Source organism: Cygnus atratus, chromosome 4, assembly GCF_013377495.2.
Source record: "Cygnus atratus isolate AKBS03 ecotype Queensland, Australia chromosome 4, CAtr_DNAZoo_HiC_assembly, whole genome shotgun sequence".
Lineage (NCBI taxonomy): Eukaryota > Metazoa > Chordata > Aves > Anseriformes > Anatidae > Cygnus > Cygnus atratus.
In genome coordinates this window covers 50,991,554-51,063,642 of record NC_066365.1, presented here as the reverse complement: position 1 = coordinate 51,063,642, position 72,089 = coordinate 50,991,554, and the positions used below count along the sequence as shown (strand labels likewise).

The following is a 72,089-nucleotide window of genomic DNA, read 5'->3' as shown; positions in this document are numbered from 1 at the left end:
CTTTGTGGCACTATTAGGAAGGCATTTCCCTGGGAGAGGGCAGATTTGAAACTCTTCACACTGCAGAAAATGTCCCTCATCCTCATGACATTACTGAACTTTTACATGTAAAGCACATCTTTTCCCAGAAACAAGATTGTATCATTACATCCTATCCATTAGGTGCAACCTATAAATCTCCACATTTTGGTTTCTGTACATAAACTTATGTCCACATGGCACTTTGGAAAATGGTGTAAGGGAAATTGCCCTTCAAATGAATTGGAAGCTGTTCTGCCAAGATTAAGCAGTTATAAGCCATGAGGAGCCCCAGGTGTGATAATCCAGATTCAGCATCTCACAGATCTGTGCAACCTGGAGTCAGTTCACAGTGCAGGCTCTTACTGACTTGTTTACTTTAGATATCACTTCTGTCCACTGTTTGCTGTTATGTGCTTTCCTACCAGCCATCCTCTGGGGTACAGATCAGCTCTTGACTTGACTATATTCCTTTCTGATGTCAGATGAAGCAAGAGCTTAAATAAATAGAATAAATGAGACCTTTCCTGCCCGTTGCTGAGTGGGTCTCTGTTGAGTGTCTGCTTTGCTGACATTCCCATAGTGCCTCCTGGCTTCTGTGAGCATCGCGACCTGGAACTGCAGCATCCCATGCCACCTAGGGGTCTCTGCAGAGCATTCAGTTCCCTGAGGCAGAGATTGATCACAGCTGGGATTGTTTTAGAAGCCTTGGCAGGTTTTAAATTTACATCCACACTACATTTCACCAAGTATAACACTATGTATTTTTCTCCTCTCTTCCCACTATATTAATGCTGCTTTTTCTGGGATGGTGAATTCCATTGCCAATTTCCCATCATAGGACAGCTTTACATAGGAAAATATTGAAAGTAGAGCATGTGGAGTCTCCAAATTTAGCTTTTTTAATTAAGCCAATAGGCCATGACAAGCAGTGAATTTCTTGAATGGTCATTGCACACTGTAGGGGGCGTTAAAAGGTACAAGACAGAAAACCAAATGGCTTTTTAAGCACTCAAGCAGAGTGAAGCTCAACTGGAAATGAATTACCTGGAGTGCACTGTTGCTACTGTAACACGCAATTCAAGCATCTAAATAAAGCAGGACAAACTATGTTTTAAATAACAAATAATCTGAAAGAAACACAAACTAGGAGGAGCTCATAAAGGCAGGCATTCTGCTGAAGGCTTATATATAATTTCAGACAGTTCATCTATAATTTTCAGGCTCCTGAACCCTGAAATAGAAAACTTGCTAAATAGACTGTTCAAAGCTATACTACAAAGTTATACCACTAGTCACGGTTTCACTGTGTACTGAGGAATGAAAGAAGTTTCTAAATAAAGTAAAACTATACAAGGGCATACAATTCTGGAGATATATATCTATTTAGTTGGTATTCCACTCAGGACTGTATTTTGAAAATTCATAGAGGTATTGCTAGCTACATTCAAATTTTGTTCAAAAATTTGCAATTTAATCCATTTAAGTTTGGCTATCATTTAAATATGACGGGCAAAAGCAAGACCATGAAATTTCTAAAGTCTGCTGCTATACCCAGATTATTCTTTATCCAAGAGCATGGTTTTCTTTAAAAGGTCTTATTGGTCTCTGTGATCAAGCTGGGTGCTGCAAAACCTAATTTTAGGTGGTTAAGTCCCCATTGTATTTAGATTCAAACCAGTACTGGTGTCCCTTTTGTGAATTTACCTAGCCTTTACAGTGACATGCTTGCTCCCAAAGTGTTTTAGTTTAGCTTAAGAACCTAAGCAAGAAATATCTAAAGCTACTACCATATGAGTGTTTCAAATTGAACATTCAAGCTGGAATTGGCCCAACCACCTCTGTGGCACTGACAAAAAAGAGCTCCCATCTTCTGGCTGCTTGAGACAACTTCCCTTGGAAGAGGGCAACTGATTTCAAGGAGAAATACTGCATGCACCAACAGCAGCCTCCTGCCTGGTTTTCAGTTGAGTATTTCATTTGAAGAGCACCTGACTTAGCTATGCAAATTTGCAGGTAAGCTTGAAATAGACTCAGCAACTGCACAGCATGCTGAGCCACTGGCTATCCCCAAGAGGGGAAGTGGAATGGAAACAATGTGGGGTATCTTACGGTTTCACTGAAGTACCAGACTCTTCCACAGATGCTGTGGATATGAAAACCTTGCAAAAACTCAGAAGTCTCTATGAAATATATTTTTTTAATTTTTCAGTGAAAAGTAGGAGAGGAATATTTTTTTTCTTTCAGCAGCAGAAAGATGTATTAAGGGCAACAGGATTATCAAGGCTGGCATAAAAGAAGCCTGCATATACTACATCGTTTTTTTGTTTTCCTTTTATTCTCCATTCCCACTTTTCTGCAACTCCTTCCATAAGAAAAATGATCCACATCATTTTCAAGCACGGATTGTGATGCCCACAAAAGCTATCCTTATGGTAACAGTTTTCGATGTCTCTTTCACTAGCTCAATTCTGCATCCGCCTTGAAAAATCTCACCCTTTGCTGTTTTGATGTTTCACGGATGACCCATTGCCATGATGACAAGGTTACACTCATCTGGAATTGCAGAAACACGAACATATCCATTGCTTAACAAGATGTTTGGGGGGGGGGGGGGAGGGGTGGAGATAATATTCAGCTTAAAAATTTAATGTTGACACAGGTTTAGATGAAGTATTTTTTCAGTGCATACACTGCGTGAGCTTGACTGTAGTCCTCCCTTGCATAAACATTAGAGGTTGAAAGCAGATGGCTGTCGTTTGGAAGTGTGGTTATCTTTCTGGGCCCTGTGGCAGAACAAAATCTCAGGTCTAGCAGCCTCATGCTTATTGCACCTGATAAGCAACTGCCTTCATAGAGCAGAGAGATGAGCTGCAACGTGGTGAATATCATGGTATTCTAGCAGTAGTTATACATCACAGAACAACATCCTACTATTCCAGCCTCACGATGTTTCCAGTCCTCCTAATTTACAGTGGACAGAAGAAAGCCCAAGCCTTCAAAAGTTAGAAAGTGCATTCACACTGGCAGAGGACCAGCACATGGTGTGTTAATTAATGATGTTCCTCCCTGTGCACACATTCACATTCAGAAAAGTACAGATAAATTTTCTCTCAGTTCCCTTCAACTTCTTTTTAGCTGGGGATCACATCAGGGATTTTAGTGAGCAGCAGCTATCATGGTATATTTTAATATCGTTTCATAACTCGGTAATTGCATTGATTCTGCCCTCACCACAAAATCTAGGATTCATTTTGCTCCTTTTGTTGAAAACGAATACAAAAAGTTGTGAAAAATAAAATACCATTTTAAATTTACTTCGGATGATATAATGTTCAAGATACAAAGAAACCAAGGCTGGTATCTGGATTGTACAGTTTAAGCAAATAGACCTGAATAAATCCTGAAATACCTGTGAAGTACTGTTCACACGTGCAAGAAAACAAAAAAAAAAAGGGGGGGGGGGATCAGCAAGGTTTAGAAATCCTAGCATAGCTGAACACGTGTAATTTCATTTTTCTCTAATTTGTATATTTTATCAAATTCTAATCTATGCTATCTCCAGGCTAAGAGAATGAAAAATCACAAATTTATATTCTTAGTTTCTCAGATGGGCATTGAGATTTCTAGGTAATCATTACATTAACCCCTCCACACACACAGGATCAGATGAGAACAAAAGAAATGAAACATACTTTTTTTCTCTGTAAGCTTTCTAGAAAGTCTTTTAGTAAGGCTCTGAGATTAAATGGTTGAAAAACAAGTCTTGATTTAACAATCTAAAGGTTCTTGGAAAAGTGTGTGGATAGAAAAATATGTTTTAGTCTTCAAGTAATGTTAATGTTGAGTGGTAACAGCTCAAAATAGAATTGTTCACTGTATGAAGGATTTTTAATTGCCAAGGGATTCATTCAGACTTTTAGTGTTCCTTATTACCTCAATGTTTTATGCCTGTGAAGGGAATTACCCCCACCCCCACCACCCCATAGACTCCCCACCTCAGTTTTTTTTCCTGGTTATTTCTCCATAAGTCTTTTAGGGTTCTCTTAAATAATTGGATTGTCACACATATCATCATTTTCCTTAGAAACACTGCCTGAAAAGCCTTTCTTCCCTGCATGTGAAAAAAAACAATAAACATACTTGGAAGACAGGTGCAGTGGCCAACAGCAAGAAAAGCAAAGGCTCCAGCATGGACCTTAGTAACAACTACTGCATGTGCAAAGGTTGCATGTGGCCCATATTTTGCTGACCTGCCATTGAATTCTGGGATTGCCAAGTGAAGGAGCTAAGTGTTTCAGCAAAGGTTTTAGAGATCTGGGAGATTTAAATATGCTATTGAGAGGAAAGTAAGAATAATTAAAAAAAAAAGTTTGGAGAAAAATCAGAATTTAAATGGGAAATCCTAGCTTGGAAAAAGAAGAGTACTGTTGACTGACCACATGCTCCAAAAGAAGTACTAAGAAATACTTTGGCTTTTCAGTTGACTGTGGTATGCAGTCACTGTTTGTAAGTACCAATAATACGTTGGCTAAATAGACATCAGCACCAAATTGACACTGAATCCCAGGCACAGTTCTTTTTCCTCTCCAGACAGTTTCTCTTTGCAGTAATTAATGTCTTATTACAGCATATCCCTTTGGAATAAAAATGTGTATCATTAAAATCATTTAAAAAGCCCAAACTTTGGATTCTGAAAAACTTGGCTCCTTGGTGCTCAAGGTTTCATTTTTCCCTCTTATTACTTCTGCTTTGGAACGGAGAAGGTCTTAGTATAGGTATGAGAAATGTGAGATTTAGTTTGTGGGAACTGAAATTCAACAAAATCATGTTCTGAGGAGAGTTCAACAAGTTCGTTACCTGCAGTCACAATTTATTTGGGCATTAGTCATGATTTTGATGACTGCAAACTGTTGACTGTAAGTATTCCCTGAACAGTTCAGGCATGTCCTCTTTGTCACACAGGTTAATAGTAAGTGAGGCACTGACTGTTTCAGTAATCCTCATTCACATTGTGCAGAATTTCCACAACTGGGGAAAGGAAGACCTTTAGCACAAGGAAAAGAGAAGACAAGTAAACTTAGGTGAAAATGAGAAATATTTTTCATAAGGACATTTTTTCCTACCTTTTGGCAGTGTTTGCAACAATCACCTGCAATTGAGCTATTTGAAAAATGGCAAATTAAAGATAACACATTATAGTTATAGTGGGCTACTGCTTCAGTAAATGTGAATGACCACTGGGAACCATTCCTGTGCGTAAAGTCACCTTATTCCTGGTGCTCTTTGTAGCAATAATCTAGATGGACTGTTGATTCACAAACACCTTAATGAATATGCAACATTTCTACAGAGGGACCCATTAATCTAGATGCATTGTCGTTACTGGCAAATAATTTGGTAGGTATGGGCTAGAGCTACAGAGAGACTTATGCACTAATTGTCCTTATCACTTTATTCTAGAGCATTTGCTTAGGCTGTGGGTGAAAAGGGGTTCCCTGTGCCCCAAACTAGACTTGGACCTAACACATTTTGCCTCCTAAGAGGCTGCTCTGAGGTGGGGATATCGGTCCCTCTACCTGACACACTGGTATCACCCTGCCCACCTTTACCCACCAGACTCAATGAAGCGATTCTCATTTGGTCCCCCTCAGAAAGCAAAGGAATTCAAAATCACCCCACCCCAAAATACCCCAGAGCAACATCTCCCCACACACAACAAATTACTGGATCCAGGCAGCAGTGATTAGACATTTCTTTTATAGCTTCACAATATGGTTACGAATGAAAAGAAAATGGCAAACACCTTTGAAGTCTTTTCCTGTCTTTTCTCTTAGCACTTGCAGTATTTCACGGCTCAGCAACTAATTAGCATCATGCTGACAAACAGTGCTGTGAGTCACTGCTAAGAGACAGGAATGGGGAGAGGGCTTCACCCTGGTCGAGACACACACACACACCCCTTCCTCTGCAGCCTGACCACTGGCCAGGGAAAGGGAGGAATCTAACTCTGAAAAAGCATCGTAGTTTCTGATTCATTGGCAGGCCACTGTCATGATCACAGCTCTCGCACTGTTTCTCTCCTGTCTTTTGCAATACTTTGCAAGCATGAATTTGGAACTGAAATGATTAAAGAACGTAATTAGACATTTATTTTAACTCTGTGGGCCAACGTGTTGGCTGAGGCTTTGCAAATGACGAAAACCACAGCTGCCATGTTCAGCTTTGGGAGCAGCTCAGCTGCACTGTGTGTCATCACTTCCCATCCTGCTCTCTTGTTTTAATTAGACTCTCTCGCAGGCAACAAATCAGACTGATATTCTTCCTAAGCACTGCAAGTACCCAGAGCAAACTGTGAATACTAAGGGAAAAACAAAGAGACAAACTAGATGTTTGCGCTCTTCAAGATACCAGAGCTTTGCAAACACAGCCAAAGCCATCAAAATAGCCACATTCAGAGGGAGATGGCATACTACTGTCACTGCAGTGTTACTCCAGAGTTATTAGGGATAGATACTGCTGGGCTCTCTGTGAGTACAGGCATGGGTTATCTGAGGCTCCTGGCCCAGGTTCTACTTCCACCTTCCTTCCCCCACATTTCTTCCCACTGGCAGGATAACACCAGTGCATGGGCTATGGTATCTGCCAGGAAAGAAGGGGATAGCAGTAGGGTTGTCTTATCCATGCCTTCTTCCATTCAGACTCACAGAATCATCTAGGTTGGAAGAGACCTCCAAGATCGCCTAGTCCAACCTCTGACCTAACACTAACAAGTCCTCCACTAAACCGTATCACTAAGCTCTACATCTAAACGTCTCTTAAAGACCTCCAGGGATGGTGACTGAGCCACTTCCCTGGGCAGCCCATTCCAATGCCTAACAACCCTTTCAGTAAAGAAGTTCTTCCTAATATCCAACCTAAACCTCCCTTGACACAACTTCAGCCCATTCCCGCTCGTCCTGTCACCGGGCACGTGGGAGAATAGACCAACCCCCACCTCACTACAGCCTCCTTTAAGGTACCTGTATAGTGCGATAAGGTTGCCCCTGAGCCTCCTCTTTTCCAGACTGAACAATCCCAGCTCCCTCAGCCGCTCCTCATAAGACTTGTTCTCCAGACCCCTCACCAGCTTCGTTGCCCTTCTCTGGACTCACTCGAGCACCTCAATGTCCTTCTTGTAGCGAGGGGCCCAAGACTGAACACAGTACTCGAGGTGCAGCCTAGTTCAGCTCAGTAATATCACAGCTACTTGACTTGAAAATCCCAAAACGTCTCACTTTTCACCAAAAGCAAGGACTATATCAATTCCCCTTAATGTCAACACAAGAAAACCATTTGACCCTCTTTAGGTGGGAGTACAGGGCCTCTAGACCCTTCAAAATAAACAGTCTCATTTGCTTTTATTCACCCCCCTTCCACCTGTTAAAATTTCCCCGTAAAATCAAACCCCTAAACATCTCTTTCTGCTGCAAGCTCCTCCTCTTCTTAAATAGGAAGCCTTTTAAACTCTGAGATCTTCCCCACCACCTGTGCTTCTTAATATTGTCTGGCAGAATGATCTGAGTAATACATAAAAGGCATATTATAGAGTGCCCTTCCCACATTTTCTGCTCTCATAATCTGTACCTTCTCCTATTTCCCAGCAACATGCAAAACGCAACAGAGCGTTCTGTGCATGGCTGAACCCCAGAGGGGACTGGGTGGAAGAAACAGCTGTTGTAAGTAAGAAAAAATAAATATAACTCAGTGCAGAGGGAAAGGCTCAAGCATGCCAGGGCCTTGCATGGCATCTTGGGGTGAAGTCTTGACCACCAGCAATTTCTGATCAGCTGCAGATGTGACCTCAGTGTAGTAGGGAGGGAGGGGCGACACACAGACTCAAAAAAACAAACAAAACAAAACAAACAAACAAAAAAAAGGTACATGAGTATCACAGTACTTAGTTAAACTGCAATATTTGTTTTAATACCAATATATCAATACTGCCAAAGATTCAAGTCACAGACCCCATCACTAATATATATCTGAATGGAACAAATCCAGATATCAAATACATAATCATTCCATGCCAGACTGTAGCACTTATTTATAGCCATATTATCTAATTATTTAAAGTACTCTAACAGCTACTTTGTTTCAGAAAAACACTTCCAGACGTGATATGAAAAGATCCATTGTAGCATTCATTCTTTGAAAGAGGTAGAGAAAGGTCTCCTTTATCTGTTATCTTCTCGTGTTTATAACTCGGCTAAGACAAGAAAGGCACCTTTTCACAAATCAGACTGTTTTGCATGAAGAACTGAACCATTCATAGCCTGTATGAGCCATATAGTTACAAGTTAATTACAGAGTAAAGTGCAGTTTTGAAGGATGATTACAGATGAGACCCTGGGTGTTCATATAGCAAGAGGGTTTAATTTGAAATGATCTTGGTTGGGGAAAACAGCAGAGCAGTAGCTTTTCTCCTGAGGATATGGAGACAAGCTGTTGTACTGAGGTAGGAATGCACTGTGGCAGGGGAATAGGAAATAAGAGCTAATGAAGATTAGCAAAATACTGTCTGCCGGATGTCAGCACCTGGTTTTACTGAGTATGGGATTGCTCATGGGAGTAATATCAATTGCATGATCCTGGCCCTGAAATTGTTAATATTCTAATATAATCTTAATAGAGCATAAGAGGTTGAATTACTATAAATCATTTGACCTGGGGCTGCATGGATCCACAGCTGAATTTGCCGTTCTGGATATCCATACAACCTCCTTAGGTGAAGGCAAACAAAAGAATTATTCAAGCATTGGGCCAGACTAATACAAACTGAGGTAACATACACTGCTTGAACAACTGGCTGTTGACACGCTGAAAAACATATGCATGTTTGCCAGGGCAGGCAGCTCCTAGGGATTATGCTTTTCCCTGAATAGCTATCAGCTTGCAGCATGTATCTGCTTTACAAAAAGAGGTTTAATAAAATGGATTGAACTGCAAACAAAAATAGTACCAAGAGCAGGCAGAGCTCAAACAGCTGCATTGCAGTAGAAGTTTGCTTTGAACATTGTGACAGAAAAAGCTATCCAGCGCGTGCTTTCAACAAGAATGCCAGGATGTTACTAGTTCTTGTACTCCCACTGACTGGGATGACAGAGCAATGAACATAATTGTCAGGCAGAAAGAAAAAAGCGGATAACACTGCTGAGGTGCTTCAAACAAAGGAACATAAAGATTTCTATGATCAGCTTGCATCTGACTAGATGAGGGGTGGTACACGGCATGGAGAAGGGGAAGAAAGATCACAGAGTTACAGGAGCACTAGAGACATACACAGAGCACTGACAGACACACGGGACAAGAGAGATGAAGGCTGGCGTGACACTGCAGAACCGAACAGTACTGCACAGTAGTGAACATTAAGAGTGAGGAATATCTTACAGAAGAAAAGACAAACAACATAATAACACAAAAGTAGTGAACAACCTGTACGGTCTTCGGGTGGAAGTCTATGGTTCCATGTGTACCTTTCCAAGCACGACTGAGAATGGGGACCTGGGGTTACAGCTAGATGGAAGGAGTCAGTGTTAAGGTGATACTTCTGCCCCCAAGGTCTATCAGATCTCTCAGCAGACATACCCCACTAATGAAATCAAGCCTGCTGAAAGAGCTTGCAATTTGTTTGTTGTCTTTTTTTTAAGTGAAGGCTGCAAAGACAACTCTTGATGTGTTGGAAACTACTGATCTGAGCTAAAGGTTAGATATACTGAAGAAGAGGTAGGCAGGCCCCACAACAGGGCTTATCCAACCTAATTTTTCCCAGCATAATGGCACTCAGCAACCCTCAAAACCTGGAGATGCCCAAATCCCTTTGACAGCCCCCCAAAATCCACATTGGTACCCTCCTGCTCTCCTGCGTGTTTGCTTCAACCTGCGTAATTCAACAACTAGCTCCCACCCAAGTCTCAAGGAGTCAGCCATTCCTTCACCAACATCTTGAAAGGAGTCTGTTTCAAACAGGTTTCATAATTTGCATAATTCACTCTGGATCAGATACATTTCAAAGAAGGTAACGTTCACAGGATAAGTGCCAGAGGGAACCCTTCCAGTAAGAGACCGCCATTTCAGCAGGCAGATCATGTCCCAGAAGAGCTTTTAGCTCAGGTACAACATGCTCCTAGCACAATTATGTAGTTTCTCAATTGGAGGTGGAGTACATACAAGCAATGATCTCTTCCTGTTCAAATCTAAATAGGTATATCTGTATAATTTTATTACTTACAGCCTCTAAGATATTTTGAATTTGTAAAGTATCATGTTCTTATTTGTTTTTTTAAATCTTCATTTGATTTTTCTGTTGGAAACATAGAAATGAGAAAAGCTAATTTTAAACAAGCTGTTCTTATGGAGCTCAACATCCTTTTTTATTATTGTTTCTTATTAGAGAACCTGAATTTTCAGCTATTTTTCTGACCCATTAGCTTTCTAAAAATTAATGGACCTGCTTTACTCATTTCCTTTCGTTCTTACTCTTGTCCAGTTAGTAAATCCTTTTAACAACTGATTAGATTTAGCCAATGAAATCCATTATTATTCTTATCTTTTCTATGCTGGTTTTAATAGTGCCTTAATTCTTGCAAATGTCATCTTTATTTTCTGCCTGTGGCTGAAGGTAACCTCCCCTCCAACTCTGTGTAGTACTTTAAGAAGCCACACTACTTCTTTCTTGTTTCACAAAGATGTCACAGCACCCTTAATGATGCTTTCTCCGTTATCCTTACGTACAATTTTTAACTCTCAAAAATTATACATGAAGTACTTCTAATCCACAAACTGATATTTCAGTCCTTGCTGATGGATACTTTGTTCTCATGACTTTACTCACGTATATTATTTCAATACGACTCTCCATTTCTATTGTTCTTTTTTTTTATTATTATTTCTCCATCTGCATACTGTTTTAATACAATATGTAAAGTATCATTATCTTGTCATTATTTACTTAACTCAAACACTTATTTGTTTTAATTCCCTTTCAACAACTATTTCAGGTTGACTGCTTGTAGTTCTCTTTTCCCACTCATTTTCTGACCTCCAAGGTATTTTGCTTAAATCCTCAGGCCTTCTTTGACCATATGAGTGCCTACTCTACATACTTCCCCAAATCCTTTCTGACAATTTTTTTCACTTAAAAATATCTGGAGACCTTTTCCATGGTATTTTGGATCCCAAATCCCTGATCTTTCTTTCTTTCCTCAGGCATCATCTTCACATCATTTTCTGAGCTTAGTTCAATTTTGTCTTCAGCTCAGTTTTCTCCACTCATTGTTTCTCATAGTTTAGTCTGCAAATTGAACATCTTAATTATAGGCCTACTTTTGTTCTCACAAAATCTAAAGAGAACTGACATATGTTTAATTCAATCCAAGGATGTTTTCTATCACCAGATCTTCTACTGTGTTTTCAGTGCTTACCACACTACCTCTCTATACAAAGGTATGCCCAATGACAGCAGCAATGAAATACTGTTAGGAAATAGGAAGAGGGAAGACCAAAGAACAGACAATTATATGCAAACATCTATCTAATAAAACCAACTTTCGGTATCTATTAAGAAGATTTGGCACCTAACCCTAAATAAAGACAACACAGACACAACCCTAAATAATACATCTTATAATAATAAACACAACACTGACTAAAAACAAACTGCTGTTTGTATAGCAGTTAAACATGTTTCCAAGAAAATATGATGCAAATGCACCTCACCTCTTCTTGTCCTTTACCCCAGTATGTAGTTATGTCAGTAGGCAATTAACAGCCATCACTTAAGTACACCATAGCTGTCTTTTCTGAGCCGACAGTGTCCAGGCTTATTCCACGCCCCCAAATATTCATACTATTCATATTCATTTTTGACTGTAACACACTGCTTCACAGTTAATGCAAGTTCTGCTTCTTTGACATCACATCTGCCTTACATCACAGACCTCTCTGTCACCCTTCTGCTGACAATCATTTAGAAAGATGTTCATATGGACGGCTGGCAAAATGAGAAGAGCAGGAACTTTTTCAGCTACCTCTTTAGAAGACAATGGAGAACATCATTTGAATTGCCTCTATGTGATGATGTTTCAGTCACACCTCTCTCCACTATGTCACACATACTTCTTCAATGATGTAAAGCTAAGCCGTAGCACCATTATAAACTAAAGGCAATGCTTAGAGTATCATCAACTAAGAAAAGCTTTTTTCAAAAAATAACTTTTTGATACTAAAAAAAAAATAAATACTATTTTGGTCTCTTTGTGTACAAATCATATTAGTTTTCTATTTTTAGCTAAGAAAACTGAATTGACCATCACAGAGTCTGAACACGATTAGATAACGACTAGACATATAACCCACCAGTCACCAAGTCACACTGTGTAACAAAGACATTGTAGCAGCAGTTCTTGTAACAAAGATGTAAACAGTAAAGAAAGATAAGGAGCTATATTAAAAAATAATAATAATAAATAAATAAAATATACTTTTTTGTTGTTGTTGTTCTTGTTTTCTAAAATAAAGGAAATATGTCTGATTTTTCCTTAAGAATGGACTTAAAAAGATCACCTAATCCAGGCTTAGATCTTAGGCAGGATCAAGAATACTAGAACATTTCTGATACAGGTTATTTAAGAAGAAAATCTGATGCCATAAACTGCCCAAAGTCCACAGAGGTTCCCATGCTGGAACACAATACCAGCTAGCAGGTTTTTCCCAAGTCGAAGGTCTCCCTCACTGTATGAATGTCAACTCGTGAGTTTGAGTCACTGCCAAAAAGTAGAAGACCAAAAGCTAATATGCATACAGAAGATCAAGGGAGAGTATAAAGTCACGATGACATAAACACATGCTTAAAATCACTCAAGTGCACAATGGGGTAGATCAGTGCACACACCACATTCCTGAAGTGGGGCACAGTATTGTCATCACCTGAACATTCATTTTTTCCCCAACGATAAAGACACTGACCATCTTCTCAGTTTTAAGGCCTGACACAGATAAATTTTGAGGGAAAAACATGTACTTGCAGCTCGCTCAGGCCCAGGCTGCTTCCAAGTTGGAGGGGTTTCTATCTTGCCTCTGGATGTAAAGCATCATGAGAACTGGATATCTTGGAAAACTGGGGTGCTTCTTGAAAATGAGAGGTTTTTGCCTGCAGTACACTTCCAACTATCTTCCAAGCTTTTCTACTTGGAGATAACAGACCCTGGGACAAGTCACAGTTTTATCTAACAGTCAGAGAGGTTTCCTCAAGGAAGAAATCAGGAAGGTCCCATGAAATTCCAGCCTTCATCAACACCGGCAGCCACACAAGGCCCTAATGGGGTCATAGCTACTCCACACAGTCTTTCCAATGCCAGAAGGACTTCCATTGTTCAGCAGGAACCTCACCAACAGGCATACGATCAGCAAGCACTGGGCTCTTTGACACTATTAGCGAAGGGCTGTGAATCCTTTAGAAGATGATAAATGTCAAAAAGTAATTTAAATCAGGGTAAGAGTCTGCTTTCAGTTCTGTCCTTGAAGTAACTCGTTTGCAACAGCTACACCTTTTCAATAGAAGTATCTTCACTTTTTAAGTTATCAGTAGGAGTATAACTTCATTTATTTGTTCTCAGCTTTTAAAAGGCCTCACATCAGGGTTGTTATACAACGACTGTCTTTATTGGCGACTGCTGAACCAGGAAGTCCCAAAATGAAGAAAGGTATCAAGCTTTTTTTTCCTATAATAACTTGAAGTCAACAGCATTTAGGATTAGCTTTTTTTATCCCTTAACATTTCCTGTTCAAGAATTGGGAAAGCTGTTCTCTTTATGTAATTGTTTCCTTAAATTGCTGTTTTCAATTTGCATAATGTATCATTTAAGTAAAGGTAAAGAAGCATTTCATCTTGATAATTTCTGCCAGAGCTGAGATTGCAAAATTGCTTCTTGTTAGAAGGAAATTTTTAAAAAGTGCAATCACTGCAACTTTCCAGATGGGAGCTAACATATTTTCAGTGCACTGCAATAGTGTGTTATAGCTATTCAGTTCTGACTATGAAATGTTAGCTGCAGCTGAGGTAACTTTTATAGTCCCACTTCTTCACATTTTATCACACTTTTTGCCATTTCATGGTGGCTGTTGGTTGGTTTGGGTTTTTTTTGGTTTTTCTTTTTTCTTTTTAATTTCCTTGGCTCTAAATTTTGTCTTGAATATAGAAATGCTCTAAAAATTTGACTTTCCAAGATATGCTATTTCTCCATTGTTAATTTGCCATTAAAGCTGATTAATTCTTTTTCTCCAGCTTCACCTAAGAATGCAATTCTTTAGCCAGAACATCATTCAACATTTATAGTCCTTACCTCTTCCAAAGTTAAATTATTGTCTACTACTAATAACAGATATAGACACCTGCAGTACCAAGCATACTGGGTATGTTAGATCTACCCAGAAAAAAAAAAAAAAAAAAAAGATGTTCATGCCTGATACTTCTGTAGAATCAGTCTTTCGTTGCCAGAAATATCACTTTCATTATATTGAATAGTATCAGGGAGTTCAAAAATCAGCCAATTGATCTATATATATTATATATAATTATATTATTTATTATATATAATATATAATTATATATTATTTCTGTGGGTTTATTTCCAAATTTATCTTAGGTTCTGACTCAGCCAAGAATATAAGATACTTTCTTCTGTTTAAAGTCAGTGCTTGCATGCCTAAATTTTGGTTCAGTGCTGCTCAATACCAGCCATAGCCATCCAACTATTAAAAAATAAATAAAAATTAAAAAAAAATCAGCACATTACAGGCAACAACAAATATACAGAAGATACTGGCTTATACAATCCCATTCCTTGACTTTAAACAAAGGTGACTGCAACTCTAGTCCATGGCTATCTACCAGAAAGGAAGAAAACACTGTTACGCAAGCTGAAGCTCTTCACCTGGGTATGACGATATCAGGAACCATTCTTGTTTACCTGAACTCTCCTTGTGCTCTCTTCACACCTCAAGACAGGCAGGATACAGAGCCGTATTGTCTCTGTAGTGCAGTCCAAAGACTTGTGTAAATGGTCAGCGGAGTAGAACAATTGTGCTTAATTCAGGCACCTTCCTTTTACTACATTTGGAATGCTATCTCCACCAGTTTCTCTATTGCCAGTACTAAAAATGTGAGTCTGCAAGGTGATGCAACCCTTCACTTGAAATTCTTTCGTTAGAACAACTAATTAGAGTTAATTAAAACATGGCGTGCACTTCCCCTAAATTGGCTATTTTACTAATTTTTTCTATCAGAACTGGACAAAACTGCCAAATTTTATTCACAGAAAATTTAAAAACCTTGGTTTTGTTGATACGTAAACCTAATTATTTTAGATTTATTTTTCAGTGTCTTTGTGTTTCACGGTAAACTTCTTTAATGCAGTAGAAATGTAACCATTACAATGGAAAATAAAAATCTGTAATATTTTCATTTTTGATGACATCTTTCTTTGTCAAAGCAAGCTCTATGAAACATTCCTTGTCCAAACAACTCCAGTGGTTCCCTTACATTTAATGACAATTACATGGACTCAAGCAACCTGCAAGATCTGCAAGAAGACAGTGATATCAGCCACCAGCACACAGGGGCCAGAAGGATTGCCTGTTTGCTGTCAGACCTGAAAGACTCTGAGTGCATAGTATATCCAGAATACATATGCTTCAGCCATGTGGCTGATGATTCATGAGATTCATGGAGATAAAGTGATAACTTTATCTCAGTCCCGGTGGAATAATTTGAGCTATGTCTGAGGTGATTTATTTGTATGCTACCACTTGGATGTGATCACAGGCTGTGAAGATCACATGTGATGGCACCAGCAAGTGCTGTGATGCTTGAGATGCTAAATGGCTTTACTGAGGAATGCCTTACGGTTATTTCCTAGACAAAAAAATACATTTGCAGAAGACCAAATTGCAGTAATACACATCATTTCATATTGAAATACAGTTATTAAAGTCATCCTATGTCATTAATAGTAGTTAAGTTTGACCTTCAACTAGAACTATTATAACCCTGTGGGATAGTCCTATATAACTGCTTTTTAAAAAGTCTCCTTTCAACAAACACAGTTTGCATAATCCTTCCATACATTCACAATTCAATTCAAAGAAGCTCCTTTGCTGATTTTACCCCCTAAATGACTAGGTAAAATTACTGTCCTTTAATTAAGGAACATGAGGAGTCTTCTGTGCCCTGCTGTCACCTGGTGCACCTATGCTACTGGGCTAAACCTGTCCAGGACTTTTGCCTGTTGCTGAGATCAGCTGCCATGAGACTGAGTAACACCATTAACTTCTCTTGCCTTCCAGTGAAGGAAGGCACTGTATTGAGAAAGCTCCCATCAATAACTCCTTAACTGTGTCCTAGAACCACCTGGAAAACTGGGATGAGCCAAAACCACTCCAGAAACTAAGTTAGATGTTAAATTTTTAGTACAGATATAATCAGAAAGAAACAAAATCAAGAAAGAAACAAAACTATGCCTTTGTTTTGCTGTCCAAACACTGTGCTGCAAAGTGTAACTACTGTACTGGAGGATGCCAACAAAAGCTCCCAAGTGAATATGTAAGTTGGGTTTTTCTCTTGCACACCAGGTATCTGAGAGAGGTTTACCTAGCTGCCTGAACAATTTATGAATAAAGTCATTTGTGACAAAATAAACATGAAAAAATTGTTCTTGAATTTATTCATAACTCTGAAAACTCTTCATAAATGTTATTTACTTCACAGACAATTTCAGTCCTGATTAACTAGAGCATCTTTCTTCAGGAGAGCACTTGAACACACCCTCAAGTCCCATTGAAGTCAATTATTAGGTGTGTTGAGGGAATCAATTATGAAGAGGGATCTGGGAGGAACACTGGACAAAAGAAAGAGGGAATTGAAAAGCAGAGAAGGAAAGAAACAGAAAGAGTACATGGAACAAAGGCTAACAACAAAAAAAAGTTGGTAGGGGGATCTTTGAGATTAAACCTCTTGGCCTTGTACTACTGTACTTTTTGTACTTTGCCCATTGTGGGAATCTGTACCTCACTTTTCAGTAGCTCCAGCACAAATATCGTATTTACTTTTCTCATTTCTTCATGACTCCCATAAAGTGTTTTATTCTATACAAGTTTCCCTAGAAAATCTTTAAACAAACATGTTAATAACACAATACAAATCTGTTTGTAGCCTGAATTAACTCCTTGTGAATGCACCTAATTTAAAGACATTAATGTAATATGTATTAACTGAATATTGAGAAAAGGAAATATCTACTAGGGAAATACAGCAGCAATGCATTTGCAAGGACATAACAAATACTCTTGGGGAAGATCCATGACACCAAATTAAGCACATGATTAAGTAATGATTTGGTTGATTTGCTCAATTTAACACACCCTGATCTTATGATAATGGAAGTAAGATATGCTCACATTATATAACATAATTTACTCAATAAATTTGACTTTCATGTGAACGAAGTAACAATAAATGACGCTGCATGAAACAAGGCCATTTCACCCAAGGGAGCACTCAGACTCATTCCCACAGCTCTTGCTTTGAGCACCTGCAACCTATCACTGCCACAGGACATTTCTGCCCATCTGATCAAACAACCAGACCACAGCATAGGCTGGGACAGAGGCTAGATACCTAACCAAGGATCTTGTTTGGAGTTCAGTGCAAGTCTTCACATACACAATTTAAACATTTTAGCAAGACCTATATTCCACAACATACTTGTAAGAAAAAAGACATAAAATTGGTGACACGGAAACCAATGTTGCCAAGTGCATTTGTTCAGAGAATTGTGTTGGTTTCATATTTCCAGCACAGCTCCTGCAGTTTTGTTTCTGACAAAAGCAGATCTCTTCTCTTCCTGAGAGCATTTATATAAGTCCATTGTTTTTCCATTCCCACCAAGCACTTCAGTAACTACAGCAAGTACTTGCTGGCTAAGTATTTAAGATGTAGATACAGAATGTCAACAGAAATTTTCACGTCTAAGTTTTGATGGACCTAAAAATTAGGTTTTGCTCACAGATGACCTGGAGAGAAATTTGGACAATACATTAAGACTGGCTGTTTCCAAGCCTTTCTCAGCAGATAGACATGTATTTCACCCAGATTTCACAATCTAACCAATTTCTCTCCCCATCACCTCCTGCAATAGCAAGTTGGTCATTTATGCTCATGTGATTTTTATTCGTCAGTGACAAAAAGAAGCCTAATAACTCATATTTTAGAGTGCACCTCATTGACAACAACCTATAAAAATAAGGGCAAGATAAAGCACATGTTAAAAAAAATATAGCAGATACAGTGATCTGCAAGTGGTCACAAGTTTTGTATCACTGAAAGCAAACAATAGGTAAACATTCAGAAGCATCAATACTGACAACTTAGCTAATCTAGTTAAGTGGATATTATTATGCAGCTGCTTGTTCCAATGATATTAAATCCCTTATAATAGGCTGAGTAAAAGGACAACATTTACTGAACTTTTAGTAGATAATAAAAGAGTAAAGGATCTAACTGTCTAGGGTGCAATCAATTCATTTTACTACAGGAAGACTAGATAAAAGTCAAATGAACTAAAATTATAATTTAAGAATAAGTAAAATCCATTAAGAACACTGGGAATTTAGGTTTACACATTAAATGGTAGGAATTGACTTACTCTGAAAAGCTGCATCCCTATGTTTCTCAGCTAAGTATTTCTGTGTGGAATTAGGTTTTCAAGATGTACGAAATCTTTCAGAGCGTCACATCACAGTTTCTATTGCACAGCCTGACAGCAACTTAAAAAAAAAAAAAATCAACAGATAATTCACTGAAGCCACTTGCTTTTGCAAGTTTGCCTGTACCTGTGCAACTCTTAGCCACTGCCACAAAGGTGGCTCTAAAACATTCATACCTTCTGCATGGCTGCAGGTATTACATCAGCAGAAGGCCCGGTGTTTTCCTTTACTCCTCCCCTTGGCCAAGTCCCTCCGATCAGAGCTACACACCTTCAAAAGCAGTCAGTACTGTAACAACCTTCAGAAAGAGCGGGAGGAGGCACCTTATCAAAGCTGAAGATGCTGATAGGATCCCAAGCTCTTGAAAACACAGAATAAGAGGCTTACAGTTAGAGAAGTGGAGCAGACGTGCCATTTCCTTACTTGTACAGCTACATTTATGAACAGTTATGATCTTTTCTCAAATTCACAGATAAAAGTTATCAGATTTGCTCTGCGAAAGTGATATTTATTTCAATCTTATATGCTGAAGTTAAAGCATACTAAAAAGGGGTTTTAGGGCTAATTCCAGAAGGAGCAACTGACAGACAGAGTGCTTAAAGAGGCTGGGAGCCATATGGAAAGCATGGAATCAGACCTCCTCCCATGTTCTGGTCAGGGTCCTGCTTCTGCAACCCCAAGGAATCCCACCTTCCCAACCTGCAGCTCTCAACATACCAAACAGAGCCTACACACACCATCTCCAAGTCACTGCACTGCTTCATAGCCCACAATGAATCACATAACAAAGGTGCAATGATGTTTAGAAGAGCCAGAAATTTAGAGAAACCACAAGCACAACTTCCAGCCCAAACTCTCTTACAGATGTAATTGGTTTCCATAAAAGAAAATAACAATATTAAGGTGACTAAATAAAGAAATCAAAGTCAATTGCATGCTAAAATAAATAAATAAAACTTCTATATTGCAGTAGCAAAAATTGTTCAGACTGGACCAGACCCATTTAAATAACGACACTGGTTGGATTTCTAAGTGGCTATGTACACCCTTACAAAATCTCCCTTTGAACAAAGTATCAGAACCACTACAGCATTTAGCCAAAAGCTGATGTGGAGTGCACAGGAAGGTTGCACCCCTAGGATAAAAATAGTGCTCCTGTAGCTGGTTCTGTGTCTATACAATCCACATAAAGCTTAACTCTGAAAGTTACCTTTTCAGTTAATTTCAGTCTACTTCTCGTATTGCAACAAGCCATAAGCTGCTTTTATCAGCTGCCATCTTAACAGCGTTGAGGGCTGAATCCAGTAAGATACACAGGGACTCTAGGCACAGATTCCTCATACAACGCTACCTGGTTCCTGGCTCCCTGTGCGTATGTGTGTTCGTCAAACAAGGGATCCGGAAACACTGTGAAAAACGTGTCTGAAATCATCTCCTGCACTGGCAACAGAATCACACACCTTTGCTCATTCATGATCCAGGATAAACTCCTAAAGCAAAAGCACTTTCCAGTATGCTTCAAAAGACCCCACAGGCTTCTCCTTTGCTGTAATGGACTAGTGGTTATGGTTACTTCCATGGCATCTGGGAACATGTATCAATACGCACATTGTAAATTGGGCAGAAGTCTTTAAAGGTCTTTTATGGGCAAGACCTTTAACTATTAGCCTAGAAAAGAAAAGGACATTAGAAGTACCTCAGACTGCAATCAGTTAAAAAAAAAGTAGATAAAACACTGGGAAGAACCGAGTTGTTCATGCTGTTTTGGCATACTCTCTTAATGTTGTGCATGACACTTCAGAGTGAGGAGCTCTTTATTCAGCTTCTTGTCATCTGAAAAAGAGAATACTTCAATACATTTTTAATGAGTTTTCTGTAGTTAGAAGTGAAATTTTCTCAGCTCAGAAAGTAAAAATCTCCACAGACCAAGCACAAAATGTCATATAGGAAACACAGCCAAAATTTAAATAAATACCATGGAATAAACTTGGATACATTTCCCATCTTAGAATGCCTTTGGCATCTTGTTCCAGCAGTTTCATGCCTGCTGGTTTTCCAGAGAGATTCCTTTCAAAACATCCTTCAGGGCAGCAGTGTAATTCCAGTCCAAAGGCTTTCATCAGTGTTAAAGCCAGCTCAGCAATACAGGGAAGTCCTCCGCTCCTCTTAAAGGCTGCCCTTCAGCCTCACTTTCCAACAAAGCGAACCTTATAACGTTTAGCATAATATTATTAAATAATTTCTCTAAATCTTGCTGGCTTTACCACATCAGCTCCTGTCTTCATCACCTAATAACATCCAGCTGCAACCAAATCCTTCCTGCTCTCACACTAGGATGGCTTCTGCACTCTCCCCTGAACTTCTCCTCCAGACTACTCAGCTGTGCTCTCTCCCATGGTGAAGTCAATACAACTGTCTGTCTCTCTGTCTCTTCCTCACATAAGCTATGAAAAGCCACGTGGGTCACATCTGCCCTATTCCCAGGCATTCATTCACTTATAACTGCAGCTGTCGTCTGGTTGCTATCTTGGACAACTTTACTCTGATCACCTCACATGAGCTAATGTGCTGAGCTGGTTTTACCTTTATATTTCAGGTCAGAGTTTGCTCAGTAGATGAACAGTGATATTCAAGATCTGCGACTAGGACTTTTTATTATGTTAATGGCATACTTACACATCTCTTCTTCAGGACTGTTCCAACAAAGAATCCCAGAACACATCCATGAGACCAAGCCCTGCAGAAAGGAAGGAGGAAAAGAGCAGAGGAGCAGCAGGCAAAAAGACAGAGCCTGACCACCACCACCCCCAACTGAGTCCCAAGCTGTGGTTTTTCCTTTATGAGAAGGATTGGGTTCTACGTACAAAAGTAGAACATTTTAATGGGAACTGAGAGCACCTGCTTCCAGCTCAGCCTCAGGTTTTTCACAGGCCTGTAGACAGACCAATCGCATAGCAAACCCAGGCTCAATTCCCTTCTTCAAACCAGACCAAAAAACTTAGAAGTCTCACGCTCCTGCCTATCAGGAATGGACCCCAGTGCTCTCAAGAAACATGAATCACACTCAAGCCCTGCACATGAAGGCATTCACAGCTGTGAATAATGAATTTAGGAGGTGCTTTATGCCAGACAGAGAAAAGTTCCCAATTGCTTTCAGGCTGAATACTGAATTCCTTTTACGCTGCCAGGAGCCAAAGCTCTGACTTGCATAAAATCTGATCCCATCACCCTCTGAAGCCAGCAGCAACTTTCCAGGGATGCTAAACAGGCCTTACAAGTAGCCTGACAGCAGAATCACCTGCCAAATCAATACAAGTGCCATTAATAAAACATGTGATGTGGGGTAGCATCATGCCATATAGCATTAAACGGCAGCAGCAACCCAAACAACAAGTTTGTGCATCAGGCTTAAAAAGTACACCCACAGAAGCCAGGAGAAAGGGACGCAGAATCTCCCAAATCTAAGAAATAACTGTGGTTGTCAAACACAGCAGATTTCTTGGTGTCAAAATCTGTCCCTGAAGCAAGCAGCAATTACAGCACTTTGCAGCACTGTAAGCCATTCTGACAGCTCTCATCTCAGCCTGCAAAAAAGATTTGATGTTCCTGACCACCCTTAAGCAAAAAAAATAAGGGTGCCCCACTCCCTTCCCTGCACAGGCCACTGCACATACTGAAATGATTTCTCCATACATCTTTCTCCCTACACATATTTATTGCTAGGTATTTTTCAACCCTCACTGAAACATAGTTTCTGCAAGTCTACGTCTGCCTTCTGATGCAAGGGAGCTGTATCAGGCCCAAGCACAGAATATTAGAAAAATCACTTTAGGTCATGTAATGAAGCAGAGCAGCTGGCAACTGGACTGCTGGCAGGTAAGGCAAGGAGTAAGGACTGTTAAAGCACCTCACAGAAAGAAAGGAGAGAGAAAGAGGGCACCACTACCATGAGTATTATTTGTTTCTGTTGCTGTGAGAGAGGCAAGGTAATTTGTTTAGCTCTCAGCTGATTAACCTGGTGAGATATCTTGACAACAATACATCAGTAAATTGGTGTGCCATCCTAAGAAATTATACAACAAATTATCATTCATCCTATTACTGATGAAACCCATCCCTTTATCTGTCCATTACGTTGACTGACACATTAACTAACATCAATGTCCCAGCACTAGCTGTGGGAGGATCCGTACCAAAGAAGTTTATAGCTTCTCCTCTTCCTGCTGCAGGCCACAATTAGAAAGACAACTGTTTAAGAACTCTCACAATTGTATTTTATTTGACATCAGCAATATACACTGGAGTATAATAGGAACAATTTTTGCACAATCTTTCTTGCAAGATGGATTTATTTTCCAAATACATAGATGTTCATTATACAGGAAGGTAACAGTTAAGCTGCACAATAGCAAAACAAGTTGACAGCTATCAAACCACCTTTTCAGGTTTTTTTAGTATAATCAGGTGACCAGCATTTAATATATGCATTCAAATAATTTAGTTAACCTCTGATTCTTCCAATCTTCCAGCCACATTGTTCCATACAACAAAAACGTGCACAAAGAATGATGTAAAAGAACTCAACTCCAAGGCTTCCCTTGTTTTTATTTCCTTTCTGGTTTTCCCCAGGTATGGGTCAAAACAAAGGGATACACATCAGAATTTGGCATGGCACAAACTCTTGCAACATGCATCTAGGATAGTCACATATTGCAGAAGTAATAAATTATTGAAAGAAAAGTTAGGGGATTTGGGTCTTCCCTAAGCGGGTGTTAAAGAAGCATCTCTACTATGCTGCTTTAGTGGGTGTTTTCTGCATGCCACAGCTTTTACAGAAAACAAAGATTAAAATACTTCAAAAAGCTTCATATCTTTCACTGGGAATATTTCTTACAATGGTCTAAGATTAAATGCAAATGCTTTGGTTGCAATGGACAGGGCTTCACAGGAAAAGTTTACAGTTAATTAAAATACCAGTAAATATTTTTTTTCCCAACTTAAAAATGACAGACAGCTATAGCACCTGCTGTAGCCACAGTATAAATTCCCCTTTTCTTTTGGTTCCTCAGCTGGTACAGCCATTACATTTTGAATTATTTACCAGCACAGAAATTAACATCTCCCAGCCTGTCCCCCTGGCCACCATGATTTGAGAGTGCAGGAGAAAGTGTGGCCCCACATTGTTTATTAGATGAACCAATTTTAGCAGCGAGGGGGAGGAGTCTTCAAGGCAACACTTCCCAACAAACCCCACAGCTCTCCCTCCCCATGTTCGTGGTCCCCCCAGTGTTCTGGAGCATCCCAGCAGCTACTGGTCCCCTGCTCAGCCATGGGGCAAGGGAGCAAAGTCAGGGACAGGTCTGGAAGGAACCAAAACAGTGCAAAAAGGAGCAGGATGTGCTGAAGCATGGGTTTAGAGACTGTACATTTAGGAGGTTTTAAAATAGCTAACAAGCAGATCTTAAGCCTCAACTCTAATACCCTACCTCAGCAAAATGCCTAACAGTCTTTAGGCTCAGCTGTTCTTCCCCAGCATAGGGATACCTTCTCCTGCTGAACAGACGGCTTTACCAGGACTAAGTTCAGGCCTATTAGACCCCAGTCCCCACTCAGCAAGGCAATTACTGGCTGTGTTTGCTGCCTTCCCCAAATTTGCAAAACAGCCTGTGATCTCCATGTGTGCAGTGAAGAACCTTATTTTTTAAAAATGTAAATAAGACAGCAGGGGGACAGCAGGGGGGAGTCAGCTCAGTTATTTTCTTCACAAACACGCAGCATAATAGGGAATTTAAAAGAAGTAAGAGTCAAAGAGAAAGCAACTTTTGCAATGTTTAAGCTCCAGGACAACTGATGGGGCAAAATAACTATGCCTTTAAAAATTGGAGACGCTATTTTGCTTTTGAGGAAGCCCACATGCTGCTAGCATGGGCTTCAGGAGCAGAGCTTGTACAGCTGGACTTTTTTTTTTTTCTTAAACCACTGCTGGACTAGGAAAACAACTACAGAAACCATGGATGTTTATCAAGCAGCTGCACTAGGCATGCCCAATTTCATGTCAGTCCCACCACTCTCCATACCAGAGCATTTAGCAGATGTGCAAGGAGAAGACAAGAGTGCAGGACACCTTGACCCTCCTCTGGGATGTTCAGTACTGTTACAGACAGTATCAGCAGTGCTGAGCTGAAAGAAGAGCTTCAGCTCCAGTCTGCCCTATTGGGTACTCCAAGAGAGCATTTTCCATCCTGCCCCCAGTCCTCTGAGGGCCCTGATTCATCACGGTATGGCTTGGAGGCACAGCAAGATGGATGCATCCCAGCTGGCAGTCACTGCTTGCTCAAATCCTTCTAGTCTTCCAGCCACAGCATCAGAAACCTTAGGACAGATTAAGGGTGCTGATCTGCGGGCAGGATTTGCAGTTGGTGTTGAATTCCACATCACACTCAGCCTATGCCTAAGCTACCCACTTGGGAAGGAGTTTAGGGGGCACTTTCATAAGTGGCTTAAGCCAGCATGAGATCTGCATCATCTCTAAAAGAGGCAGTCTCACTCTCCTTCATTACTTTTCTGACGACAGGTTCCTACTTTTCCCCACATCAGCAACATCGGAGCTCTCAAGCAGCCAAATGGTGGGTTACGAACTCATCTTTTCCTTTCACAGGATCCATGCTATACACGTACCAAGGTTTTGGATATACATTTTCCAACTACTTTAAATGCAGCCACAGTCCACAAGCTGTTGCACTGACCACATTATCAGAAATGCTCAGCACTATAAAACTTCCCATGAATTTAGGTATATGAAGATTTTGTAGGGAGGTGACACTTTCGAAAACTGGCTGTCACTGTAATGAAAGCTTTTGTTGTGATTTTTTTGCCTCCTTCTGTAATTGAGTTAAACCAGAGGCAGGAATCTCTCTATTTGGTCTCTTAAACATAAATCAAGTTAAATGGTAGAAGTTTCAAAGTGCTTCATTACTGAAAATGAAATATTTGGAGTCCCCAAAAGATAAAGAATGTTATTGTTTACATTTTTGGTTGAGAAATTTTCTAAATCAGAGTGAAGCAGGGATATTTAATAAAACTCAATCTTTTCCCTTTACTATTCTGCCTCTTAATTCTTCCTGGCTATGGAAATACACTTTTTAATGAAACAACTTCAATGGAACATAAACGTTTCTAAGAAAACATTAGCAACTTTAGCAACATTAGCAATTTTCTTTATTACTTTCTCATTTTACTTATAATAAAGAAATAATCATTTCTAGGCTGTTTCCTGCCAGATGCTGCTCTAGTACCTCTAATAGGACATATCTTAAAATAACTGCTTGTTAGCAAGAAACTAAATTTTTCATCCTTGCTGATGTTTTCCCTTCTCTTCCTTTTCTCTCTCAAAAAAAACTTGTTTGACTCAAGCTCTTTCATAAATTCTGGCCTTCATGTATTTTTTGTCCATTATTTGTCATTGATGCAACTGACAAAATCACCTTTGTAGAGGAAAAAAATGACCACATAGGGCACCTAAGGTTCAAGGAAGGCTGTGAGCCTCTGCTTTAATGCCAGAGGAGGCAGGGGAAGAATCCTACAGCTGTGGTTTCACAATAATTTTAATCCACCCCAAAACATAATCCCAGCCTCCTCGCCACCTCCTTTGTACCAGCATTAACACAGTGAGCCAGATCAGAGAACTGATTCAGCTGCCTGCTAAACCAGCCAAAAGACAAAAAAAGACAAACTCGCTTTTAGCTAGACAAGCTATTTCAGCCAGCTCGCCATGACCACACCAGTACTTCTCACCACACAAAGCAGACAGCAAGAAGAAGGTAGGAACACAGTTAGACAGTAGAGTAGTAGATGGTAGAGTAATAATGTAATAATGTGCTCTGTCTGGTGCAGACTGCTTCAGAGGCTGGTAGTACATAAGCTAGCTCCCATCCATGATCCCTTCAAATATGGCTCGTGTACTTAAGGCCTGGATTAAGCAGCAGTGGATTCATCTCCACTATGAATTTGCTACTGGCATTGATCTGCAAAGGCATCCTTCTACATTATAAAAGGCTGCCTTAATGTAATTCTACAGGAACTCTGGTTATCCAGAACTCCTCACGTCTCCACCACCAGTCTGGTGCTAGAAAGTGTTGTCTTAAGTTAATAAAAAATGAAATGCATGTACATACAGAAAAACTGATTTACTTAAATATGTTATGATGTATATTACTCATTTGATGACCTGGTGAAGTCTAGCAGGGAGATTTTCAAGCTTGCAAATGTAAAACAGACTGTGAAGTTACTGTATAGTGAGGAGGTTCAAAAACTACTATTAAAGTGCTTTGAAAGCACTTTAATGACACTCTCATACATGTTCTTGAGTTCAGAGTTCTCCATACTCGTGCATCTTTACTTACCATGGAGATGAGCCACCAGCACAAGACGACAAGGCAAGACAAATCAGTACTTAGTTTTGCAATGCATTGAACTCACAAGTCCAGCTGAGTGCTTCATAAAGTCACCTGCTTCTTCTCCCAATCTCCAGCTAAGATTTTTCAAAGGAGTAAAACACATTCCCATATAAAGATTATTTCTTTAAATGCTTATTTATGCCAACAAACCATCTATGTGGTTACAACATTCACTAAAATAGACCACAAATGGTGAAGTAGATCAACAATGGCAAGAGCAACTCAGGTCTCTGTTCCAGTTGAGGGTTAATTCAGTAGTACAACATTATTTTTTTTTTCCCCATCAGGATCTTTTTCCTTGAAAATGCAGATATGAAGATAATAATAATAATAAATCCTTACCTCACATGGTGCTTTGCATACAGAAAGGTACTCTTTCAAAATAAGATTGCTTGCAAGTGTATCTTGAGCCTGCTTCCGTTACAATTCAGAGAATTCATATTATTTGAATGTTTTTATATATATGTATCCAGGCTGTGATCACATTAGTATTTTTAAATACTAAAATTATGCTACTATTTAAAGAGATCGTTTTATAGCTGATGGGAGTTTGGATGCTTTTTCTAAAAAGGGAGTCTCCAAGGCTTTTTTTTTTCCCCCTCTCTGTTATTTTTATTTTAAAGATGACATGACACTCTTGGTTTCTCAGGAAAGCAAATAGAATTATGACCAGAAAACACAGTGAGCTGAAGTGGATAGTAACTGGTTTGCTTTGAAGTAAGCTCTTTCTGGTGAAATAATATAAAAAAGAATAAGGAAGTGTAAGAGAGATCTGTAGATGCATTAAGTTATGGACTAGAGGGTAAAACTAATCAATTCTGAAAGGGATACCTACCACATTTTCAAATCCACATGAAAATAAATTATGGTTTACAAGTTCTATCGATCTTACAATAATTGCTTTTTCATTCCCTCCAGTTAAAAACACAGAAATTAACATTAGCAAAGAGAGCTTTTCCACATGCTCTGTACTTCTCACTACTCACACTTGCTTAGAAAGTGCCAAAAATTTACTTTTAAAATCTGATGAACTCAGAACATGCTGAAACTGCACAACCACACTCATATTCTCCAAAAAAGCTACAACTTGTTTCTGAGACCTACAAATGAAGACTATAAAAATTAGTGTGTATCAGACTCTTCCAAAATGATGCACTTTTCCTTCCAGGAGAACCAGTAGGCCTGATTTCCCTTCCACGGAACCATCTGGTTTTACCCATTGGATTTGCACTAAGAAGTTTTATTTATGCAATTCTGCTCCTTCAACTTTTTAATGTACTGATTTATGTTTGCCAGACCATCCAGAGAAGCGAATCCCATCCTCCACTTTCCACTGACCTCATGCAAACTTACTGAGCCACATATCTCTGCTGTTCTCTAATACTTCTAAAACTTTGATCATCCTTGGCTTTATCCATGTCATCATTAAATGCTATATGTCACCTAGCTTTCTCAACAATGCATTTGCCATTTTTCTTAATCCATGATTTTAACTTTAGAATTAAACAAATCCAAAAGCAGTGTTTTTCAGCTGTCTGTATTGTAATTTATAACTTCATTAGACATACAACAGCTATCCATTTTAGTGGAAGCTATTGGAATTTGGGGGGAGAGTGTGCTACAAAAGAAACCACGCTCCAGCTTCCCACACTAAAATTCTCCTAGAAAATCTCCTGCAGAACCTACAACAAAGTGTCCCAGGTGGCCAGTATGTCTCTTACACAACCTGTGTGTGTGTTCTTTTCTTCTGTTTTGGCCTTCCCCTCCACTTCCAACAGCACAAGGGATATACACTGTACATTCTGATGTTCTGACACAACATACATGCAACTTCACTACCTCATAAGGTGCACTGTGTCAGAATGACATACAGGAGGTATGCAAAAAAATTGAAGGAAAAAGAATTCTGCACTTATTAAAAATAGCTAGTTCATTTTTCTCTGGAAATAACTGGTTAAATCCTATTACATATAATTAATTGGCTTTCCCAATTTTTTTTCCAAGTCCATCCTGAGTCATAAAAATGATGAGATGCCCAAGACTATGCTTGAGCTCCCTGTAATCAATAACTTTTAGCTCCTGTTAACAGAAGATCTCTAGTCACATTCCTTATTATTTGCTTCTTTCATTTAATTATCATATTGTCTACTTGCCTGATTGCAAGGTAATGTAGACTGGATGACTTAATTTACAAAGTCTGCTTTTTTTCATTAAAAACACATGGGAGAAGAAATCCAGAGCACCTCAGAAATGTGTCATTGACATCCATTCGATGGAGACAAGTCCCTTCTGTAGGGACAAAGACAGACTCCAGTACTGCTTCTGAGCTCTAAGAGGGCTGGGGTCTGGGTTTGCCTCTTTACTTGACTTCATCACTTTAGAAATTGCAGCGAAAATTCTTAATAGCGGGCCGAGAGAAATTTGACCTTGCACAACTTGGCCTTACAGTTGACTATGAAATACACTTCAACACCTGTGAAGACAATCGTCTTGAACTGAGTTTTCAACCAGTTTTCTCAAATGACTGCATCACTGGTTGGGGCTGCATCCCTGAAATCTGTGGGAGTTTTGCTATTGGTAACAATGTCTCCGAGGAAACAGCAGTTAGTGGAGATTGATCTCTGTTTCCTGATAAGCTTTTTTGGCTCTCTATACAATTTACTTTCCTGGTTATAAAGATGACTATCTGAAGCGGTTAGTTTTAAACGACTGTGCTTCTGTCAAAAAAAAAAAATGTTCCACAAAACCAATATTAAAAAAATAAAAAATCAAAATCCTGTAAAGCTCATCTCACTCAAAACCATCCCTAGTAACCTATCTGGTCACTGAAATGACACCTGCAACACTCTCCCTTGTGATTTTTGTTACCAGTGTTGAACATTTGGCCCTCTATATTTAGCATATTCCTGCCTTGCTTTTTTTTTTTTTGTGCTTCTAAATTACACAGTATTCAGAACCAGACAGTATTTCTGAGTATACTGCAGGCTGTTTACTGTTTCTGATCACTCCAAAAGGAGATTAAATATGATGGAAAAACACTTTTAACAATAACCTCCTATCTACATTGTCCTTATGTACTTCAGACAGCTAGTTATGATAATTTCTTCATACACAGGAACACAATAACGTAGCACAGTACAATAAATTAGTCCTAGACTCGATGAAAATTTTTATATCTCATTTTGAATATTAACATGCAAGTGTTGGAAGGTAATTCAGAAATATATTGACAGATTAAAAACATTGTTCTGAGATATGATTAAAAATTTCTAACATGGAAGCATAGAAATTAATAACTGGAATTCTATTAATTTCTGCAATCCTTTTCTCCTCCTTATAAGTCTTCAATATGAAGCAGGACATACAAATGAATTCAAGTAGCACATTTAGATTGACCTTGGTCAAATAGGCTGAACCAGTGTTGATCCTACTGAACAATGCACCGAAAAAGCTGATTATATGAGCAGTATAGGGGGTGGGTGGAAAAGAAGAGACAGCTATTTCTCGTGAATCGTTTAAAGCTCTGTCTGAGAGAAAACATCCTTGTTATTCATCAGAGAGAAAAGCAAAGAATAACTTCAGTAACTTCTGGAGCAAACACTAGGTTCCCAACACATACAAAGCCATTGTTCTTTATAGTAGGAAAAATATATCTCTTGTGCAGTTATGATCAGCAATTGGCAAAGGATTAATTTTGTTTCTTCTTCACAAAATAAACAAACCATATCTTGTAGAGTATCTTCTATTCTGACAATCTGTAATAATGAGACTAAATTAGGGAAGAAACAGTCACAGGTCCTAGTGATACCTCCAAAGATGCAAACTACTGCAGCTAGACAACCTGCACGGGTGCTCCATTTCTGTTTCTGTGCTATGGCACGTGTAATGGTTTTCCAAGGAGTGTTGTTGGAAAGGACCGTGCCTAGCCTCTTGAGAATATCACTTAACTAAACAAAAAAGATTAAGATAACTGTTTATATTATTACATCTTAATAAAGTCATGTAAGACATCCCAAATCCTGTACATCCTGTCATACACATTCTAATGCTATACATGAAGTAGTAAACTGGGATCCATACTACATACTGTAAGACACATTTCTTGCATTATCCCAGGTCCTGTAAGCTGGCAGGTCAGATTCACAGATATGAAATAGCTATAAAATTTGGACAGATAGAACGAGGCACAGAGATATGGTCACTGTACACTGATTCTTGTCCCAACTCAGTCTAGGGCAGTCTCACGCGTGATCTCAATCATCATAGATGTTTGTGATTTCCATCAGTCTCTCAGTCACTTGACCACTACTTGGGCAGAGAACCCCACAACACTCACCTTATCTGCCCCCCAGCATAAAACTTTGACAATGGGCTATCAATCTGCTACACAAATTAACTGAAGATAAGAATTAGCCCACTTGAAGGAGAATCAGCTGCTTCCCGACCCCTTAAAGGCACGGTGAGATCACAGCTGAGAATTTGATTTTTCATTTGTCGCCTGCACAGAAACAGTAGCCATTTGCCTAGCCAGATGGATCTGTGCAAACATGTTTAGATTTATTGCCAGCATATCTTCTACCCGCTCTGGTGAAAAGAACAATGCAGATAACATTTTTATCATGCTTAAACCATTCACATATTTGTTGTTGTTTTAATAAAGACAGGTAATTGCCTGCTTGCATATTGAGCCACTAAAGAAAGCACCTATCTATACCATAGCATAAGAGAAATGAATTGACCATAAATATACCTTGTGTTCCACCCTGCTTCGCCTAGAAGCATTCTTTTCCTATTTATGTCACAGCATTCCTTCAGAAAAGGGTGTCTTGTGTTCACTCAAAGATGTGCCATAGCCACGCTCATCAAAGCGCTGGAAAATGTGTTTTACTCGATTCTGAAGCTACTTCAAAATTTGTTGAAAATTTAACTTGAAACAAACATTATATAAAAGAGGGGGAAGAAATATGTATTCAAAGGAAATCAGAGGAGTGTGACTGAAAAATATGGAAAATAAATAAACAAAAAACAACAAACCCAAAAGCATCCAAAGGAAAGAACAAAATTCAAACAGTTGAACACTGTGGGCCTGGTTGCCTTCTACCTCAACAGATGTAATTTAGGAATAAATCCACTCAAGCTGGTCAGCAAAGTTTAAGAAGAATCACATTTAAGATCACCTTACCAAACAAAAAACTCAAATTTTGAGAATTACATCAGATTTCAGATTTTATAAGGTTCACTCATTCCTATTTTAAGTGAGAATTTCCCAGGTTGCAATGCAAAATAATGCTTAGTAAAAATATATGGAGCTCTACAACTCCTTTGCATAACTTTTCTGGAGTTGCACTCTCCCAGGCTGGACTCCGTTTTCTTGTTCCACTGCTCATTTTTCCCCCATTCTGCCAATTTTAATCTAGCAGGGAAAGTCCTTTTCTAGCAAGTACTGTCAAAATATTCAGGACATAGGCCTTGCACTCAAAGAATGCAATGCTGCGTCCAGACAGCGGTGCTAAGTGCCTCAGGGATTTGTGGTAATCAGCATGCATAATTCCTAGCAGTCAAGATGTGTTCCACTGCACAGTTGTGCACCTCTGTCTGATTTTTTTCCCTCTGCATGTTCCTCCCAAAGGCAAGCAGTCTGTCTGAAGAGAGTGATGGTTCACTGCTAGCTGAAGGGAGGAAGACAATTCTGTTACCTATTACTCTGGAAAGACTTAACTAATTATCCCCAATAACTCCAGCCTTTACAACGGGAAAGTAGCACACAGCTTTTATAAATAAGAATTATTGACTTCTTTTTTTAAATAGTTTCAAAAGAAGAAACTCTGCATCAAATGTGAGTATAATTTAGGAACTACTACATAGCAGCAAAACTACATTAGACTTTCTGATTTTTCCATGGTATCCTTGGATAGATACACCACCCAGTAGACCATGTTAAATGCTCCAAAGGTAACAGGAAATAAAATGCGTGCATATTTGTCTATCTTACTAGTGCCAGAGTGGGAGGCGGGGGGAGCAGGTGGTGTGACAGCCGATGGTTTTGCAGATGCTCCTAATGTATTAGGTGTGGTGGTCTGAATCTGCTCCAGTCTAGATCCAAGCAAGTGCTGAATGGAAGGGGATCCAGCTGTGGCATGCTGGGATACAAATCCAGTTAAAATTGGGGTAGAAGGAGGAGCTGGAGGGGTAGCTCTTGCAGAAGATAATGTCTCTGATGCATTGATGCGTGTAAAAGGGTTGGGACTTGATGCAGAAAGAGAGTGGGGTGTAATGTCAGAAGACCCCTGAGCTACTGAGGGAGTCTGGATAGAGCTGTGCCTTGTGTCAATTCGGCTCCCACCATCAGCTTCTGACTGTACTGTGGCATTCGTTCTTTTCCTCACATTTGAATTGGCATCTGTACTCTGCAAAGTTACAAAAAAAATACTAGTCATTCCTAAAACATACACTTAAACAGAAGCAATGGAAACTTTATAGTCAAGTATTAACTGAATAATACTCACAAATATCAATAGTAGCTTGATCCTGAAGCACAAAAATACCACATGCTCACGGAAATAGGTTTAATAGCATATAAAGTGATAAGAATTCCTTTTACCTGTGGCTGTAATACCAAGGTGAACATATCCAACACTTCACACTCCACGTGATGTGGTACCTATGTAAACTTAGTAACATGAGGCTAAGCATTCTTGGGTTGGGATTTTTTCAGGCTCACCACCAAATAAAATTGTCTGATGCTTGCTTATTTCTCTGATAATATACAAATATTCTAGAACTGACTTACCAGCCATGATGGTTTAACTTCTGCTTTTCATCTCTGCAAAAGTAACTACCGTATATTAGGGTATATTAGGAGCTCTAGTTTACCTTATTTAGTAAATTATATTAAAATTCTAGTATTTACCAAACCAAGTTACCCCTTTCTTGTTCTTTCAAAAAAAAAAAAAAAAGTCAATGCTTTTTCACATCAACCACAGGCAATAAATTATCCAGCTGCAACTGAACCAGTGAATAAATCAGTCTTTCATCAACTACTTCTTTCCATTAATTAACTAAGAAAAGTGGCGAATTCTCCATTACTCGATGTCTTCAGGCAAGTCCGGATGTCATTCTGAAAGATATATTTAAGCCAAATAGTACTTATTAGGCTAGATGAGAAACTAAAATACAGATAAGGATGTACAGATGACAAATCCAGCAGGTTTTAATATTTTACTGACTTCTGAGACTGGGACTCGGGCTCTGTCCTTCTTCTTTGTATTTAAGAGGAAGCCTAACATCTCCTGAAGCCCCTTCAGGAAGGGTACCTGAAGAGCAGTCTTTTAAATCACCATCTCTGCACTTTTTTTAGATATACGAATACGTTTTGCACAAAGGCCCACTGCTTTTCATGAAACAGGGGTTTATTCATGGGTAGGGTATACATGCTCAACAGCAGCAATGCAGGTGTAATAACAGACAGGACTAAACAATCCCTTGTTATATGCATCAAAAATCATATTTTGCATATCTCTGATATACTCTTCCCAAGCATTGCCCTGTACCACCTCAGGCTGCTGTGTATTTGGCTCCATTACTTCCCTTTTCCCCAGACCAAAGAACCCTGCCAAAGATCACAGCACAACAAAGAGAGAAAGTAGGCAGCAGTCCCTCCTCCCTCCATCGCACAACGATTCTCTCCACCGAGTGCCAGAGCAGTAACGGAGAATAACTGGGGTATTATTCAAGGTACTAGTGCCTTGAACAGTGAGAAGAGTGACAACCATGTCTGTCTGCTGCATCAGTTGTGCTTAGCTATTTTGCTTAAGAAAACACAGAAACAGGAGCTGAAAAATATCTGGGGAAAAAAAAAAGAATACAGAATAATAATAATAAATTGCTTGACATGTGCAGCACTCCCATTATGACCAGAATGCTGGTCCCATATTCTGTTCATTGCAGTACAAATCAATCACTGGCAATACTGCTGGCTTGAATTTGTGTGAAGCTGTCGCATATACAGTCATGAATAGCAGCCAGTTCATGGCTGATGTATTTGCCAGCTCATGGTTGATATATTAAAGAATCCCTCTTAGGTTTCACAGTTTTCCTTCCTGCATAGAAGTGTGTCAATACATTTTCTTTATTTTTATGCATCTGCAATCCAAAGAAGCAGAGGACTGGAATTACTGCATAAACACCAGAGGAAACGTGTGTTTCCTGAAAGAAACGCTAATTGTACTGTTTGAAAGAGAAGCCTGAGTCACTATTTGGGAAGCGCAGAAGTACACACAGGTGTGCAATTTGGATACTTTCACACTAGGGTTGTCAATGACCCAGGAATAGTAAAGCAGCTTTTTGAGACTGCTAAATTTAAATTCTAAAATACAATCAGGACAGGAGTGTTTGCTATACATTTGGTAATACCTGACACAGTGCTGCATATCACTCGAAGGCTTGCAAAGGTAAGTAGACGCAAGTCATTGACGCTAACTGACCAAAATAACAGCTCTGTGCTACAGAGGGGCTGGCACTAGAGTCACTCAGAAGAGGTGAGTTTACCTGCCATGCACCGATCCTTGGACAACCTGGTTTTGTTTAGCCCTTTGCAGCCAGTATTCCAGCCCACAGGCTGGGACAAGGGTTATGAAGTAGACCTGCTCTGTAGCTTGGACAAGATGTGTCACCTGTTTTCAACAGCCACCTCAGTGTCCCTCCCTTCTGTGCATCAACTACAGACACTGGTATGACAGACAGGTAAGAGCCAGGCTCCTTTGCACACTGTAGTCACCTCTGTTTCTTCTGTGGGCATTTGCTTCCATCCATAGAAATACACAATACCTCCTCTTCCCCTGCTACTTCAGCTGTCATCCAAATAACCAAATAGGGCTGGTTGCTGTTTAACCCTCTACTCATGTCCCATTGCAGTGTTTGGTCAAGAATAAAGTTATATGTATACCATTTCAAATGTTCAAAATGTGTAACTAAAATCCTAGTGAGTATTTTTTTCTTGCCAATAGTACACAAAAAAGTCCAGTACTTCAGGAACCTAACATTTAGAGAAACCCAGTTTCTGCCTAAGTACATATAGATGTACTAATGTGCATGTGCAACCAGAATAGACAACCTCATAAGATATCACAACATAGCACTGCATAATAAGCCTACAAAATAAGGGTGCATTCCTTGTTAATTCTCTGAAAATCGCCTTCCAAGTGCTCAGAAATATCATTTCTAACTTCTATGCTCTAACTTGCTCCACAGTTAACAGATCACTGAAAAAGAGTTGTTCTTGTCTGATGTCATAGTTTGAATTTGTGTTCTTGAATTAAACCTTGTCCTTGAAATGTACTGGAATAAGCACCTTGTAGGGAGAAAGATATTACATTACACATGGAAAGGCAGGGGCTTTGACCATTGCTGGAGCAGCTAGTTAAGCAATAATGTTCTCTCTAGCAGTGCTGGGAGCAACTTCAATATTGGAGACAGAAAATCTCCTGGGGAGATGCTTAGCTCCAATACCTCACACACCCCTGAAGCCCTTTCTAAGGGGAGAATGTTCCAGCTCCTCCTGTACCCAGTAGGATTTGCAGAATCAGCATGCACTGAGGAAACAAAAAATGGAGCAGTGGGGAAAGCTGCCCACCTCTCACCAGCACAGTTGTGAGTGGTGAGCACCTAGCTCAGTGCCCTGCCAAAGCTGAGCAGGATGCAAGCTGATTCCCAGGGTGGCCTTACCAGTACAGTGCCCACCAGCTCTCTTCACAAACCGTTTCCTTGCACATGCCTTATTCAAGACTACCTCATGACAATAGCTAGTTCTCCTCCTTCATAACTCTCACACATCTCTCATTTTTTCTTTTCTCCAGTTGAAAAATTTCTAACAAAAATTCTTGTTACTGGTTTGTGGTGGTGTATCATAGTATACTTGTGACCCTATATTCTCCTTTATCAAACATTATCAAGATCATTCATTTCTTCCTACATTAATTTATTCCTTCTGTCTACTGATGCAATCTCACAACCCTACATCATCTGAAGATTTCATCATTCTACTACTGCCTTGTGCCAAGGTCACTAATAAAAACGTTAAACAAGGTTGATCCCACAGCCAAGTATTAAAGAACCAAATTGCATTGACATCAGCAAAAGTCAGACTAATCACTACGTTACAAAACATACTAAAATGCTACATTTGGTTTGTATTAAGGAAAACATTCACAGATATTTCTGTTATGGTGCATATCCCTCGTAAAAGGACATTGTGATAATCTGAACAACAAAAACGATATATGTGATGTAAAATGCTTGCTGCTTCCTAAAAATATTTTACTTTTGTTTGTTTGCTTGCTTTATATAACAGTAAGAAACACAAAACTACTGCCAATTGGTAGCTTTTAGTTTGGAGGCATCAGAACAAGAAATAGAACATGAAAATCAAATGGAAGCCAAATTAAATGCAACCCAAGAAATGAAGGGAAAGACTCCTTTCCAAGGGCAAGTCAGGCAAACACTCAATTATCCTGAAACAACACAGAGCTGCTGTGCTACTCCAGATGGGGCTCCACAGGAAACACTGAGTCCACATTTTTTTTACATTCTCACTCTGGATTCTGAAAGGAACTGATTTTCTGGAGACATTTGGGTGAGATTTTTGGGAGACATTTAGCATGCTGTAGCTCAGGAATGACAAATGGGAGCCTGGAAGCTCTCATAAAATGCAACGTATCACAGCATACAAAACCTGCCTTAGTATGTTTTATAAAGATTGCCTTTTTATAAAACAGGCCAACTTAATGCTTATGGCAACTGACACCTCACCCTTCCTTTGAAATAGCCTGTCATTCTGACCTTTCCAACCAGCTCCACAATTCACAACCACTAGCAAACCACAAGTGGTATGTACTCTGCTTTACTGTATCCTACCCCAAGAGGATACCATCTTTCATAAGAGATTCATAATCGCTATTCCTTTCTGTCCAAACAAGTATTTCATTAGTCCAAAAAAGTGTATATAAAGAGATTTAAGGAGCACCCACCCTATGTGTTAGCATACTCAGACCATAGAGGCAGGGGGACATGGAACAGGACAGGAGGTTCAAATTCTGTCAGGCAGGGAAATAACTCATTCTGTTCATATCTCCCAGCTCTCCAACATGGGACGCACCTCTGCCTCCCTATTTGTTGAAAACACTAGAGCAGGTTAGTTGTAAATAGCAGTTCCCGAAGCCCACGTTTACACATCTGAAGCCCAGAGAAATGCAAATTAAAGGCCTCTGCCATAATGCTCCATCTGGCTGGGACTTGGCACCCTGGATTTGAGATTTCAGCATTGCTCCCTCAGAGACCTCCATCTCCTGAGGCATCAGGTGCATACACAGGACCGAGATCCCACCATCTCTCTGGATGGTGTGCTACAACATCCAAGTTCTTTAGGTAATCTGTGTACTGAAACTAAAGAATCAAGCACAAGCCTCACTGCAGCTTGCAACAAAGAGGTGTGATCATAGGATTTACAGCTTAGAGCAGAGTATGTCAGATTTTTGCCAAGATGTAGCCTTCCAATATACCAGTGCAAAAGCACATCACACAAGTGACTGGTAATTCCCAGCACTTCAGCTAAGAATTGTTTTAGCTCAGGGGTTTGGTTGTTTTTACCTGCCCCAAATAATAATATTAGACATATCCTAATTTATGTGAGGTGATAACAGATTTCAACCAAATTTGATATTAACCCCATTAATATGGAACCAGATTTAGAATAAAATAATCTAAGCCCTACCATTCCATTGATCATTATATCATGATCAATGAAACAACATGCAGTATTGCAAACAACTTTTGAAATATTTACTGCATTAAAAAGCAGAGAGATCTTGCTTTAATTTTAAGCAATACATACTATTTTGCAGGGTTTTTTTTCTTTAAAACAATCTTAACTGAAATTGGGAAAAATACGTTCAGTATGAATTCTTCCTCTGTAGAGAGCCCTGATGCAAGATGCCTTTTTTTTGCTAGTCCCAGAGCAGAAAGTCCATTTTATCTGACGTAAAGATAGGATAACTAAACAAACCTCCTTGCAGGCATGTGTAAAATGTGGTAATTAATGCTGCTTCCTTCCCTTGACAAGTGGATTCACAAGCAATTGACTGCGAATAATAAAATGAAGGATGGTGTTAGCATACTTTAAAATAAATCTATATGATCTATTGTTAAATACTATGGCAGATTCATGGAGCAAGATTGATGGTAAACTTCTGTGATAAAATGTATAGACGAAAAAGCTTCCTATCACAATAAATAAATAAATAAAATCCACTCACAGATCATTTCCTTTTACATTTAAGCTCAACTTCGATGGATACTGCTATTTACTACCACATGAGAATGATGCACAAACATGAGTCAATCTAACCTCTTCAATATTTAACAAGGTTGGCACACTATAAACAGCTGCTCACATAATGTGGAAATCCTGCAACATTCTCTAAGCCTATATAAACCTTGACTTGAGCCAAAAAATAAAGTACCGCATTGTTTTGTATGTATTGCCAGTTTTTCGACAAGCAAGCCAACTTTGCACTTCAATGAAGTCAGATTGCAAATTTAGCATGAACTGAAGTAGTCTGCAGCAGCTGAGCTGAGATTCATGGGAATGGGATCATCAGCACAGCAATACACAATATTGAACTGACAAACTTAGTCATGTTGTTACAGAACAAAGAGAGGTGGTAACAGCCACAGTACATCTTTCCTATGATAAGGCCAACCTAGAATCTGTAAAACAAACAAGAACACTATTTAGATGTCACATGCCAAGTTCTAGGGGGAACACGGTAATGATAAAAGCAAATGCCAGGATATCAGGCAACTTCATCCTATGATTGTATTTAAGAACATGAACACAAAGAACGCTGAAAGCTGTGAGAAATTCTTGTCTTGGTACCACTGTACAGAGTTAGCTCCTTCATACATCTCAACAGCATCTTCCTATATACTATTTGTGCTCTACGTAGCAGCTTTCAATTATTCCCTGCAGTTTTAAATTTGTTTGTAATGTACACTATAGATACATCCTGTTGGGATTGGAGTCCAAAATAAAGCAGGTCCTACTGGCCAGCCTAACACTGATTCAGTAGTACTTGACATTAAAATCCTCTTCACAGGCCTCTGGCCACTAGGGGACACAGCCATCACCAACTGCTTATGAGCAGGTACACGCTGGAACTAGGGCCACGCATTTGCAATGTAATGCAGAGCTGCTATTCTAATCAGCTCCAGCACACTGTGGAAAACAGTTCAGCAGTCCTGGGGTTAGATACGTGGACACTTCAGTAGCTCTGCTCAGCCTCATCCTACCACAGACTCTCAGAGGCACATTATACAAGGTCCCAGGGCTGCTTTTACACCATTTGTTTACTGAAACAGGGAGCTCAGCGGCGCATGCCAATGCATTTTCTAGATCCTTAGCACATCTTTGACGCAGGATTTCACTGAAATGGTATCTCTTCAGGACAAAGTACAATATTTAAAGCAGTATCTTCTACCTTCTCAAGAATAAATTCACAGTGGAATTTACGAGTGACAACATCACCATCCAGTACCAATCCTAAGTATCCAATGCCTAGAAGCAGCAGAGAGCTAACACTTTGACATCCAGCAAGCAGCTGTCAAAGCTGGGGAGAAACGCCCTAGGTAAGAGCAGAGTTGAAATTACATGCCTTTAGAGTAGCAGTCATCAAACTCTATCCAGCACTCTTGGCTCTGAGCTCTTTCCTGAGGCTAGATAGCTAAGTCACTCTATGAAAAGATACACACAAAAAGACTGTGTCCCTCTCTACAGTAGCCCAGCACCCAGGATGGGGACCTGTGTTTGGTGAAAGATGGCCACTTCTGAAATCTGCCCGGACTGTGGCAGGGATATCAGCCTAGGTCTCCCACCTCTCAAGTGCTTACCCACCAGGCTACTGGATATCCCATGACAGGTGGTTCTCATTTCCTTCCTATAGATGTTGCGTTCTGCATGCTGCAATCTCACCCTCCCATTGCATTGAAAGCCCAGACAAGCTGACCCCAGAATCAGTTCCTCTCATTCTCCCCAGCCCTATATAAATTATTTAACAGAACAAGAACAGCTTTCAGTAAGAGCTTAGCAAACATCCCATGCACTACCTCGTAGTATTCTGGTTACTAAAACAGTTCTCTGAGACAGAACAGGCAGGACATAAGCCTGCTCAGACTCCAGGATGAAGCACAGTAGGTATTTCTCCCACCTAAGATTCATGGCAAATGCTCTGGAAGCAACAAGACAGTTCTGTACATGTCTACCCAGGGAAATTTAGTAATTAAGCCTTTTAGGTGCCTAATCACCATTTTGGGCACTTAATGTCCTCAGATTAAAAAAAATAAATAGATGAATAGGGTACCATGATCAGAGCAGTTTTAAAGTCACACAGAAGAGAATTATTTATTAGAATAATCAAGCATAAAATGAAGAGGTATTACTATAATGGAATGAAAAGTGAACAGTAAACAAACATCTTTATGCCTCAATATTGATCTTGCAAGACTAAGATTAGAATCTTTTGTGATAGCATTATTAAGCCTTCAATATGACACAGGTAAATTAATATATTGGAAGATCAGTAATCTGCTATACAAAAGCACAGGTTTCCAAAACTGAGGGATCTCCGTTAATTCATAGAAAAACTCACACAAAAAAAAATGGAAGGCTTAAAACAACCAAGAGTCTGGCATTACATACTGTTTATCTGCAATATGAATATTGTTTGTGTGGTAATTAAGTAATATTTTCCTATTAAACTCTACTACAGTGTTTTTTATCCTTTCCATTCCTTCCTAAGAAAACAGTCTGTTCTTTTGGGAGGACATTACATAGCCTGCCAAATTCACACCATTTGACATTTACCAGGGAAGTAGCATGTTGTCATCAGTGTAAATAATGCTGCTTGTCCCAATTCCCACTGAGTCACCATATTGCCATGCTGCTAGCAAATGCACAACTTGGAGGAGAAATCTACCATGTTTTACTATTATGTTGCAGAGCCAGTCAATCAAAATTTTACTGGAATAGTACTAGAGATTTTGTTTTGCCTTACAGAGCCCTGGAATATGATCAAGTAAAAGCTCCACCTGCCACAAAACACAATGAATTCCAGTTTATAGCTTTAGCAGTGCAAAGAGGAACACAGATTGCTCAGGGAGAGAAAGTGAGGGGAGGTAAGCTACAACAGCCAGTCCACTATCTGTGCTGCTGACTTTATGATCTGAATCATGCAAGAGGAGGAGAGGTAAGAACAGCATTCTATCCTACATCGCATAGTTGCACATGCCTACAGGTGCGGGATGTGGAAGAAAAGCAAATTCAAAGCTAGAGACACATAAATAAGAAAACTACACGGAGCTTTTTTTTTTTTTTTTCCAAAAAATTGATACCAAATAAGCCCATGCCAAACAAACACATCCACCTGTACAGTAGTTAATAGCCATTAAAAGTTGAAAGCACACACACATATATTGTCTTACAGAATTTGTTTATATCATGACAAAAATGAAAGAACTGAAAACAGAGCTACGGGGCTCTGTTTTCTGGAAAGAACTTTAAACAGAGCTACAAATCTACTAGGATAGGTCATGTGCTAACCAGTTGTGGAGGTGCTCTGTAAAGCATCTACAAAAGGAAGAAGAATGGGTGATTAGGAACCAAAGAACATTATTTTCTGTATCCTTCAATTTTTGGTGACCTTAAAACCATACTTAAATTTGCTTCAGTAGTTTGCTGAAAATGCTTTGAACAGTCCTCATGAACTTTCCCAAGCTTCTCAATGTTTATTTCTTTTGACTCCAATTTTCCCAGACTAAAAATAAAGCCAGCTAGAAATCTCACACACAGCAGTGAAACTCAACTGCAATTCGGTGTCATTGGGCTCACCAGTGTTGAAAACTCTTTGTGGCGGAGAAACAAAACTGAAATTTAAATATACACACAGAAAACATTTTAAGCAGAAAATATGAAGAGGCTTGAGTTCACAGGCATCATTTCATACCAGTCATCATGGGGAAACCTATAAACACCCTGAGATTTTGTATAATGCTGAACAAACTGAAAACCCTCCCCCTGACACCACAGAGGTCTATTCTGACTTGGTGTTTCTGAAATACTACCACCTTTTTTTTTTTCCAAGTACTTATGTTTATTTATACAAAATAAAAGAAGAAAAAATTAAGGAAGTTGGAATTAGGTCTATACAAGACTTTACTTACTGCCTAGAACTGATATTAGCACAAAACTAACTTTTATTATTAAACGGAAACTTGTATTGTTTATTCAAATGATGAAACCTTAAGGAGTCTCTCTTGTCAGGGGACCAGCACAATGACAGAGAAAGGCACTTATGTTTTTTGGTTATTTGATTTTTTAATTAAAACAGTAGGTTTTAGTATTTTCCAGAATAACAAGAGATTGACATTACTGAGCTATGCTTTAGTTTCCAAAATAAAAGCCTTATCCAAACTAAGTCTTCCAGTAACTACAGTAAACACCGTCAAGTCTTTGAGCATCAGACAAATAACAGCAGAACATATCCCTCATATTCCCTTGCCTACAATTGTGGTAGTTCATTATAATACTTAGAGAAAATTGAAGAGTGAGCAATTACCATATTTCCAAGTAAGGTTTGCACTCCAGCAGGATTCCTTGTTTAGTTATAAATCAATTACAATCCTGCCTTTTGTGCACATCAGTAAAAAAAAATAAAATAAAAAATTCCACTTTCAATAAGAAAACCTCATTCCACAACTTTGAATTTCAGCAGTTCTGTTTTTATCAACACCCAGCTATTTTTTTACCTTTGTTATAACTGAATTCTGGAATTCAACGGAGCTTACATCACATTTAAGTTGGATCAGAATCTAGCCCCAAACCTAACACTACATTGTGTAGTTTTAGTAATCACTCTGCTCACTTAGCTAAGAGAAATGTTCTTATTTGCACTGTCAATTTATTCCACAACTGAAATGTATCAAAGGTAGAGCAGTATCAGGTTCTTGGAAAGAGATCAGAGCTTTTAATGTAACACTTTAATTTATGCTGTTTAGAAAGATATACCATGTAAAATATTAAGAAAAACATTTATAATTGTTGACCTCAAATTTATGCCCCAATCATTATGTTGTCTGGGCATTAGCTTCATATGTTGTCAGTAGTTCCAGTTCCTGGATAAGACTACCTAAGTCTAACAAACAAAATTAAAAAAACAAAAGCAATTAAAAAAAAAAAAACTTTTGTACCTGAGCATTACAGGTAGCAAAATACTTTAAAGACCACTTTGTTTGGATACCTGAAGGTAGAATAGACCCAAAGTTCCCACTGAATCACTGCAGCATTACTCCAGGTAGCCACTCTCCTATCTTTCAAATAGCTTTGAGTATGTGTACATTATGACTCTAAATCATTGACAGCAGAAGTGTTAACTAATGGAACTAAAGCAACAGAAAACTGTTGACATGTCAAAGAAATTATTCACACAGCATAGTGGTACCCCTTCTTAAGGTCCTGTCCTTCCATTTGCATAAACTCACAAACAGCTCTTGAGCCTGAAGTCCTTTATTAGGATCTGTGATTTAAATGCCGCCACCTTACAAATAATCCATAACACCTTAGGCAGTGAAGAAGTAATGAAACAGTAAAAAAAAAAAAAAAATATTATATTATCTACTGAAATGCTGTTCCATCTCCAATACTATTTAAGTCATGCATCCTCATGAGGAGGTCATTAAACAGAGCATCTCTTTGTGGTCCAAGTACCCCATTTAGATGTGGCTGTTCCTCAGATAACTCCCTCTGCATATGTGAAAAATGGGTTTAGTTGCACTTCTCTATTTGCTGGGAGAGGGGAAGCTATTATTCTATTAGCCCCACAGTAACCAGGAACATGACAGTGTCGCTTGTAAACTTATCAGGTACACATCACACCAGTTAGGACAGGAGTGTGCATCTATGCAGCACTAAAGAGCTTAACCCCTGAGTTCCTCCATTAAATGCTAACTCAAGACAGTGTGACACTTAACCACCCTCAGAAAATGGGAAGAAAGTTCAGGAATTACAATCTACTTGTTATCAAGCTTGAAGAAATTATTCCATTCAAAATGTTTGTTTGAGTCTGACCTGTTTTTTCAAGTTTCCCACTCTTGTAACAAACAGCTGAGGTTGAAGCTCATGCTAACAGTGTTTAGAAGCCTGTTTTTGAAGAATATTTTTCTGTAACATTCTTCTTCTCCAAAATTGGATAGGTCTTTAAAAATAAACTTCATAAGAATACAGTGAAAAGGAAATAGTGCAGAAGCATAAAAATAGATTCAGGAGTCCAATAACAACCTATAAATCATTCATTTCCATCACATACTGACTTGCAACAACACTTCTGCTTTTACTAAAGAAAGGAATTCAGAATGCTTCAGGACAGGTTCGTTCCTTCCAACCTGAAAGCAATTTAACTTGGTCCCAAGACAAGGAAATCACAGGAGACCATAGCGTAAGTCATCTTTCTTAGCTTAGACAGACTTCAGCACTATCTCACTGGGGCTGACAAAAGGGATGAAGGAGACTGTCCAAGTCCCTTGTGAACTCAAGGCAGATATCAAATAAGCTTGGGTCCTACTCATGTGATGACAACTGCAGATATACATTCCTCCTTATGGAAATACATTAGTTTCTATCAGAAAGATATATTCTACCAGAAGAAAGAAAGAGTTTAAATGGAGGGAATAGATAAAAAAATGAGTACAACAGCATGGCTAAAATGATATCAAGTGATAGAGGACTATACACGTCACCTGCAGGCACTACAAAAGCTGTCTGCTCCCTCCTACCTACACCAACCTAGTAAATTAGCTTCACCCAAGGATTTTTGGTTGGATTTAAACACTGTTCAGATTACTTAGCTAGCCTTCAAGATTCTTTTAATGCTTAGTGTAACTGATAAATTGATCAGTCATATCCACTGTGTGGCTCAAAGAAGTCATACAATTACACAAGAGAATAATTCCACAAAGCTTAATTTTGTGAGAGTGGCAAATCTACCAGATCAGGCAAAGTCCATTTTAAAAAAAAAAAAAGTTTGAAATACAACCTTTGCTTGAGCTCTGGTAACTGTGCTGCTAACAGAATTTCTAGAAGATTAGTGGCAACGTAGAACGAACTTAAAAATATATACATATTAACTGGGTCAAAAAATCAAAACCTACCAGTTAGCTATGGAGATAAATGTGTGGCATTTATGTTAAGAAATAACGCTTAGAGGTTATATGCTGCAGGCGATTGTCCTGCATTCTTTACGTACCACAGATTTGCAGTGAACCTGGGACTGTGTGATCTCTGGTAATACAGTGCTGATTAGACAGTATACATATAGAAAAATCAGATTTATAAGATGACATAAGAAGATTTAAGATTATCCTTTTAGACCTAGAACTAAAAATTTTAAGGAGTAGCACTGTGTTACATGTCAGGTTGAAGTAAAAGTCACATTTGCTTCTAGTGACCTCTTCTGTGAAGCAGGGCACAAGAACAGAAATTCTCCTCTAGTCATTGAAGGGACCGCATGATAGCTAAGCCCTTTTAACCTATCTGTGGGCTCACCCTCTACCCCACTCCTGGAAGAGCAAAGACTTAAGTCTTAACATAGGCATGACTAGAGAAAGCACCATAAAAATAATAGTTCCAGACACTATCATCATTATCACTGTCACACATACAACATTAACGCATAACCCTTCAAAACAATAGATTGCTCCCATGAGTGCTTTTAAGATCCCCAAACCTGTAAGCAGACTACATCTATCTCAGAGATAATAATTTAGCAACAGAATAGAACTGTTCACATCTCAGTTTACCTACTTTTAAAGTTGGGTAAATCTGCATGTGGTCTGTTGTTTTTGCTGTTGTGAAGTCTTGTACGTTTGTTTTAAAATAGTTTCTCCAAAACATTTCTGTAAACGTTGAAGTACAATACAAGATGGACACACAGCAATTCTGAACATGAATCAAAACCAGTATTTTAAACCTCCATCATTACTACCTGAGAAAACTACTATTTCTCTAGTATTAAACTATTATTAATTATTATACTAAACTAGTATTAAACTATTATGCAATTTATTTTCCTACAGACCCAAGTAAAACTTGACTGTCTCCAAAAGCAATATTTATTACCACTCCCAGTGTGCTTGAGATGCTATATTAAACTGCACGCTCTACCATCAAGAAGATTAGCTAGATAAATTAATGGCACTAATACCTCTACGTACAAAGAGAACCACATGCTACTATAAGCATACTTTTTCTTGTTCCTGACTCTTACTAGCAGTGAACAGAGTGATGTGTAATAAACTCTTCAGGAGCACATCCATCCTTTTAAGTAGAATTGGGAGCTAGCAGAACAACACAGCCAGAAGATTGAAAACAATAATGATGTATGGTAGGAGAGCAAAGAAGAGGAAGAAAAATGGAAGTGGGTGGACAGCAACTGAGGAGTGATATCAAATGGATTGGGTGGGAAGGCAAAAAGAGCAAACGAATAAGGAAGGAGACAAATGAGATGTGAAAAGAGACAGAAGACAAAATTACCAAGAGTTAGTCTAAAACAGTAGCTCTTAAATCATGGCTCAGTCAAAGGAAATTACAAAGTCAGCCTGACAGGAAGAGTAAATTACGATGTTGCTGTCAGCGTCTTACTTCTCGGTGTTGTCAAGAGGGCTAGCCATGACTGAGAATTACTGGCCTACCATGTGGCCAGTACAAGTGCTGTAATGACTTTGTTAGCCAGGTGTCTAATGAACAGGAGGAGGAACACAGCAGCTAGTGAGGACAGAGAAACCAGCAAAGGGAGGAAAGGAGAATTACTCATGAGCTCAGCTGGAAGCAAGATCAGGCCCTTATTAACTGGTCAGCACACTAAGATAACTACCACACAAGTCACACAATCCAACAAACTAAGATAGCTGAAAAGCATTCTGCTAAACAGAGCCCCAAAGCCTTTTCAGTTAGCTGAGCTCCTATGCACAGATACATAAGTTACGTAAAAATAGCATCTATGGTGGACACAAAAGCTTCATCCAGCATTCTTCAAAAAATCCTGAAATTGTAACTGATTAAGAACAAAAACTCCATATGCAATGAGAGGATAACAGTGACGGTGAGGGAAATTCTCTGAGGTACAACTGCAATGTTTTAGCACATTTTAATTCTTTAGAGGCATTATCCACAGAAGGGAATGTGCTGTCCAGATAACCTGTAATATCTTGGTCTGTATCATCCATCCAAGCAAAATCAATACAAGGGAAAGAAAATTTCCTAAAGATACCCGTCCCCTTTGACCCTTATCAAAACACAACTAAATATAGAAGAAATGGCAGATATGGACAGACACAACCTCTTCCTCTCCTCCAAGTTAATCCAATCTCCAATAGTGAAAGTAAAAATTAAATAAAGCTTAACAAGATTTTGACATTGAATATGGTGGAGCACTAGTCTTCCACGATGTTGACTTATACTGCATGCAGGGCGAGAAACTCATCTGCCAGACGCTTATACACCACACTGAATCCAGACTCAAGAATGAGGAAAATACTTTTTTGTAACTGCTCTGTAGAGGGAGCTGCACACCTCCAGGGTAGTTGTCCCTGAGGGAATCTGAAATAGAATCTGTTGTTTTACAGTCCTGAGAAGGAGATCCAATTCTGTTGGGATGGGCCCAGACGGAGAAGACCTGCTGGGACACGTCAAGAACTTTGTTCACTGTCTCCTCTACTAGTGTTGGGAGGGTGCTCAGAGGGAACCTGGGAGGAAGTTAAAGGCCTGGTTTTGCTGAGAAACACTACCAAAAAGAAAGATGGAAAATAATTTTATAAATTGAAAACATACCGTGACTGTCTCTTCTGTACTTTTTTCTCTTTGTATAGGAGCAACTGGAAATTCAAGGAGGGATTTTACTGTCTTCCTTTTGGCTCTTTCCATTTGAATATTAGTAAAATAGTTGACAGCAGCAAACTCAATAAGAGCAGAAAACACAAAGGCAAAGCAGACCGCTATGAACCAGTCCATGGCAGTAGCATAGGATACTTTTGGCAGTGAGTGTCTTGCACTGATGCTCAGTGTCGTCATTGTCAACACTGTGGTTATTCCTTCAAAGAAACAGAACAAAAGCACTGTTGAATCCAAGAAAACCAGAGAGAATAAAAACAAGCAAACAGCTTCAAACAAAGAATTTTAAAGCACTTAGGAGTCATTTAAATTACTTTGCATCTGCAAAACCCATTATCATGAACAAAAATGTAGTTACATTGTAAGACATTATAACAGAAGTCACTTTGCAGTGTTCTACTCATGATCTCAACAGTAAATGGAAGAAGATAAATCTCTATGTTCAGTTAAAAAATATATTACTATAATTAAAAATAATACTAGAGATTTTCACATTTAAATCAATACAGGAAACATGGTATAAGATAACCCATCCATGTTTTCTCAGCACTGCAAAATGATGCGCCATGTAATTCTACTGCCATAAGCAAGATACAGATGTTGCTGTCAGACAGTGCTCCCCGTATTTGCTTAATAAAACAGTTTTAAGAAAGTCCAAGGTCCTGCACTTGGAGAGTCACCTTCCATAAAAAAGAACTGCTGTGTAACACAGAGAAGAAATAATTGACAAGTGGAGTAAAGACAACTCATTTCTCAGCTGGATTAAGAAAACAGGGCTAAATCTTTCTCTGCTGCTTGTGAATACTGCATTAGATATAAGTCACAGCAACTACCACGTACGTACGAGTAGTAATTATACACAAACAGCAGTTAACCAGCATGGAAAGCCATGACTTTGTGAATTCAGTAGAACATCTACAGCTTACAAGCAGAAAATGTGGAAGCCTTAATTTCTTTTTATTTTTATGTTAAGTTGTTTAGAATTTCCATCAACAATTTATTTTCCAAATATTTGAACATAATTTAAGTTGTTTAATAGAGGAAGACTGTGCTCCTCAGATTGCAACAAAAACATTTTTCCTGTAACGGTTTTAGAAAGCTAACTATTACCCTGTTTCTGGTCCTCTGATCCCACTTGCAATCCAGATGCCATTAAATCATGGCAAATTATTTTGGTGCTAAGGAAAACTATAATATTCTGTGAACAACACTGTTAATTAGCAAGCCATCACCTTATCTTTTAAACCCTTCTGCTACTACTCAACCGATGAAATTTAATTAGGATTTCATCTTCTGAAAGAACAACTTCAATTAAAGTGTACATGCATGAACACTGAGCTCAAATATGACCACTTCATGATAATACTTCAAGTGCAAATACCAGCTGTATACAACCAATAAATGAGCTTTTTTTCTTTCATCTAAAATATTCCAAGAATAGTTAAACATCAAGAATCCTATATCTTTCAAATATAAAATACCATGTAAAGAGCGAACACTAGTCAAGTCCTACCATGATAACCACAAGGAAGACTGAATGCAAATGTATACTTCTTTACTTTTATGAAAAGAACACTTGTACCCATTTTAATTCAAGAGGAAATGCATATACTGAGAAAAAATCAAAATAATTAAGAGCCTGTTTTCCAACAGGATCTTCACACACCCTCTTCCCTAAATGGCCATATCCTATCTGGGGAACCTAATATGAAAAAGCTTCATCTAGACACTGCCACACAGACAACAGGACACAACTAAAACAGTCTCTCCTATTAAAAAAAAAAAAAAAAAAAAAAAAAAAAAAAAGAGAAGAAAAGAGCAGCAGTTAGTTCATAAATGCACAAAGAATATCTCAGAGCAAACTCAGCGGGATTAAAAAACAGAGATGCAAGCTCACTAAACCTTCTTCAGTGGGAAGGTGTTGAAAACACACCACTGAATATGTTTAATGCTGAGAAAAAAATTATGGAAAGTTATTTTATCCTGGAAGAGGCACATCCATGCTTACCCAATCCTTCCCAATTCTACTTTTGTTCTCTTTGAGCTAAAGATTGTCTGAATTGTCTTTTTAAAAAGACATTTACGTAACAGATATAAGAATAGGATGAAGTGAACCGACTAGCCAATGATTCACCAAATGTAAGGAGGAGAGGGCAGGCCATGACAGTGTTACACAGTTTACTGCCTCAGTCTTTATCAGTTTTCCCCCTATGAAACCATTCTGATGAAAGACTTGCAGTTGTCTCTGCAACTGCCCTTGGATATGTGCCATAGTTATTTATAGGGTGGCAAATTATGTTCTGGTAAAAAATATTATACATACACATGAACTGTAGTTATCCAGAGCAAAATACTTGCAAGCTTCTGGTTAGAAATGCACACAGTCATATATAAATATATTGAGTATTTTAATATAAAAAATAATTTTAAAAATCCGTTTGAGAAAGAAAATTACCTCTGTCTTTCCTCTAAGAAATACCAATACTCCACAAACATCAGATTTAGGGGTCTAAATCTCTGACTGCAGAAATCACAACCTATGTACCTTATTAAGATTTATTTTACTATTACAATTAAGAATTCTGACACCAGAGCATGAAGTCTTTATAAAAAGTGCAAATCACTACTCCATGTGTAACTCCATATGCATAAACAGGTCTGGCTAATATGCAATAAAGCAACGTAATGTTCTCACAGGGTTCTCTGGTTCATAGGAAAAGTAAATCTGTTAGTAAATTGGACCCACAAATGAAGGGGCAAATTTTAGCTTCCTGAGACAGCTAATATTCATTAAAGTTCAAAACATACTGAGATGTCTCTATGACGATGTTGTGCTGGTGTCACAAGTGTTGTGATTTTTCAGAAAATGGGTAGCAACCAGTATTGGTTACATAACCAGTACACAACCATACTGGTTACATAGTAGTACCTAAACTACTATGTTTTAATGAAAACTTTTAACAAAAGCCTTAGCTGAAAGAGCTTGTAAGTCTGGCAGGGAGAACAAAGTAAACAGTTTATAATGTCTAAATGGTGATGGAGAAAATATAGCATCCTTACTGAATATGGGTCTCACAGCCATCACTTTTGCTCCTGCATTACTGATTCTGGCTGGTACAGATGAAATGGGCGTCATGACAGTTCTCCCAACTCAGCCGTGCCTGCTCTGGTTCACTTGCAACACTGCTACCCAGCCTCTCACAAAGGAAACTGAAGGACATATGCTACAGCTCCTTGCCTACCTTATCACACCACTCAGCATTCACACGCTGAAACTGGAATAAATGTGTGTCAGATGGTGGTAGTTTGCCCAGTCAAATGACTGAACACACAGATTCATGACTAGAATTTACTTGCAAGTCCAATCCCATGTCCAGGTAAGTTCTCCTCATACATCAGAACATCTCCATTTTGTTTTTTGAAATGCACATATGACAGCAAGAGGTCACACGCTATCTGAGAAAAAGTGTGCTGGAAGACAGCTCCCAGTGAGCTACCCCCTTACAAGGGTACTCAGAAATAACAGTTTACCTCTAAGACAAACCATTCAGGTATAATACACCTGATTTGTAAGCAAGAGACTAAGCATCCCTGCCTCCTATTCAAGTGGTGTATTACAGCTACTTTGGGGGGGGGGGGGGGGGGAGCTTTAAAAAAGATAGATGTTTTCTGGATCCTCTCTCCCAGCCACTCATGGTTAACCTGTTAAACATTCAGAATATATTGCAAAACCAAATCGTTAAATCTTTGTTCCACATGAAAAGCATCCATAGTGCATCATGTTCATCACAGTGCATCTTTTCCATAGTAACAGACATCTTGACAGGCAGGAACTCCCTAGATTGTTCCTTGTCTGTCCTTCCTCTGTTAACTTTGTCAAGTTCTCTCTAAACATGCAGGAAAGGCCTTTTGGTTAGCCTCTTCGGACAGTTCCTCTAGAAAGTCAGTACCATGGCAAACATTCTGGCTTCATTCCTATCTCTTGCCTGCAACATTTTTATCTTCTCTTAAGAATACCTTTACAAAACAGGGTCCCTTCTGGCATTTGTCTGAAAACTAAAAAAATACCCATACTTTAAGCCACTTGCTTTCAAAGCCATATTAGAGACTTAAGTGTAACTTAGTAGATGTCCAAACTTTATTATTATTTGTTCTCAGCTTTATATATGGATATAATGACATATATTACATATTGCTGTATGATTTCTACATTTTCAATTGTCACATTTTGTCTATAAATACAGATTCTACCTTTCCAGTTCGTGGCACTACTCCCTTCAAAAAGCACTACTGTTCAACATTACTGCAAAGACATTTGAAGCAATATATTTGTTTGCCTAATATAATGCTCAAGTTGAGAGCTACTAGAGATCTTACTAGCTTCACAGCTTGTTTTTCCTATAACTAGTCATTAACCTTGTCTAATTTGCGATACCAGTGTTCAGACTCTACTTACATGTTTGAATGAGCCAGCATGTAGAAACATTAATTCTTATCACTCTTGCCAGCATCTATCTATAGCAAGGCTTTTTGTAGAACATTCTTTTCCTGATCAGTCCTGCTTTCAGCTATGGTATATTATAAAATCAAGACACTGCTCTATGAAGACTGCTTTTAAAATGTTTTTATCCTACTCCTTTGTTAGAAATCATACTTCCATTCAATTTCTTATGCTTTGTCTTCCATAGAAGCTTTTTTATTTTTTATTTTCAGTGTTCACTGCAGCATCACATTCAGACTCTATTTTGATGAGTTCAATTTTAATATCTTGCAATATTTTTTCCTTTTGAATTCATTTCCATAATGGCAATGGCAGACAGGAGAGAAGATCACTAAACGTGAAACTACAGTAACAGGATCTAAACCTTGCTCATAGCAAGCTTCCACTGATGACACATATTTGGTTAGACATCTGCACATTTCACACATTACCAATCAAATTCTTTTAAAAGGATTTTAGAAGGCATGAGTTCAAGTGACTACACTACTGTTCACAGACAGAACTGCTCTGGATGCAGAGCAAGGTCTTGACTAGATTAGCCTGGGCCAGGTCTTCGCAGCTTGCCCCCCCATGAAGCTAGAATCCCCACCAATGTACACACACGCTATCCTTCTGAATATTCCAAGCTTCTTTTCCCATTCCAAGGTTTCACATACTACTGTCTTCATACACTGATAGCAAAAATTCTTCTGAATTTACCTTATTCCCTTCCTTCTGCACTAATATAGAGGCAGTATACCCTGTGCACTAGAAAGGCCTATTCTAGAGAAAGTCATTAAAAAAGTGAAAAACAGAAATAGTTACCAAACACAGTTCTAGCTGGAACAGATTCCTTATTTATCCAAAATGAAACTTGAGAAAGGATGACGGTCATAATGCATGGGATATATGTCTGAATCATAAAATAACCCATTTTCCGTCTGAGGTGGAAGTAAACTGTCATAACAATATATTCACCTAAAAAAAAAAAAAAAAAGAAAAAATATTTTTCTGACTGCACATAATATTTATGTGTTGCAAAATAACTGTTTCAGACTATCAACTAGGATGATTGGTTAAGATGATGCTAATCACAACACTTAACATGTATAGGAAGATATCTGCCTTACAAGACAAGAACAAAGATAAGTTTTAACCAAAAAATCCTGGAAACAGCAGGTCCTTACAGTATTATTCTGAAGCTGCTTTCAAAAATACTACATATACACAACTAACACTGGATCACTTTGCATAGTGTAAGTATGATTTAAATCTTTTTTTGGCATCTGCTGAGCAAAAGAGTTTCAAGACACAAGTTATCTACCTACCACAGTATCCAGAACATTGTGGTACCCATCTGCTAAATAAAACAATTATAACAATGATGCATATAAAATGATATGGAAGCATCTCAGCTTTTTACTATATTTATACACCAGCGTCACTGTGATAAAGAGACATGCAAAAATCATTAAAAATGGCTTAGGTTTAGATAAAGTATCATTATTAATATTAAAAAAATAGTTATAGTTTCAGCTTGAACTGAATAAAGTATCTAAACAGAAGTACTACAGAAAAAGCATTTGGGGGACAGTAAGGAAACTGGGTCATTAACTCATAATAATCAATACACTAACAGGTCAATTTCTAATGTACTTCAAAATGCTCTTTTATCTTACAGAAATCATCCTTAGAGCAATACATCACATATATTTGCTTTATTTGTTTCATTTTGACCATCTCACAACACCCATACTTGCTGATGTTTAGAAAATGATTCCAATTTTTAAAAATATTTTGGGAATATGCTTGCTTTATCAGCAAACTGCTCATCAGTGATACTTCACTCATTTAGGATGCCTGTAGTTGCCATTTGCCTTATTTCTTACAGCATAAATCAGCAGAAGTATCTATTGTGACTAATGCATTTGTGCCTATCCTTATCTGACTAGAGGGTTTTTATGGTTTTAATAACCCATTCTGTATGCTCTACTTTTATCCCAAGCTGTTTGTACCACCAAACAAAGGAAGTCTTTTGCACATAATGTGGATACAGTGCTGAGAAATTACTTCCTCACCCAGGCATCCTCTTGACTCTTCAAACTGCATTTTAAGCAGTGATTAAATACTCATTTTGTCCCTTGGAGTAATGATCTCATTCTAGTTTTCTGAAAGACCTTCGCAATCTACGGTAATGAATCTGCAAATGTAAATCTGAAGGACAGAAACCTAATTCAGATTTATGTTCTCAGCCCTCAATATATACCCTATGACATTCAGTAGAATATCTTACAGGAACGAAAGAAAAAAAGCCTAGGGCAGTATTACAGGGTTAGTTTTACCTCAGATTAACTCTTGCTGATGAGATTCCTACCTGTAATAGATTTAATGGTTTCAGTGGATACCGTATGCCCAAGCAGGTCATACTGAACTAAACTGGAAGACTCCTCAGGAACTTCCACTGACTTCTCAGGTCCTTTTGTCCAGGTATAAATCATTTCACTCTTTGGATATGCATCTACAACACAGCACCAGTTTGCATAAATAGGAAACCTCACACCTTACCAGGACCCCAACCCAAACCTACTAAAATTGAACAGCAAGACTCACAGTAACAACTTTAGAAGATAACCTCCACGTGAAATTACCCCAAAAAACCACCCTCACATGAGAATAAATTGGAGCTAAAGTCATATGTCAAGTGTCACACATAAATTAACTTCACATTCAAATGTGAAGTCTGAACACTACACTTTCTGGATCAGTCCTTACTGAGTGTGTAAAGACTATCTTCACGTTATTTTAGAAATTTCTATCTAAAAATTTATTATTAAAATATACAGGTATCTAAAAAAAGAGCATGATAAAGAGGACACATTTTGGAGACAGGGTACAAATTTCTTTAAAGGAAATATGATTAAACTAAAGTCAGAAGTTTAAGGGTATTTTTTGCCAGAAACCAGAGGTCAGTAAAAGATTCACAGTAGCCCAGAAATAAGCACTCCCAAAGAAACATTCTAACATTTAACACAGAAGACATAACTTAGGGCTAGCATTCAATCCCTACACAGCCCAAACTCCTGTTAAAATTAAATTAAACCAGTCTTGCATTTGAAATTGCTATGTCTTATTTAAAGGTTCACTGAAGAAGACACCAGATTAGTGTGAAGCACAATTTCTGCTGACTGAAGAAATATGCGGGTGGAAAAGTCCCTACTATTGAAGTTCCCCTACTACACATCTGATACTAAAGCCAGTTGTAGAAGGACTAGGTTTCCAGTCTCACCATAACTGAAAAGCCTTATCAGAGCAGTGTCTTTAATATCTCTATTTTGCTTGACTGACTACTCAGCTGTATAAGCTCAATGTATGCTAAGGAACAACTCTAAGTAGCTTCCAGCCATTTCAAACTTCAAAATTCAGGGGTCAAGGAAAGCAGATTAATGTCCAGCCACTGACTATAACCCAGCATAAAGCAGCAGTGACCAGGGACACTTAGAGTAAAAAGATACATAATGAAGCACGTCAACTGTCCCCAGGTGGTCACAACAATCTCTGCTGTGGATTAAAATCAGGGAATCATAACTGCCTCCCTCTGTTGCATGCAATACGTCCCAAAACGTTCCTTCTAGCAAAAGTCAGGTATAGATTTTTTGGATACCCTTCAGATTTTGAAGCAGAAAAGGACAGTCACCTGCACTAAGATTCCTCTCACTTACTCTCACCTGTCTAAAAGCTATCTAGCATAAACTTGCCATGCAGACTCCCTCATATAGGCCAGGAGATAGGAGATAAGACAAACACAACCAGGATCAAATCTTAACACTTAACATACAAATCTATCTTAGGATGTCAGCTTGACATCACTGACTGTAGAGAAAGCCAAATAACCAGCTGCCCTAGGCACCTTTTACCTGACTGCTGTAAGTTGAGATGGATCCCACCCTCTTTGTCTTCTCCAGAGAATTTCTCACTTCACTGAGTGTTCAATTCATCCCTAGGAACCAAGAAAAACTACATATTTCAAGAAACAGTATAGCCAGAATAGGGGGGGTTAACGTAATAGCTGAATCGCTGCCTGCTTTTCAATTCTCTGTCTGGGTTTAATTTTTCAGATCCTAAATAAAATTCTCAAGGAACTTAACAGGAGTTTTGTCTGCATAAGGATTGTGTATCAAGACTAATATTCAGAAAGTTTAGTAATTGATCAAAATCTACTTCTACTATTTAAATTCTGTAGTTACAAGAAATTTCATAATTGCAACTTACAACTCCCAAATTTGAGAGGACAAGCATGACCATCCATGGGAAAATCCACTAATCTCATGGGACACTCTGCACTTATTGTAAGCCTATAATGGAACAAATTAAATAGTCTCTGGTTGCCATTTTGTCTAGGCAGCATAACTTTTGCATACAGTAATTGTAAAAAGCCAAAAAAACAAGCTAGATACCTCATTGTGTACAGGATGGTGCCATTTCTCATTATTCTGAAGAGTTTATTTGGGGCTGTCATATTATGTGCAACAGACTTTTTCCCGTTCCTGAAGAAAGTGTCAGGAGTCCACACCTTCGAAACCATCAAGTTGTTAAGTCTTAAAATTTCAATAGGGCCATCGTATTTTAATCTTTTGTCTACCCATGTTTGACGGAAGAAGACATCCATTGTATACTCCTGTATTAAATTGCAGAATAACAAAGATCATATTTTGCATATATAAGTGTTTCCTGTAATTAAAATAAATAAATAGAAATCGCTCAGGAGCAAAGAAATTAGTTGTAAAGAAAATGCTAAGTCCACTACACAAACATTTCCACCAATTAAAGTGCTGTGTACTTCTTAATAGCTTAATTTCCCACATTAGTCATATCAATAAATTGCTACACATATTTAATCATTAAGAAATAATTAATCTAATTAGATTCCAGGAAGCAGGCAATTTAACTTGTAGTCACGCATATAACTGGAAACAAAAAGATCTGTGACAATAAGTGTCAACAAATTTTAAAAAAAAATACAGCCAGCAGCAAAAAAATCCATGGATAAATTAAAATATCAGGACAAACAATTACCTCCACTTTAAAGCCACGAAAGGAAATTTAAATTCAACTGATCAAAAGCAAGCTTTTCAATAACAAAAGCAAAATATTTCCTTTGTTATGTCACAAGACGTATATAATAAACTACACACAGAGTTGCATAAATACACATTTATTTTCAACTACATAACTATCCTGCTAACTTCCCCAGAAAAGCCATTCGGATGCTCCAAAGAAAACATGCAAGCAACTGCAGAACTGCAGACACAAGTACATCATGAGAAATCACATGCTAATTAATTGACAAAGGAATGCATTTCTCATCTTGGAAAGCTTAAGCATTTCACACACCCACAAAAAAAAAATAATATTATGGCATTGAAAAAGGTAATATAGGAAGTTTGAAGTCCTTTCTAACTTACAGCTGCAATTCTGTGTTAAGTCAAATAATGTTTTTGACTTTATTTCAAACCTTTCTGCATGTTATTAGCATTGAAACTACTTGTTTGGTCATACCTATTCATATGGGCAAGGGTACATCTCTACAGGTGTAATGCATCCTAGAATTAGGTTTGCTGCCTGTTGCATGGCTGCATCGTCCAGTAAGGTTTATAATGAATCTACCAGGTCTCTCTTCTATTGTCATTTCCTGCTGGTGACATCATAGCTTACAGTAGCAGTTTCTGTTATCAGCTTCTACGTGACACATTTTGTAAAATGAGATTTCAATTCCTTTCATTACACTGGGTACCAAAGTAATCCAGTTCTTCTAAAAAGACATTCCGATAGATCACCTCCTGTACTGAGACTATCTCACGCTTTGCTCTTCCAGCGAGTTTTATGAATGCAGCCACATACATACCACATTGTGTCACTAATGGATACACTAACTAAAAATCATTCCAAAACCAATTCCTGGATCCCTGGAATTGCCTTCTAATCAATCCCTAATGACAAAAGGGGAAATATCTGCCGTAAACTCTCCTTTTGCTGGTTCCTTACCTACCTTCAGTTCTTGTTTTCACTCCTGCCTTCTCCAACATAACTAATAATTTCCACGTGGCAGCATGTCAAATGCTTCACCAAAGCCTGAGAGATCACATGCAGCCATCAATTTAGAGGTGAGGCTCACATTACTAGATTTCCTTGGGACCAGATTCTTGTACCCCTTGTCACACTGACCAGCATCATACATATCCATCGAAGGTGTAAGATGAAGTTCAGCATGAGACTGGTACAGGAACCTAGTCCTTGAAAAAATATCTTGCTCTCACATACTTCTCCCTAGCATAGAACCAAATGAGGTGCACCAGAAAGTGCAGGATAGAACCATGTGGGAAGGAAGCTATTGCCCTGAAACTGCCTTTCCCTTAAAGAAGTTAAGTACAAACATACAATGTACATATGTCTCTGTTACATCCATGTGATTTCTTGGATGTTTTATAAAAAAGAGAAATGGTCACGTGATTTAAGGGTATACTGCTGGATTAGAGAAGTTGATGAGAGTTATGCTGGACTTGACCTCAAGTGGATGCAGAAGCCTTTCAGGCACAAATAACAGTATGTGCAAATGTAACGTTTGTCTTCTGTGAGTATTTCATGCATGTCATTTTGGCATTCAATTTCTGCAGACACTTATGAAAACTCTATCAGTCAAACATTTACTGAAAGTGATGCTAAAACGGGCATAAAGATTGACAAAGGGAATTCATCTGAAATGAAAATGTCAACAAGTATTTGTGAAATGATGTCATTATTATTCACCTGAGAATAACACTCATTTCAGAAAGGGAAAGGCAATTTCAAATAGATTACATATTTTCCCCCCAGTATACTGAGATGCTCCCTGCAAGGCCTCTACACCATAAAAATCTGCTTTAAATCCTGTGAAGTAATTTCTTTAAACCAGCCAAAAACCAGTGCAAGTGTGACCAGAATCAGGCCTGCTGTATCTAATTATAAGCTATAAATTAAGCTGCTCCTAATCCTGTCTACTTTGCATGACTGACAGAACAGTACGGAGACGTGACTTGAGCATCCACTCCTGACTGCAGTTAATGGTTTCTCAGAAACAGGAAACAGCATTTTAATTCCAGAAATACATACCATTTCCACATCAGAAACAGGTCCAAAACTGGTGACATATATATCTGTTTTGACTTCTGTAACAGGACCTAATACATGAAAAGGAAGTGAGCAAGAAAATGTGAATTTTTCAGGTCAACAGTTCTCATAAGTGATCCTGGCATGTCAACAGTTATCACTTTGAGGGTTCTGTGGATGAGCAAGAGCAAAATGCAAATACAGGTCATTTCAGCTAAGTCTCTGATAACAAGCACTGCTCAACTATCTTTACCACATAAGTAAGCCAAAAGCAGCATTTCCATGCAAATCCCCATTTAGGAAACCAACGTAGACTCAACAGATATGAAAACAGGTACCGATAAATTAAAAGCCTTATGGAAAACACCATGCTGATAAACAACAGGCACCTCATTTAAGTAATCCACATTCCCCAAGGTATCTGTTGCTAACATTCAGTCTTACTGGTAATAACTGGGCTACAGATATTGGCATGCCATGGACTAGGCAATTTACTATTGCAGGACCAAGAACTGCAACCATATCGAGAGAAGTACTTAAGTGGCTTAATACTGACAAACAGAAGATTTAGGAATCTCAGCATTTTGGAGTGTCTGAACCTTGGTCCACATGCTATTACAAAGCCTGTCTTGAAAGAGCTAGTGGTATTTATTACACAGGGCAGCAGAGGTCTTGAACATTCACAGCTGGGAATGGCAAACAACCATCAGAAAAAGAAGTTTCATCTCAACATTATTATCTCCTTTACTACAGGACAAAGCACCTTGAAAATGTAAAATGGGCACCATTCCACATTACTTTTAATGGCAGTTTTAGGGTTTCCATTAACCTAAAAACACATGCAGGATTTAGGTTCGTTCCCAATGTAAAAGGCTAGAAAACTGCTAATTATTACCAGTTATGACGATGATTCTGTGATCAAAGCATTAGCTAATGGTTTAACTCAAGTAATGAGCTTACATCATAAATTAACAATAAAAAAAAATATCTACTGATGTTCCTACCAAACAATATCTGTTTGAAAAAAAACAAACTCACAACCACAGTTTCTACATTCCTGCAACTCAAATTTCTGAAGAGGATAAGTGGTTCAAGTCTGTTAATTCAGGCTTTATCGTAGTATTTGGAATCTAAATATGAAAAGAGGAAAGACTTAAGACTGTTTGAAGCAGAAGAATATGTGCCTCTTGGAAAGAAAAAAAAAATCACTTCACAGACATCACTCTGAATCAAATGTTAAAGGGATAAAAAGATAAGCAACTGGAAAACAGGAAACCCATATTTCTTGCACCTAGAACAAGTGTCAAACTGTGAACAAAAAGTAAAATAAAACCATGCAAAATTATTTCACTAAACAGTTTGCAAGTTATGTAGAGAAGAACAGCTAAGATTTTTTCAGCTAAATGTCAAAAAACAGACTCCTTGCTGGAAGTTAACAGTTTCACAGAAGGACATTTTTTCAAGATAAAATCTTAAGAAAATTCACCCTACAACAGTTGGTAGCTCAGTGGTCCCTGGAAAGTTGGATCCTTCAGCATGTCTGTCTTGAAGAGGTTTTAAGAAGCATTTCCCAAGTTCCAGATAACACACTTTTATACCATTCTGCTCTTCTAAACATGTCAAATGGAAGCTGCTCCCCTTTCTACAAGTAATTACGTGTTCATCAGGGCACAGAAATCCATGAGTGGTTAGACCACTCATTTCACTGCCAATGTAGTCCAATGAAATTTCCAGAATATAACTATTTATGGAGAGCTCCAAGAGATCAGAAAAAAATCATGCAAGAGCTGTCAAAATACTGGAAGTGGAGACTTTCACCTGCAGCGTTAAAAAAATAGGTGAGAAAAAAAACAATCATACTTGCACATAGAAACACAGGTGATCCAAATGTATCTGATTTCCCATAATCTATCTAAAGCCTATCTATAGTCTAAAGACTATCATTTATCTAGGGTAAACTACTTTGGGTTTAAATACGTATATATACACAAAATATTTCTTTATTTCATCTAGCAAATTTGAAATGTTTCTGAAATCCAAGTTCTATAGAAATGAAAAAGAGACATTGCTGCACACTGCTCTAGGGGGAAAATACAGAAATAAGTCTTTGTTGCCCAACAATAAGAAAATACTAAAAGTCATATTCCTAAAAACAAAACAAAACCACCTTTTACTGGTTTTCTTTATGATATCTTCATTTCTTTACCTCACAGAACACTGTAATTTCATAACTGTTGAATTGAACAAAGAGGCAGATTTTTCCCATAGGCATGAGCTGGTTTTCCTCAGAAACTGATTTCTTCTGTTTTATTAAATGATTACAGTTTCACAAGCAATAAGTGTTCAGAGTCTTTTTGCAAGTTTATTTTTTGGAGTTTCTTGGAAAGATGGAGAGATCTAAGACCAGGAAACTAATCTCAAAATCAGCAAGCTTATGATTTACTGCTATTAGAAACCCAATTGGAGTAACACAGGACTAAAACTATGCTAAAGTTTTGTCTTCTAGCAACTGCTATTCTGCTCTTAAACCTTTATTTACTAGTAGGACTCATGAGACGGAAGGAGGACATACAATTAAGAAGCCACAAAATAAGGTTGATATTAAAGTTTACTTTTGGATGAATGCCTGATATGATGGTAGTGCAATGATTAAATAAATGTTAAAATTCACATTTTAGGCCACTAGACAATGTCAGAGGAATGAGGATCTACAAACATTTTAGGTATCATAACAGAACGAATACATCCACCTAGTACTGATATGCAAATCCTTGCTTTGCATCCAAAACCGTGGTAAGCATTAAGACGTTTGGTAGGAGAGAAGACAACTGCAAGGGACAGTGGAGACTGATCATCTCTCTAATGCTTTTCCCAAAGTCGTAGCCCCATCATGCTTCACATCTTTCACCGACATTGTCAGTCCACAACTGTTAAGGCCAAACACTGGATTATCAACCACATCACAGTACTCAACGCCAACCCAGGAGCATCTATGGCGACATCATATTCTCCTTGTAGGAGAAAACATAACTCCAGTACGTAACAATAGTGGGGGTAGAAAGAGTGAGTCATGCCTTTTTCTTTCTTCCTAATTATTACTAATCATGGGAATTCCTGTCAACGAGGAGGTGATTTGTAGTCACCTAACCTACTTTTACTGGTGATTTAAGCAGCCCTCTGAAACAAGCATGTTGCACCACTTAATCAACTTGGGCTGTGCAAGCAGAAGATCCTATTAGAAACCTTCACCTTCTACTACTGGCAATAAAATGCAGGGAGTTGTAAGAAGGCCAATTAATTTTAAATATGACCATTTGGGCTTATCCTTCAATGGATGTTCAGAAAGCATCTAATCACCATAAATCTTCACGAACACTGAAGAACTATTTATAACATACTGGTGTGTATTTTTATGTCAATGAAATAGGAGGAGAGTCCTACACACTGCAGTGGGAACGGTTAAGTCTGAATCACCGCTTGCAAGATAATATATTTTAAAGAAGCTCAGGCAGGATTAAAAGCAACCCCTGCAAAAAGCCAGAATAGTTCAGCGTTCGGTAGAGATGCTGCATGTGGGCTGCAGAAGTGATGCCAGGCCCTAACCCTGCGAACAGGAACATAAGACAGCTCTCCCATGCATTGCATGCCAACATATGGGTTGAACCGCAGCACAGCTCCCAGCAAAAGACTTTGGGCTCCATTATCCCCTCGTCTCCATAGGCAACTGTCACTGCAGAGATCTCCACTGTATGTAAACAGTCAAATCCTGCACAGGCTCTCCGTACATTGCAAATTTTGCCATCAAGAGTCACGCTGCCAAGCACGAACATTAGCAACAAGCCTGTACAAAGGTTTCGACACACAAACTACAGTTTAAATGTTAAGTGCAGCTATTGCCACTGCTATGAGATCAGTCCCTGGATACATAAACTACGTGAAACTACATTACATCAGTTCCTACAGTAACATCTAAAAAAGGGGGGAGGAAGAAGTAGTTGCTACAGATTTTTTTTTTTTTAAAGAACCACATGTGAAAGACTTGGTGCTTTTTCTACATTCTTGCTGGCTGCTTATGATTGCTATCTTTCAATTTAAAAAAAAGATTCTATGAAGCATGTTCTTTGTTTAATTCTACAGCAGAGGACACCTGCTATATATGAAATTTCTGCTGGGAACTCAGAACCACTAGGTAGGGCATTGAATGTGGAATGTGGAGTTCAAACACTTATGCTACATTCTTTATCCAAAGATAAATACAACAAATGCAACAGCACATGGTAACTTTTACATTCATCCATCAGCATGTCTGAACCCTGAAAGGAAAAAAAACATACCTCCAGAAATGAGACTACTCTGTTTCTTTGCCTGTTCAGCAGTTACTCTCTGCTGAGACAGCCAACAAGGCTGACACTCATGCCAGTTCCCATGATGTGGACACCTGTCTGCTAAGGACTGGACCAAGAATATCAGCTAATTTTATACAGGTCACTAAACAACAGACAGATGGTAATGACTTCAAGCATTACAAACCTGCGCCAAATTCAGATCAGGCAACTACAGGTATATAACACTATATCCTGTTAACAAGCCTTTGAGTCATCTGCTCTCACCAGCTGAGGAAGACTGGACAAGTGTCTGAGGAAAAAAAATGATAACTTTACAGTGCTCATGTCCAGTCCCTTTGCAACCTTAAAAAAATATATATTACAGAATCTATTATGCTGAGCAATGGGACCTTGAAAGTATGCATGAGTTTTTTAATAAGAGCAGATAATCATGTAGATATATTTCCATTCTCTAAAAAGAAAAAGATGTCTTTGCTCTTCAAATTTATTCTGCATGTATTTCTTGACTACACTCACTCCTTTTGCCTTGACAGGAAATGAAACTCTTCAGTAACAATGTTCATAAGCTGAACATTACACAGCTTAGTAGGGGCAGAGAGGCTGTCCCATACTTTTCTTAGGGAAGATGATAGCCAACATATTTAGTTCCACCAGGTATCCAGCTGCACTTTCACAGACACAAGATCATGAGAAGGAGTAAGAAAAGAGGAAGGAAAGAAAAAGGAAAATGAACTAACATGGTTCTGTTCCTTCTACTCATGAGCCAGCATGCAGGCAACTTGTGAACAGAAAGCAGTGGAACTATCACCACTTCACTAGCTGATAGTAAGACTTGCACTTTGTGCCAGAGTGCACCTCACACAAATAAACAGACCAAAGAGGAGAGATTGCTCCAGCCTTCAGTGACTGATGGGCAACCACACCACAAGGAGACAGGAACATGCTGTGGGCAATACTGTCAGCCTCAGAAGGGACACACCTTCTTTCTTTGGTCTGAACAAAAAGCAAGATGCCCAAGATCAAAGGCATGCCTAGCAGAAAAATTCATCAGAATTAGCAGATACAAAGGAATACTGAGTGATGCTCTTCCCTCACTTTGGTCATCTCATTTCTTCTTACTTTGCTAAGTACAGGCGTAAGTGTGATGAGCTAGCATGTCATGAAAGTTTTAAAAGATATCGTAACATCGCAAAGTTATAACCTTATAATAAAAGATTATATACATAATAAAAGGTGATCTTTCCCCTGTACTCAGCACTGGTGAGGCCACACCTTGAGTACTGTGTCCAGTTCTACATTCCCCAGTACAAGAGAGACGTGGACATATGTGGAGAGAGTCCAGCAGAGGTCCACTAAGATGCTGGGGGGGACTGCAGCCCCTCCGTGTAATGAGGCTGGGAGCTGGGACTGCTCAGCCTGGGGAAGGGGAGGCTCAGAGGGATCTCATCACTGTGTGTAAATACCTGAAGGGTGGGTGCAAAGAGGAGGGAGTCAGGCTCTTTTCAGTGGTGCCCAGTGCCAGGACAAGAGGCAGGGGGCACAAACTTTAACACCAGCAGTTCCCTCTGAATATCAGGAAGCACTTCTGTGCTGTGAGGGTGACCGAGCACAGGCTGCCCAGAGAGGTTGGGGAGTCTCCCTCCTTGGAGATCCTTAAAAGCTGGCTGGACATTATTCTGGGCACCCTGCCTGAGCAGGGAGATGGGACCAGATGGCCTCCATAGGTCCCTTCCAGCCGTAACCATTCTGTGGTTCTTTAATCCAGCACAGGTTTTAATCAGATCTGTCAGGCCCTTCTATCAGGAGTTCCTCAGGTAAAGTCTAAAACCACAGAAGTGTTAAAATGGCAAATCAGATTCAGGCCTTTTATGTCAAGTGAATAATGCTCCTGTCAAAATGTCATCTGGAGTTCTACAACCATTTTGAAACTAATCACCCGTGGAAAAGTAACAGATTTCTGGAGAAAATCAAGGTTTTGCAATTTTATAGAGAGTTTGCCTTTCTTGTGTGTCATATGTAAACTTTTAAAAAGCAGATGAAAACTGGAGTCAGGGCGTAAGTTGAAGTGGTTTTCCTTCAAAGTTTTACAGCTGAATAAAAATAGCACTTAGGTAACACCTGAAGTTTTACAGCAGATAATGCTTTTCATTAATCACACTGCAGGTGACTTCCGTAAACACCCTATGCTTGTGATCTGTTAGATTACCAAGTGATTTTGGCTGGGAAATTCACATGCATTATAAACTACATCCAGATATTCAGGATAATGGCAAAATGGCACACACAGAGTAAAGAACGTAACTGACTTAGTTTCCACTACACTATTTTAAAACATCACACAGCATTACTTTTTTCTTTAGTCCCTAAATACTTTCACACCACTGAAACTCAACACTGTTATGCATTTAAAGTCTTCCTGAGAGCACTTGAGGATTTTTTTTTCCCTGCACAAAACTGCCTGTTCTGCTTTGCTTAATTAAACTTCTGGCCAAAATATCTTTCCTTCTCTCTTGCTCCTTTTAAGGGTTTAGATTCCCACCCCCCAAAGTTGAGGGGAGCTTCCACTTAAAGAGTCATTAATAACTTTCTTCATGAACTCTTCTGGTTTTATTTATTACACTAGCAAAGCTCGCAATTATTAGTAAGGAACAGCAACTTTTTTTTTTTTTACCTGTTTCATAAAGCAACTTTGTAATGCACAGTGTCCATCAAGTGACATTGGGGAACTTAGTTCTTCTGTTTACCCTCAACATATGCCATACTCCTGTGTAAGATGTACCAGGGCAAGCTTCCACGTACTCCACTACAGTTGAAAACCCTCTTGAGAGACCATAACTACATTTGTAAGCATGCTCAGGTGATTTCACTTCTCCTTTATAGCCACAACAATTGTGCTAATTAGTGATAGAGAATTTGTATCCAATTTTAGGAAACCTCTAAAATCTAATGTTTCCTCCTTTGCTCTGCATGCAAAAATCTTCATGAGTTGTTATTTGTGGTAACTCTGGAATATGCCGGCAAAATTCAGAATTTGGCTAGCCCCCCAAGTCTGATTTTAAACATCACTTTTGCCAGAATTAGAAATGTTTTCATCGATTTGAAGTTTAAAATCAGCATCGGTCAAACCTCTGTGAGGCCTTTTGTTCTTAAAATAAAACCTTCGTTTCATTTTGAGCCACGTGCAATCTAGATGGTGAATCAGCTTCAAGAATAAAACAAAAATAAATATTCTGCTGCTCATCAGAAAGTGACACAGCTTTAGCATTACTGAGGCACACTATACTTTCCATTTCTAAATATTCCCACCCCCTATGACATTTGTTTGCTACACTCTATAATAACGAGTGACCCACTTCCAATATGTGAGTCCCATTTGGCATAAAGATTTATCAGCAAAAAACACAGAATATAGGGAAAACTGAATTTGGATAGTATACCTTTTAATGATTAATCCACACATCTTGTTGAGTTATGTCAAAAGGTCAGATCTGACCACTTAGAGAAATTTACGTTTATGTTGGTTTCAGTTTTTAGTTAAAAGCATTTCTTGTCAAATCAGGTGAAGATAACTTGCTGCAATGAGCTAGGGTGCTAGGCATTGTTTAAAAAATAGAAGTATTTTTTTCCATATGTTACTTAGAAGTTCAAAACTCAAAGATGAGTAGTTTAGATATTATAAAGAAGACGCAAGAAACAATAAAATATCAATTTTGTGAAATATACAGCCAGAAGTGCCTTCCTCAGGCTGAAATCTGAAAGTTTTATCTCCCTGTACCATTTACTTCAATACTGCAGTTATGAAAGTTCAAGGAGATAGAAGGAACTTTTCCTTCTTGACAGCATTTTGCTGAAAGACTACTTTTGCAAAATATCCTGCAAAGGACAACTGTATCGAAATAAAAATCAGCATAAACTATATGTCACATCACATATTTAGTAGTTGTTTAATTTTGGAAATCTGATAATGCTCATAAAGCATCTTTGCTAGATGACTAATTAGTTGGCATTCAACCTAAAATGATACCAAACATAGCACATCTCTTGTACGCATGCAGAAGTGTCTGTAACCTCTCTGCAGAGACTGAATTGGAAAAGGCTACCTGTTCTCAATGACTCCTCTGGGTGCTCCAATAAATTTAGCTTTCTTCTCACATAACATTTAAGCTGAGCTATGGAAGGCCTCATTTATTCAATATACCCAAAATAATAAAGAAGTGATCAATGATGCTAGTGTTATCCTTTAATGATCAAGATCATGCATGTGAGCCCAATACATGGCATGTGTTGGCATACATGTCAGTGTGGATGCATCACGTGTATGAAGAAGGTACTTTTAGGGGAGGAAGAAAGTATTTCGCAATATAAACCTACGCAAGGATCTCATTCAATTCCGGATAGGAGGCAGCCCATAAAATGTTCTTGCTGGCTTATTGCATCATGAGACGGGCTGTAGCATTTCTTTTTAAACCTTTTTAAAAAAACTTTTAAATCTGTATTTTTATATTGGCATGCCAGATTATGGAATGAATTTCAACCCGATCCTAGTTATTTTCGGTCCCGAGCCCCTACAGGCTATCAGCAAGCCCCACACCGACCGGCGAGCCCGGCTGCTTGCTCAGCAGCACCGAGCTGCGCCGGACCAGCCGGGGGCACAGCGGGGGAGCGGGACCCCGCGTCCACACGGCGGGCGCGGGCAGATTCGGCGCTCCGCTCCTGATTCCTACCCTGCAATTAACTGCTCCTAAACCAGAGCTGGACCCGGAGCAGCCGAGCGCTGTTCGTCCCCAACTCGCTGAAGGGAGGGCGCCCACCCCCGACCTGACCCCTCAGCCCAGCACCCAGCCCCGGACCCGCTTCTACTCGGACCCCATCCGTGGCACTTAAAGGGGGGACAAAATCCGCCGGCCCCGGGCTGGGGGGCAGCTCCTCCCTTCCCTGCCAAGCCAACACACTCCGGCTCCCCGGTTTCGCTCCGGCACGACGGCAGCACCCCGAGGACCAGGCCCTTCTCCCCTCCGATCCCCGGGGGGCTCAGCGCTGCCCCCCGCGCCCCCCGCCCGCGGGCACGGCGGCCGTACCCCCGAATCCCGGGCGCAGCCGGTTGTCATAGCCATCCAGGAGGCTGTTCAGGATGCTGGTGAAATTCTCCGGCCACAATTTCTCCTCTTTTTTGCTCTGTCCCGGCGGCCCGCTGAGACTACGAGGCAAAGAGGGAGCGGGTGAGAGGAGCCGCCGGGAGCCGGCTCGGCGGCACCGGGCGGGGGTCGCCCCGCCGCCGGGGGGTACTCACCACGTCGCCAGGCACAGGCAGTGCAGGAGGGCGATGGAGAGACCCGAGGACATGGCGATAGCTGGCTCCTTGGCAGAAACCATCTTTGCATGCCATACTTCACGCCTGGGCACGTTAAACGCCTTGCTCCGGGGCGGGGGGGGACGGGGACGGCGGCGGCAGCCCCCGGCGGCCCTACATGCGCGGCTCCCCCCCGGTTGCCAGGCGGCGGCGGCGGGCAGGGGCGGAGGAGAGGCGACTTTCCCCGCGCCGTTAACTCCCTCGGGGCAACAGGCGCGGGCCCCGCCGCTCCCGCCTCCGCCCCGCTCCGCCCCGCCTCGCTCTTCCCACCCGGGGCCGCCTCAGCACCCTCCGGGCGGCCGGTGAGGCGAGGAGCCCGCCCGGTAGCGGCCTCCCGGGGGAGGGAGGAGCCGGGCCGAGCCGAGCAGAGCCGCGGGTGGAGGCGGCTCTCGGCCCCGGCCGCCCTGAGGGGGCTGGTGAGCCCCGAACTGAGGGCGGCCCGGTCTCGGGGTCCCCGGGTGGCGGGGCGCTGAGGTGGGTGTCTGTGAGGGAAAGGCTGGCAGGGGGAAGGTTTCTCTCCCCTCTGTGTTCTGCTCGTGACTGAGGTCTAAAGTCTTCGCTGTCCCGATCCTCTCTTCTCCCTGAGGGGGGAAAGAAAGCCAAGAGCAGGGGGGAAAGAGAGTAATTGCCCTGCAAGGAGGATTTGGGAGCAGGAGGGTCCCTCCACACCAGCAGGAGGCATACCAGGCGCTGGGGTGAGGAGAGGAAAGAGCCGTGACTTCAGGGTTAAAACACACCCGAAATGGATGGGAGCGAGTGGGTTATCCCGGCTTTCTGGAAGCAAAAATGCTAGAACAAGGGAATGGCTTCACATTGTATTTTTTTTTTCCTTTCCTATAATTAGGAAGCCAGGTTAAGTGACCCAAATAATTTCCATTATACAAGGTCCAAGGGATTCTTGCATAAATTGCTGTAAAACCCACTGCAAAATGTTGCTTTTCTGTCAGAGACTGCTGGGATGGTTGGAGCTTTGGGGGAGAGGGAAGAGAAAGGTACGGGCTGTTTTTCCCCCAATACAACAGGTACTGAAAATAAACTACTTGTCCTTCTAATCAGGTGTGCTGCAAAGTTGTTTAGGTTTGGTAATCAGTGTGCGTGTCAGTTTTAATGAAGCTGGTGAAGTTCATTGTGCAGGAGCATATGGAGCAGGTATTGTAATTGACTTCAAGACTACAGCCCTGCCTATGCTGACATAAAAAGGCTTTATTCATTACGTGCTACACTATCTCCAAGCACTGAAATGCCTGATTATCTTCAAAACTACTGGACACTTGAAATCTTCCTGATTGTACTTCAGAGCTTGTTCCAGCTAGGGTGCCCTTTGCTGATTCCTTTGAAAAACAATTAAAGCTGTGCTTCAAATCCATTTAGTTTGCTGATGCTCTTTATCTTTCAAAAAAAAAAAAAAAAAACCCTGTCTAGGCAGTCAGCTCTACTTCCAATTTTAAAAGCCCTATTTAGGCCTCTGCAGGTTACTACTCTGCTCTCTGATACTCTGACAGAAGAA

General features: G+C 39.3%; 1 protein-coding gene across 1 annotated transcript; it reads right to left on the bottom strand.

Moving 5' to 3' along the window:
* Positions 1-30,203: 30,203 nt before the first annotated feature.
* Positions 30,204-70,786, bottom strand: GABRA4 (gamma-aminobutyric acid type A receptor subunit alpha4). Its single transcript, XM_035553443.2, has 9 exons — positions 70,523-70,786; positions 70,311-70,429; positions 60,890-60,957; positions 58,198-58,418; positions 58,013-58,095; positions 56,118-56,261; positions 54,569-54,721; positions 49,204-49,463; positions 30,204-33,682 (listed from the first exon to the last, which is right to left on the bottom strand). Exons 1-9 carry the CDS (start codon positions 70,603-70,605, stop codon positions 33,149-33,151), a joined length of 1,665 nt encoding a protein of 554 aa, XP_035409336.1. The 5' UTR covers positions 70,606-70,786; the 3' UTR covers positions 30,204-33,148.
* Positions 70,787-72,089: the final 1,303 nt, after the last annotated feature.

Coding starts and splice junctions, on each gene's coding strand:
- GABRA4 (XM_035553443.2), bottom strand. CDS start 70,605: ATGGTTTCTGCCAAGGAGCCAGCTATCGCCATGTCCTCGGGTCTCTCC. Junction 56,262..58,012: donor TCCTCTCAAATTTGGGAGTT/GTAAGTTGCAAT, acceptor GCTGTGTTGTAG/ATGCATATCCAAAGAGTGAA. Junction 33,683..49,203: donor GTACAGAAGAGACAGTCACG/GTATGTTTTCAA, acceptor GTAACTTTGCAG/AGTACAGATGCCAATTCAAA.